Below are 64305 nucleotides of genomic sequence, written 5' to 3'. Positions count from 1 at the left end.
AATAACAATAATTAGTTAAATTAAATTTAAGTGCATGTACATATAAAATCACAGTATACAAAGGAAGATGAGAAAATCTTACCAACCTACCCAACTATATATATATACACACGCGAAAGTGACACGTATATATGTTGAAAGTCAAGGAAGTTAAGCATGGATGTTTGGAGCCTAACCCTACTTACTCAATTTAGGATCTATGTCAAAACTTCATAGCTAGCTCCATGCATGATCTTCATTGTTTGTATGGACAAACTCATAAAGCTATCCATTCCCTACTTCTAGAAAAAAATATTTAATTTAATTTGCTAATTAACTACCAAGAATATTTTCTTGTTCTTCAATGAAAACTCGGAAGTTATATGTTAGAGAATTCATGTTTGAATTTTGAAATGAGCATTACGAATATAAAATAAATTAAAGATTGACTATCTTTTATTATGTAATTCAAATTATTTCAGTCTTTACTTGTCTAAAAAATATTAACATACAAATAGAACAATTAATTAATGATGAGTCTTTGATGCTTCAATATTTATTTTGAAATTCAATATAAACCATTATATTTCAGGTTGGGCCAAACATTTTTAAAATAAATCATCATCTTATGAAGAGTTCAACTGAATAAATTCATTAGCCGTCGAAATTATAGAATCAACAAATTTCAAAAGACTACATCTTTCATATCTAGCTTTAGGCAAGCACGTGTAAAATTAGGGTGTTAGAAAAATTGTTCCCTCCTTCATATATAATAATAAAATTATCTTTTATTCTTCAAGAACATGCACTTGTTTTATAATTAAAAAAAATGTTGTTTAATTGAGATGTCTTTTTTTTTTTTTTTTTTCATTACAACGGTTTATGTTTTATGGGGAATTTTGTTATATTCAAGTGCAATATTTCTTACAAATTAATAATGAGGGTCTATTCACTTGTCAAAAATGATTTTATTTTATTCTATAATATTTTTAAAAAATTAATAAAATGTTGCCTTATTTTTTTATTTTTAATTATTTGTATAAAAAGTTAAAAATGGCTATTTATTATTTAAAATTTTCTATACAAATATTAGAACTAAAAAATAAAGTCACATTTTTATAGTTTCTCGTAGAAATATTTGTTGGAATTTGTATATTCCCAATAAGGGGTTAATTGGGTATTTAAAACCTCATAGATTAATTTCAATTCTACAAACAGTATTACACAAACCTAGAGTTTTTCTATATAATCATAAACTCAATCATTCACAATAGTAAAACATAATTATTCAAGTGCTTAAAATTAAAACGCGGAAATTAAAAGCAGGCACAAGAAATGTTATTTGGGTTCGACCAATACTGCCTACGTCCCCGCCTGAAACTCACAAGTAAAAGAATTTCACTAAGGCTTGCTTAACGGGTGAAGCGACACCGAATACAATCAGGTCAAATTATCAGGGCTGACCTTAACCTTTACACATTCTCCTTACAGGGCAGAGAATACCCTACCAATCCTTACGAGTTAGATTAACGTCCCCTCAAGCCACGCCTGGAATTGTAATCAAATAAGCTTTTCGTACAATTAAATGTGCTTCTAACACAAGCAAATTTGTACCACAATATACACAGCATAATTGACACTCACATATGATAAGTATTTATGCTCAAAGTGAGATTGGTGAAATTATGTATCAACTCTCAACGATGTGTATATGAATATATATATACGTGAGAGTAGTACCTTTGATCCAAGATATTATAATCAACAAATAATCAAAGGACCTTCTAACATCCTAATCAAATATCTCAACAAAGATATTTTCAATATTAAACACAATAGAGATTAGGATCTATGGACTTAATATCTCAAAAGAATATATCAATCAAGTAATATGAGAGATACAGTAAAGATAAATCTTTGAATTAAATAAATGGAAGTCGATAAAACATATTTCAAAGATTTATACTTTAATTATCTTCATCTCCACAAAAATATTTTCAGCGATGAAATCAGGAAATAGTAAAGATTAGCTTCTTCAAAAAATATATTTGCAATAAGCACAAAAACTAACCTTTGAATCTTGCAACAAAGATGCAAAGATTTTCAGGCTGAAAAGAGTTATCCCAAGATAATATTCATCAATGAAATAATCTGGGATAAACTCAAGCTAACTCGCTAAAAATAATTTCAACAATAATGAATGAGAGAATAATGTATGAGGCACACAAATATATTCACTTTTTAAGTTGCAACAATAATGCAAATGAAGAGAATACAATAAACACTCTCTTATCAAAGATGGTTTTGTAAAAAATAATCAAAGAGAGTGTGAAAATATACTTGAAAAAAATCTAAGTATATTAGCAATAAAGGCTCAAATGTTTGGAGAGAATTTTTCTTAATCTAATTACTAATGTTTGCTTAATCTTGCAAATGACCTCATATTTATAGACACCCTTCAAATTTTAACCGCTAGGGACATAAGGGTAATATTTAAAATTGTTTAAAACATGTTTAACAAAAATAATCCTGATTTACCCTTAATAACCCGTGGTAAAAATTGGCCAACCCAAGAGTTTCGTTTGCCCGAGCCATAGGTTCGGTTGCCCGAACATTCACAAAACAAAAAGTGTGTTTTAAACATTCAGGTGCCCGGTGAGAACTTTGGGTGGTTGAACAAAGGCGATTTCCAAACTGCTCGAGGTTCGGTCGCTCGGTTCTAAGTTCGGTCTGCTGAACTTGTATGTTCGGTCGTCTGCGGGTATTTTGAACGTGAAGTTGGGGGGCCGAGCTGTTGGAAAAGTCAGATTTAAATATTCAGTTTACCAAGAATGTTACATTTTTTTTAGTTCAGTCGCCCGAGGTCAAGTCAACACTTTGACTTTCCTATGTTCGATCGATCGAGGCGTTTTCAACGCCAAGGTTTGGTCGCCCAAATCCTTAATATTTTCAATTTTTGATCCTGATTTTGAGCATAATTTCCGCGCAAGGACCTAGGGTCTATCTATGATTTAGGCCTTTTTAATTTAGCCAAAAAACTTGGCATCGGTCAAACAAAGTCAGCCCTAAAGTCTGTCTTGGCCTTTGATTTTCCTATGGTTCTTACCAAGGTATCCCGAGTATAAATACTTATTATACATGATATGTAGATTATTGTAGACCATAAATTATTACAAACCCGAATTAAAATAAATATATAAAAATCCAACTTAAAACAAAAATAGGTCTTCATGCGTTACTCCTTTGCAATTCCATGGAAAATGTCAGGGTATGCTCGTTTAAGTGCACTTTACGGCTTCCAAATCTCATGTCATTTATGCTTAGAAAAATAAACCTGCTCAAAAATTCAAGGCACACAGATGAGATACTGTGGTTTTTCATAATCAAAACAGGAGATAGACCCAAAAATAAATTTATTTAAATTTAATAAATTAATTCAATTGGTTACATTATTTTTTTACAAGTTCTTCGTTTACACTATATTTCATAAGGAGAATGAAATGTGAATGAAAATAAAATGGAATGGGATGAAGTGGAAAAATGAAGTATAATGTGAATTAAGAATGGAATAATCATTACTATTATTTATATTATTTATAAATATGCAATGACGTTAGAATAGAATGGATATTTTTATTCCGACTGACGTTCTCATATTTGGCAGAGGAAGAAGTTTTAAAATTTAAAAATTCACTATGAATTTATCTTATAATAATTTATAATCAATACTTAATTATTGAAACATTCAAATAATATTTATACATTTATGATTGATGTTTAATTGAATTTTAAAATATTTTAAAATTTATAAACAATTTCAAATTATCTTATGTTATTGTAGGAGTTATGTTTCAAATTATACCATGATGAGAGAGTCTCTTTCGTTCTCATCTAAATTCTCACTCTAAGGAAATAACGTGCATTCCTTGATTAAGTAAATATTGGAATATCAATTCAAATTATGTGGGAATTAACTTGAAGTTGAAGTTGACATTTCTACCTAATAAGGCGCATCAAAAATATTAGAATGACGAAAAAAAAAAAACTTGAAGTTGGTATTAGCATTCCCACCAAACAAGGCACACTCAAATATTAGAACGAGATCAAAAGCATGTAGTATGTTTACAATCTCACCTACCATGTATAGTTTTAATTCTTTAATTCATTTCATTTCGTCTTGCTATAAATTGAATGTATGGTCTCATAATATGATGTACTTTCATACGTTTCTTGATGCATCTTAATTAATCCCGATTAACCCTTTAATTATTCATATTAGACTTGTAAGTTTGAATCTCTCCGATTGCATGAACAAATATAGATGGAGATGGAATTTAATTAAGTTTGTGCTTGCTTGTGGAAACTATTGTATAACTAAAAAGAAGGATAGACTATATATACACATTAATACTGTTTTTGTTTGAAGAAATAATAGAGTTAAAATTCTACTCAGAAGAACTAAAATGACATCAACACTCCACCCTTATTCCTTAATTAGTATAAAAAAAAATAAAAAATAGAGAGCAAATACCATTTTTACTAAATCATAGTCAAACTTATATCTCGTTTGCTTCACAAAATGAAATGGCCAGACAAATGTAGTGAAATAAAAATTAGATAAAAAAAGTTGCAAACTCAACTCTATTCTATTTTCACTTAGCAAATATCCACTAAAAGAAATTCTATCACAAAATTTTTATATTAAAATATCTAATTATTATAAAGAATTTTAATCTGAAAATGAAAGTGCCTTTTTTATTTATTTATTTAAAACATCTAGAGTGGTGATGTCTATGTCTCATCAAAAGAATTTTTGACTTGAAAAGTTATTATATTTACTTGGAAAATAAGTGTTTCTTCTTTTACTTTTTAGCTTATAAATTTATGAAGTTTGATTGAAGTACAAAACAAACAAGAGATAGCTATCTCATTTTTCATTCTAAACTTCTTCACAAGTCAAAATTTTTTCCATAAAAACACATACTTCAACAAGTAAAGGTTAAAGTGTTTATTATTATTTTTTTAAAGAATGTACTTCTATCCTCTACTTTTCTTTTTTTTTTTTAATTACGTGGAGTGTCCTAGCATCTCCAGCTCTAGTCACGTGAAGACGTCACAGGTTTCCCCGACTCTAATCACAGTGAAAGCATCATAGAGTACCCATATTAATCCCGCGCCTGCATGTACGGTGCCCTCCACATGTGTAGAAGTAAATCGCGGATATGCACTTGACTCGCTGGGGAAACCTACTTCAATGTATGTTGCTTATTTCTTTAAAAAGGAAAAAAACGCAAGATCAATCAAAAGAACAGCGTCCCTGCATTGATGGAGCAATTTAAGTTTATACCAAATAATTATAAAAAAATAATCGGACAATCCATGCTAGTATGTTTGACTTCATTATCTGCATATTCTCCTTTGTTACCCTTTTTAAATATGTACATATACATAGCAGGAGTGGGTTACTAATTTTATTATATTATAATAAATAAATAAAGGAAAAAAGAGAGGGCGATGAGGGAGATGATGAGAAGGGGAGCGTGGGGTTACAGAGCAAATGGACTGGCACCCCAAAGCAAAGCTACCTTCAATTATGTCTCCTCTCCCCCACACCTCACACGGTCTCCCATATTTTCCTTTTTCTTTTTCTTTTTCTTTTTTCTAAACACACAGAAAAACAATTTTAAAAAACGAGGAAAAAAAATATCCTCACCCACCACCGCACAGAAAGTACCACGTGTCTAGGCCTCCAGCGACCACCTGTCGTCTCGGGGGCTCCTTCGTAAATTCGCCCCCTCCTTCAAAAGCACATCGCGTGCGTCCTTTCTCCTCCTAATGACCAAAAAGCCCTCAACCGCTCCAGATGTCCGCGCACTGTCACACTAACTCTTCTTCCTTCCTCCACTCTTTAGAAAAATCAAAATGGAAAACACCTGAAACTGTACTCATCGCCGGAATTGACCGTTACCCAAACCTCGGCTCCAACTGAACCAGAACCAGACCAAGAAGGAAGAAGAAGAAGAGGAAGAGGGAAGAAGAAAGAGGAGAGTAAGAAAAGGTTTCGCGAGCGAGTCAAGGTTTCTTCATCCACCTTCTTTGACCGAGTCAGCCACCTGCTTTCTGCGATAAAGCAAAAGCAAAACCCCAGCTCCCAAAAAATTCAAAATCTTTGCGGAAGCGTTTCATTTTCAATTGTTCGACAGGTTTAGGATTTTTTCTTTGTTTGGTTTGATGCTCTAAATTTGGCGGCAGATCCGCTGAATTTAGAGGCCGTTCTGGGGGGTTTAGGGTTTTGTTGAGAGTAAAGTAAAGATGATGATATCGAGGGGGCTGTTCGGGTGGTCGCCCCCTCACATACAGCCTCTCACGCCCGTGTCGGAGGTGTCGGAACCGCCGGAGTCGCCGTCGCCGTACCTGGACTCGAATACCGAGGCGGTGCCCGTGGACGTGGAGGAGGAGATGGAGGAGGCCGAAGAGATCGAGCCGCCGCCGGCCGCCGTGCCCTTCTCGAGGCTGTTTGCGTGTGCCGACCGGTTCGATTGGTTTCTTATGGTCGTCGGATCTCTCGCGGCGGCAGCTCACGGGACTGCGCTCGTCGTTTACTTGCATTACTTTGCGAAGATCATTCAGTTGCTGAGATTGGGTCCCGCTGAAGGACCGGACCGGCTGTTTCATCGGTTTACTGAGGTGCTTTTAAGATTCTATTCTTGAAATTTTATGCTCTAAATTTTGTTGATAAGCAGAATCTTCTGTTTTCAGTGACATTCCTAAAATATAAAGTTATTGTGTGATTAGTAACGACGTTTTAGTTAGAATTCTCTTGAATTGGCAGCTCTGGACTGCTATTTTGCAAATGCTCGTACTGTTCTATTTAGTTCTAGCTTGTAGAAAGATTGGTTTTGGTTATATGGAAAAGCATTTGATTTGTTTCCCTTTTTTAGGAACTGACAGTATCATAATCAAAAATCATAATCATACAAGGGTGATATTTGTCTTAATTATGGGGTTTTTTTTAATGTAAGTGGGTGGCGGTGCCTTCGTCTAAATGCTAAATCAAGTCAAGAATGGAGTGCACATCCTCTAAATTATGTCCAGATTGCCAAAAACTTGAGGGGTTCTAGTGAAACTACCAAGCTTTGAGCTTATTAAAACTTAAGAGGCCTTTACTCTCCCTCGAAAGGGCCTTCCATTCATTCCCCTCAGAAAACACCATTTGAGGACTCAAAAAGAGATGAGTTCTCTCCTCTCTCTCTCCCCCCCCCCCCCTGCCTGCCACGTCCCAAGAACTGCGCTTCAGCGGAAGAGGTGCATCCTGAAGTTGCCTAGTTGGCCCACAGTGAAGCCTCAGATGCTTCTTTACAGTTTACACAACTTACATCAATTTACCACAATCTTTTCTGTTCCTGATGGTTATCAATAGCTAGGATCCTCCCCCACAACACAGACTGAGCTGCTTCCTACTGAGCATTAGAAGCCCAAGGAACTTTTGTTGAAAAGATCTACTGATCACCAGCCATTTGGTAAGAGCAAGCTTTGAAACCACTCCTGCATGGTTAGCTTTCATTTCTCGCTGACGTTCTGAATATCAACCTTCATTTTGTATAGAACGTCAAAAAAGTTGGCTTCAACTCCCCAACTTGAGCATGCTCTCAAAATTCACATTCTAAGTAATGGCCGCTCCCCCCCTCTCCAAATAATAGGGGTAAAAAAGGGAAAAATAAGAAGCTCCTAAATGCAACATAAAGAGCACAACAGTGTTCTTGTCCTGAGCTAATGCAAAAAAATCAGGAAATTGCAATTCAATGGCTGCTACTTACACCAACTGTCAGTTTTTATGCCACAAAAGAAGACACTACCCACTCCACACCCTGAAATTTGTGGTTTTGATGAATTGTATACATTTTAGTTATTAAAAGTATGAAACTCATGAATGATATGTAATATGGTAATCTGGTGTGTGATTTATGTGTGATAGTACGCAATGGCGAGGATTGGTTGATGTAGCTGACACCAAGTAGTTGGGATCGAGGCTTAGTTGAGCTGAGTCGAGTGTTGTCATTATGGTGAAGATATTTGATTACTAATAACATTTTCACGAGATGATTGGGGCTAAGATGCGAATGTTGAGAGGGATGAATGGGAGAACTAGGAAAGTAAATATCTGAAATATTGGTTAGACACCAAGATAGCCTTTGCAAATGATTAGTTGATGGATCTCCAATTGAGAATGTTCAGGAGATTTGTTTCTTCTAGAAGTTATTTTTGTACTCTGATCGGTACTGTAAGAGATAAAATTAAGGGTTAGAAACCTAGAGTAAGGGCAAATCAGTACATAATATAAGTGGATGCTTAAGACATTGTAGCCTTGGAGTAGTGGTATTGCTGTAGTTGTGCTTTCAAAATTGCCCAATGCATATTCTTCACTTCTGCAAATTTTTATCTAGGCTTAGGAGTTATGCAAATCAGAACAGAGAATTGAAACTTGTACTCCTATCAGAGAAGACTAAAACAGTGATTCTGAGAACTTGTGCAGGGCTCACACTTTTCAGGGCACAGCCAAATTTGCTCAAAATCTCCGTACATTCCCGGAAAAATATTTAAAGTTTCTTTCTAATCCAATTTCATATTTTATCACTTACTCTTCAGTGGCCTGCCTACGTGCTTCTTCTACAAGTTTCTCTGACAAGCTGGCACCAGATAAACCAGCAACTCTTTTGGTTAACGGCAGACTACTTAATAAGAAAATCAAGTTATTCCACTCCACCCCCCCAACAACACCTCTCCCGAAGAAGACATGCATGCACAAAAACTGCATACCTCTCGTTAATAGGTGCTCTACTTACGTTTGGATCAGTGAATCTGTTGAGCACATTCTCTTGCACTGCTCATGGACTAAAAGTTTAGTTTTGCCATTTCCCTGATCAGACAGTGCTGGAACTGTGGAGGGTGAGCTATTTGGAAAGGTACTCATGGAAGTAAGGAAAGAAGGCAGGCTCTTTCTGTCATTCCCCTTGCCATTCCTTAGTTGGTGTGGAGGGAAAGAAAGGGGAGAGCTTTTGAAGGCACGGCTTCGCCCCTTCATGTTGTCAAGGATTGCTAGACAACTATTGCATATAATTGGCATAGTGGGCTGTTTGTGGAGGATATTAATGTAATGCTTGATTTTTTTTACGCCCTACAGTGAGGGCTGTTCATTGTAGTACTTCATTGTGATTGGGTGCCCTTGATGTCCTTTAATAAACTTCCTTTTGCTGATAAAAAAAGAAAGAACTTTGTAATGAAGTCCAGTTCATGAAAATATGCACAAAAAACAAGCTTAGAAAGATAGATATGATCCTGCTCAGGTTTTGTTGTATTGAATCCTTCGGAAAATAATTAATCTGCAAGAGAGACTACTCTGGTCCATGAAATGCAGGGTTTCTTTTGTGTTGAAGATTGTACTTGAAATAGTAGTTAGTGATATTATCCTTCTTGTTCTATTCCTTTCCTTTTATGGTATCTTATTTACACATCTATGTGCACTCATGGGGTCCTATCTGTTAAAAGATAATAAAATCGCAACATTATATGTGCATATCCTATCTCTACTGAAAGGGAATAAAATTAAATATTTTGAGGTGATAGTACTTTTTATATATCTCTTTGTTTCTATTATAAGCTAGGATATCTGGGATTTGTCTTTGGACATTGATTCTTGGATTTGTTGCAAAAACTGTGTAGTATATATATACATATATATTTTTAAACCGAAACTATGAATCCAGACTAACGTAACTGTGCTATTGTTATTACTGCAGCTTGCTTTAACCATTGTCTACATTGCTGTGGCTGTTTTTGCTGCCGGATGGATTGGTAAAGTCAAACATATATTGAGATCATTTATTGTTGCATTCCTTTATTGTTTCATATTTGATGCTTCTTTGCAGCCATCAGTGCTAATTTATTCTATGTAATAGAGGTTTCATGCTGGATTCTTACTGGAGAGCGACAGACGGCTGTCATTAGGTCAAGATATGTTCAAGTATTGCTTAATCAGGACATGAGTTTTTTTGATACTTACGGTAACAATGGGGACATTGTGAGCCAAGTATTAAGTGATGTGCTGCTCATTCAATCTGCTCTCAGTGAAAAAGTACGTTCAGATCCTAAAAGTTGCCTTATGGGATTCTGTTTGCCCTTGAATAATTCACTAATTCTCTGGTTTCCTGCATGCATGTATTATGTCTAACTTGTTAATAGTTCTTTGATTAACAGGTGGGAAACTATATTCATAATATGGCTACCTTTTTCAGTGGTCTTATTATTGGATTTATCAACTGTTGGCAAATTGCGCTCATAACATTAGGCACTGGTCCATTCATTGTTGCTGCGGGGGGGATATCAAATATATTTCTCCACAGACTTGCTGAGAATATTCAGGATGCATATGCTGAAGCAGCTAGCATAGCTGAACAGGTGTTTTTTTTTATCTTCTTACCCTCTTAATTAGCTTCTGCCTTCACCCCCCCCCCCTCCTTGGGGCATATGAAATTAAATGATGGAATTGCTGTTTTGCCTAACTTTTTTCATGTTGTAGGTTTGAAATTTTACCTTATCACAAGATTTGTCAAGTTTTTGCTTCTTGTTAGGTTGTTGACTTTACGGATCAATGTGCTTGTTAATGGTTACTTAGTCTTTTAGCATTGTTATTATTATAATGTGTTAAGAGTTTTGTCAGTAATTTGTGAGAGTTAGTAAGGGTATTATGGTCATTCCTATTGTACTTACATATATTATAAATAGAGGGAGAGACCTATCATTGAGTTTAGGTCTTCCATTTTACCCTATTACTCAGCATGGCATCAGAGTGTGATCCAAACTAAACCTTACTCTCCTCAGCCGTTGCCAGAAAACACCATTCCAGCGGGTGTCCTTCCTAGATTCACCTCTATCCCATATTATTTCACAAAACCAACCATACACCCATAATCAGACCCCCCCGATGACTCACCCCACAAAACCCCATCGCCGGAGGAGCCCCCAAGCGCGGGCCAAATGCCGGCAAGGCCGACCCCACACGCCGGCGCATGAGTGAATTTCCAGCCACCTTTCCCCCCCCATTCCTCTGCCATGCTCTGATTCCTTCTGTAGACCATATTATCAAGCTGTTAGATCAGTTTTTTGCTAAAAAATTAAACCTTTTCCGATTATGCACTCACGACATTCCGTTTATGTTTGTTCAAGGCTTGTGAAGGCTTCTTTGTTAGTTTTTTGGAGCCGTGGCAGCATTCATATGTTCAGTTGTGAGGCTGTAGCAGTGCCATATCCGTCAATGAGTTGTTCACCTTGTCCGTGGCAGTGCAGCACCCAAGGAATGGTTGTTTGATGCTTCCTGAACCTGTTTATCAATTGTTAATGAGTTTATTGGGTCTGAAATAGTTGGATTTGCTGTGTTTTTTGATTCACTATTCTAATTCCTTCCATATACCAAAATATCAAGATATTGGGCATGTGTTTTTTTTTTTTTTTGGCTCCAAGATCCAATCTTTGTTGTGGCAATGCACTCATGGTAATTCGTTAGTTTTTGTTCGGTGTTAGTAACGGTCATTGGTGACCTTCTTGGGGCAGTGGCATTGCTCATAAGCTGTTTTTTTTTTTTTTTTTAAGTGTGAGGCTGTGGCAGTGTTGCTTTCTTGGGGCTGCATCTGAGGTTGGACAAGTTGTGTGAGGCTGTGGCAGTTTATTGGACAAGTTGAAACAGCTAGTTCCTACATTGAGATTTGTGTCTAATCTTGAATGTGAGTCCTGTTAATTGGGGAAGCATTTTCGTGTTCTCTTTGCTCCCTAGGTTGACAAACTGTTGGTTCCTTTCATGCTTGTCCTTTCTGATATTTGGGGTCCTAGTCGTATGACATCAAATTTGGGGTTTTGGAACTTTGTTACATTTGTTGATGACTTGGTTATATTTAAAAGATTATTCCGAGTTGTTGATATCTTTTGTGCTTTCTGTTCCCAAATAAAGAGTCACTTTGACATGCCATTCAGGATACTTCGTAGTGATAATGCTAAGGAATACTTCAGTACCCAATTCAGTACTTATATGGCTAATTCTGGTATGATCCACGAGTCCTCTTGTGCCCACACACCACAACAAAATGGAGTTATAGAGCAGAAAAACAGACACATTCTTAAAGTCACTTGTACCTTATTGTATCAAATGAATGTCCCCCAAGTCTTTTGGAGTCATGCTGTGCTCACAACTTGCTCCCTCATCAATAAAATGCCTCCTCTGTCCTTGGTAGTAAAATTCCATACTCAGTTATATTTCCTAAGGCTCCATTGTTCTCCCTTCGTCCTCATATATTTGGTCGTGTGTCCTTTGTCCATCAGTTGTCTCCAGGAATGGATAAGTTGGATCCTCGTGCTATCAAATGTATTTTTCTAGGCTATTCCTATACTCAAAAGGGATATCGATGTAATAGTCCTACTTTACATCAATTCTTGTCTCTGCTGATGTCACCTTTTTTGAGTCTACACCATACTATAATTTCTTGAGTTCTGTTGACCTTGATGAGTCCATTCCTCTACCTTGCCTTCCAGATCCTAACCTAGTATCTATGCCCAAGCCTCCTACATCTTCATCCAGTTTGAGTCCTTCTCATTGCTTGAATTGTCCCAATTTGTAGGTATACACACGCGATTCAAGGGGGAAGTGCCTCCTCCAGCTTCTACTAATGTGCCTCTAGTTCCCTTGTCGGATGATCTTATTTCTCGTGATGTTGATCCTCCAATAGCTGTTCGAAAAGGTAAACGCACTTGTACCTAACATCTGATCTCTAATTTTGTTTGTTATGATTTCTTGTCACCCTCTTATAACTGTTGTGTTAGTACTCCATCTTCTATTCCTCTTCCAAGATCTATTTCTGAAGCCCTATCTCATTTTGGGAGGAGGACGGCAATGGTTGAAGAGATGAGTGCACTACATGATTATGATACTTAGGATTTGGTACGTCTTTCTCCTGATAAGTCTATGGTTGGTTGTCGCTGGGTGTACAATGTGAAAGTAATCCTGATGGTTCCATGGCTCGTCTGAAGGTCCGCCTTGTTGCTAAGGGGAATACTCAAGTGTATGGTTTGGATTATTCAGACACATTTTCATGGTTGCTAAACTTGCCTCAGTACGTTTGTTCATTTCTTTAGCCACCACTTGTCATTGGCCTCTACATCAGTTAGATGTGAAGAATGTTTTCCTATATGGTGATCTTCATGAGGAGGTATGTATGGAGCAACCCCCTGGGTTTGTTGCTCAGGGAGAGTCAGGCTTAGTATGTCTCCTCAAAAAGTCATTGTATGGATTAAAACAATCTCCAAGAGCATGGTTTGGCCGTTTTAGTGCCATAGAAACTTAAGTTTGACCTTCATTAGTGTGCAGTAGATCACTCTGTATTTTATCATCATACTCCATCGGGCAGTATTTTGCTTATAGTATACGTGGATGACATCGTGATGGTGATGGTGATGGTGATTGTGGCATCCTGGACCTAAAGCTTTTTCTATAGAGTATGTTTCAGACCAAAGACTTGGGACCATTGAAGTACTTCTTGGGTATATGAGTATCGAGATCTCGTATGAGAATTGTCTTATCACAGAGGAAGTATGTTCTTGATCTTTTAGATGAGATGGGGTTTTCCTTCTTTGTGCTCATGATGTTTTGTGTTATTACACTTTTAGTAGTTTAGTTTCTTAGTTTTTTTGGTTGCTGGTGTTTGGTTTTTTGGTTTGGTTTATGTTGGTTAAGTTAGTTTTAGGGTCTTGGAATTTGCTTTTGTTGTCCCAAAGTTTCAAAATTGTAACCACGGTTTTCCTCCGCCATAAGTGAGGGGTTTTCTAATAAAGTTAGGAGGTGTAGCCCTCTTTTACCACCAAAAAAAAAAAAAAAAAAAGAAAGAGATGGGGCTATTGGGATCCAAACTTGTTGTGCAACCATGGATCCCAATGGTAAGTTAATGCCATATATGGGTGATTTGTTGCCTAACGCAGGTCAGCTACAGAGACATGTTGGAAAATTGAATTATCTCACAGTCATTTGACCAGATATATCCTTTGCAACAAGTGTTGTGAGTCAGTTTCTGATTACTAGAGAACAAGTCACTGGGATGCAATAATTTGCATTTTGAGATATCTCAAAGGTGCATCAGGGAGAGGTCTCTTATATCAGGATCGCGGTCACCCTCATATGTAGGGATATACAGATGCATATTGGGCCGGCTCACCATCTGATCGAAGATCCACAACCGGGTATTGTATTTTTGTTGGTGGTAATTTGGTGTCTTGGAAAAGTAAGAAACAAACTTTGGTTGCCAGGTCGAGTGTTGTGTCAGAGTATAGGGCTATGGCGCAAACTACATGTGAACTTGTTTGGCTGAAGAACATGTTGAAAGAACTAGGTTTTCCACATCCTCAGCCTATGGAGTTGATGCGTGATAATCGAGCTGCTGTTCATAGTGCCTCCAACCCTGTTTCCATAAGTAGACAATGCACATTAAAGTTGATCGTCACTTTATTCGAGAGAAACTTGTACAAAAGCTCATTACGACCACTCATGTGAAGTTTGAGTTTCAGCTTGGTTTTGTTGTGTTGTTCTTGTCACTTTATTAAAGAGAAACATTTAGTACTGATTTGTTCACTAAAACCTTGGGAGGTGCACGTGTGAAATTCATTTGTAAGGAATGTTATTGGTTATTTAGTCTTTTAGCATTATTGTTGTTATTATTGTGTGTTAAAGCTCTTTAGTGTCTCCTTATAACTCCGGTAAGGTTTGGGTTACACACTGGCAGAAAGCCCCCATTGTGCCTCTCACGACATCCCTTGCTTCTTGCTGCGAACGGCTCCTCGGTGGAGGAGTAGAAGCGCTGGTCCCCTTTGGTCAAGTTGTTTGTGCCCTACCGGACTCACCGGCATCAGACTCTCGCTTGTCGACTTTATCAGACTTTGGAAGTCGCTTTTCTTTGGACATCCCGAAGAGAGTGGGAAGCCCAAGTACTTATTTCCCCCTATCGCTAAGGGCCTCACCTTACTCAAATAGGGGCGTGAGAGTAGTTAGGTCGAAATGAGCGTTTCCTTTAGAGTTTTGTTAGTAATAAGTGTGAGTTAGTAAGGGTATTATGGTCATTCCTATTGTACTTACATATATTATAAATAAAGGGAGAGGCCTATTATTGAGTTTAGGTCTTCCATTTTACCCCATTACTCAATAGTACTAAATGTTTGTGGTACTGTGAGCATCTTTGCATGTCTTCCGTTTGGTTTAAATAAAGTACAAGATTGTTACATGTGCATGAAAATTTGATGAGGCTGCTCGTTGATTTTCTCAGCTTATCGCTTGATGTAGGACCAAAAACTAGGAGCACGTAGGAGCCTTTTGTGGGCTCACAATGCTTGGCAAGTAAAAAGGTAATTTTAGAAACCTAAATAAATTAAAACATCCTAGATTTATTAACTAAAATTAAAATTCCTTAGAATCTTAAAGATATCACGTAAATGAAATAACCTAAATTAAAAAGTGATAATGAAATCGAAGTTACAAAAATATAATTCTTCTTGCTTGCATGCTGCATCATGGCTTTATTGTGTACCTTCTCAACCATGGTGTGCATGTCATTGTTTGGTCCAATATTTATTTGTGTCTTTTGAGTTTTGACATTTCAGTGGGGACGAAAAGAGGGGAAAAAGAGTGAAACCAAAAGTTCTTCGCTGTACTTTTCGAGCAAAACCTGTTTTGATCCTTAAGGGTTTGATTGATGCAATTAAGGACCTATACTTTTCAAACCTTCGGTCCCTGGAGAAGTCCTTGATTGAACCAAAATTCAACAAGTATCGGTCCTTGATTTTGTTAATTGGAAATGTAAGGATCAAAATAGCTTTTGTTTAAAAGTATGGGGGCAAACTACTTACGAGTACATTGAAAATTAAATTTTCAAGTTAGGTGCCATTGCATGTGCACTTTGATGCTTGTGCATTTATATATTGCATGGCTAATTTCCTCAACTTATTGAGGGAAAAAAATTATTGCGATATGCTTCCTCCTTTCTTTTTCTGTTCTATGTATCTATTCAGTTAAAATCTTCACACTTATGGGTTGAATCATTTTGATCAATATAAGATATCTTAATTTAAAGTTTAAACATTTGAAAACTCAAATGTCAATCCCTTGTTTGAGTGTTTCATGATTTTTGTTAGATTACCACTTTACCTAAAAGTTCAAGTTGTTAGATTGTGGGCCAACAATGCATATCAAGCTTTAACACTCCCCAGCACATGCAGCCCGACAGCACGTGGAGAGAGACACACACGATAGATAACACCCGTTACAGGGAATAGAATAATTTTTTAATCATCACATAATAAATGCAGGCAATGAGACTATAACCCATGTTAGATTACCACTTTACCTAATAGTGGCTCACAATGTATATCAAGCTTTACTAATTTTCCTTTGGATTTATAGCATTTGTTGTCATTTTTTTGAATTTCCTCAACTTCCATTAATTAATTTGAAGTCATCGTTCTACATTAACGTGTTCGCATGAAAAAGATTATGGTATATTACTTATCAAAAAAATTGAAAGATTGTGGTACATTATTTGGCAGCATAGCACCATGATTTTTTTAATTATGAAGTCTATGATCATGTCTCTTGGAGATTTCTCTTCATTGCCATTGGAAAGAATCGGCTTCACTTTCAGGTCAAAATAAAGGAACTGGATACGAAAGTTTGTTTCTTCATCCATGTTCTCTATACTTCGAAAAGGCATTCGTTCTAGCTTTTTTTCAATTCCTCAAGGGGGTTGAGGCAAGTGGATCCCTCTTTCCCTTCCTTTTTGCCTTGGATGGAAGTGTTTGATAAGATTCTGGTTCAAGTGGAGGATAATGGTCTCAATTCCAGGCTTTCAATGGGTGGAAGCACACAAGGCGGGAGGGTCACTAACCTTTTGATTGTAGATGACACCATCATTTTTTGTGTGGCTTTGTAGAGGAGAGATTAAATTTGAGAACCAATAGTGTTGTGCTTTGAAGCAATTTTGGAAGTTTCCCTTATCTAAAAAAATTATTGGGTGTGAAAGTGAACTTAGGGAAGAGCAAGCCCATCCCCATTTTGGGGATGTGGTGGAGGGGGCACTATTAGCCAAAGCAACTGGGTGCAAGGTTGGAAAATGGTCATTATTGTACTTGGGCCCTTCCTCTCGGAGCAAAATTCAAGGATAAAATCTTTTGGAACCCCTTGGTGGAGACTGGAAAGGTTTGTAAAGAAATTTGTGGGTTGGAAAAAGTACCTGTCAAAATACTCTTTCCATCCTCTTGGTGTACTTTATGCCCCTTTCCCCTATTCCTTGTTTGGCAGCTAGAAGATTGAATAATATTGAGAGAAAATTTCTTTGGGGCTGTATAGAGGGGACTTCCAAATTCCACTTGGGTGAAATGTAGAGCTGTGAAACAACCGCTCTATCAAGGGTTGGGGATTGAGAGAACCTTACCCATTTCAATATGGCTCTACTGGGCTATGGGGGCTCAAGATAGAAAAAAAAAAAAAAAATCAAATATGGAAGAAGTTGTTGGAGGCTAAATATGGATTGGAGCATAACAGATGAGCGACTAAGGAGCCTAGAGGTGCTTGTGGATAGGAGTATGAAGAAACATTGGAAAAAGGTGGGATAGAATTGTTGGATAGATTCGCTTTCAGGCCAAAAGGGGCAATTCAGTACTCTTCTGGCAGGATAACAAGTGTGGGGAGGTCCTTCTCAGCAGACTGTTTCCAGATTTGCACAGCCTGGTCGGGGGCAAAAAAGTTTTGATCTGCTCGCACTACCACAGCTCTTCCAAGGTAGGGAGAATGGGGTAAAATGTAAGAGCTCTAGGAGTGGGTTTTATGAGGTGAAATCATTGTAAGGAATTTTTATTAGTGCCTGTGTTTAGACTGCTGTGCATGATTTCCCCTGGAAAGCCATTTGGAAGACTATAACTCCTCCCAAAGGGGCTTTGTTCTCTTGGGCAGCAACATAAGAAAACGATTGCTTTGTTCCCCTGGGAAGCAATCTAGGAAATAATTCTGACCATGGACAACTTGCTGAAGGGGTCATTATAGTGTTTAATTGGTGAGATGTTTTTTGTGTGAAGACAAAGCTGATGCTGTTACATATCCTCGTGTGCTTATAGTGAACCAGGAACATTTTGAGACTGAGATAGCTATGCTGGGGGTCAAAAGGGTAGGAGCAGGGTTTATGGAGGCAGACCTATGGGCTTGGAATGGTATGTGCATTGAGAGGTTGAGAAAGAAGTACTGCTGATTGTTCAAACATGTTTTTGCTGGGTTGGAGGGAAATCAATGGAAGTGCTTCTGTGGATGCTGAAATGTCAGTCAACATGGTACAAGATGGTTGGATCAAAACTTTGTACTTGCAACAGGCAGCATTTTGTTATTGCCTGTTAAAGCTTGATATATGTGTGGGCCCACAACCTGCTTAAGCTTTTAGGTAAAGTGGTAATCTAACATGGTATTATACCTATGGCGACAAGGTTGTCTGTGTTTATTGTTTGATGATTAGAAAAACAAAAAAAAAAGGAAAAAGAAAGAGTCCCAAAAGAGTTAATAAGCTAGCAAGTTCTGTTAATTATGGGGATGGGAGAGGTCAAGATGAGGGAGGGATAAATTAGTTAAGTCATGAAGTTAATTAATTGGAATATGAGGTGGTTAATGGATGTAGGAAAAGAAGCTTGATTAAGGAAGTGTGGACTAGAAACTTACTTGATAGTTGATATTGTTTTCCTACAAGAAACTAAACTTGAAAAAATAAACGAGGGCTTGATTAGGAGTGTTTGGAAGGGTAGGTTGGGATTTTCTCGTTCTAACTCCAGAGTTGATGGTCTATTAGGTTTCTTCTTGTAAGGTGTGTTGTTAGAAATCAGAGGTAGGGATGATTGGTGGTTTTCTTCCATCTATGGTCCTCCTGGGCCTGCTCTTCGTTGTGTTTTTTGGGAAGAGTGGGTTTGTTTTCCTAGGTGGATTGTGGGGTTGATTTTAATGTAGTAAGATTTCCAGGGGGAAAGAAAGAGAGAGGTAGCTTCATCTCAACAACAACAACAAAACCAAGCCTCAAGTCCCACTAGGTGGGGTAGGCTATATGAATCATTTTCTGCCAATTTATGCAATCATGAACCATTTCTAGCTTCATCTCAAGCATGCATAATTTTTTTTTTATAGATTTCTTAAGTATTGTGGGTTGAGGATATTCCTATGGACAATGCTGTTTCTCTTGGTTTGTGGATGGAGGTAGATCAGTGGCCAGTCACCTAGATAGATTCTTGTTTGGTAGTGAGTGGGAGGATGGTTTCCTAGTCTTTCCCAAATCTCTTTATCTGAACTTGGACCATTTCTCTATTTTGTTGAATCTAGCAAGGTAAAGTGGGTCCCACTCACTCCCATTAGATTTGAAAATATGCGGTTAGATTATTAGTCTTTTCATTCTTCAATTAATGATTCTTGGGATGAGGTGTGTGTAATAGGTTGTGAGGGTTTTCAGATCATGAAAAAACTCAAACATTTAAAAGGAGTTTTGAAAAATTGGAATGAAGAAATTTTTGGGTGTAATAGGTTAGGAAGTCTTAACATCTTACCTGAGATTAATTGGTTGGAAAGAAAAGAGGGTGGTGTAGTTTTAACACATTTGGGGGAGGCGAAGCGGGTTTAGTTGTAAAATGAGTTGAAGAAAGTGATTTTTAGCGAGAGGAGGAGTTGCAGGCAAATACTAAATTTAAATAGGTTACAGAGTGTGATAATAATACTAAGTTTTTTCATAGATTGGCTGATGGTAAAATGGGAGGAAATTTAGGGACGGAATTGGAGTTGAGAGATGGAGTAGTCTCTTTTGATCCTTGATTGATTGCAAATGAGATCACTGGATTTCTTTTCCAATTCATTTATCAAGGAGGCTGAGAGTAGAGTAATGACTGAGGGGTTAGAGTGGGGCCATATTTCTAGTGATTAGATTTGATGGTTGGAAAGGCCTTGAGGAGATGTAAGTTAGGAATGTAGTGTTTGGGATGGATAGGGATAAGGCTCTGGGTCCAGATGCTTTCACCATGGCCTTCTTTCAGGATTGTTGGGGTTTGGTCAAGGTCTTAAAATTTTCAATTTTGATTAATATTTCAAAGCTTAAAACATACGGAAATTTTGATGGCAATTTTGATTTCTATGTCAATTTTAAAAACTGATGGAAGTTATTGGAATTCTTTTATGAAACTTTAGAAATGGTTTACAAACATTATAAAGCAAGTTTGAAAATTGGTTAATAGACAAAATAAAGCAAGTTATAGAACTAATATATTACGTTGTGTATGAGATGATATAATATAATATTTATATTGAACATATTCAATAATACAAGTGAAATTCAAAAATAGTTAAATATTATTTGTCATACAAATAAAATAAATGGTTAAATAAAATCTAAAAGCTAATATCAAAGTTTAATTTTTCATATAATTTAAACAGCCTTTGTAGTAATTTCTGGTTTCAATTTGAAGAAAAAAAATAAAAATATAAATCAAGAGAGAGTTCACTTTGTGTTTAAATCTCACGTTTCAGTTCCAAGGAAATTTCATTCTATATTCTAGTAGTTCAAATTTCAACAAGTTTCACTTAAATTTTGAGGTTTGGATAAGTTTTTAAATAGAAGGAGATTGATTGCCATTTCAATTTTGAGGGTGATGGAATACACAAATTTCGATGGAAATTTCTACAATTTTGTGGAAATTTGAACTATTAGAATATAGAATATTTCCATTTTGAGGGTGATGGAATACAAAAATTTCGATGGAAATTTCTACAATTTTGTGGAAATTTATAACCATGGGTGTGGTGAAGGCTGATCTGTTGAAGGTCTTTAATGAATTCTGTTTTAATGGAATCTTAGGAAAAAGCACTAATTCTACTTTCATTACTTTATTGCCTAAAGAGGGTCAGGCTTCAAAAAATTGCTTATTTTAGACCTATCAATCTAGCCATAAGTGTTAACAAGATTATTGTAAAAGTTCTTGCAGATAGGCTGAGTAAAGTGATAGGAGATGCTATTTCTAAGGCCTGAAGTTCTTTTGTTGGGGGGGGGTGGGGAAGAGGGGGGGGTGGGGAAGTCATTTTGTGGATGCTAATTTGGTGGCTAATGAAGTAGTTGAGGATGTTCATAGGAGAAATAAGAAGGGGATTAAATTTAAGTTGGATTTTGAAAAGGCTTATGATAGGTTTGTCTAGACTTTCTTGGATAAAACCTTTGCTAAGAAGTGTTTTGGGGAGAGGTGGTAGGATAGGATGACAAGGTGTTTGCCAAATGCTTTTTGCCTTTTCCTAATAGACTGTGAGGACCTTGCCTTCCTTATCCTTATCCTTTGAAGAGGCATTAGTAAATAGAAAAAAATAGGGCAAAAGACACTAACCTCCTTGAGGTTTGACAAAAAGACAATGACCTCCCCTGAGGTTTCAAAAATTCTAGGGACCTCCCTTGAGATTGCAACAATCCCAAGGACCTCCCATGAGGTTTGTCAAAAAGACACAAACCTTCCCTTGTATTTTGCAAAAAGATAAGTTTTTTGAGGGGAGGATTGTGTCTTTTTGGCAAACCTCAAGGGAGGTTTGTGATATTTTTGACAAACCTCAGGGGAGGTCTGTGTCATTTTTAACAAACCTTAGGGGAGGTCTCTGGGATTTTTGAAACCTCAAAGGAGGTCTATGTCTTTTTGCCAAACCTCAGGGGAGGTGAGTATCTTTTCTGCAAAAAAAAATATTTCGAGAGCAAAGCATCATCAAAATCTTATGACCTTCCTACTAGCTTTAGCAAGAATGGGCCGAATGGCATTGATTCCTAGAATATGGTTGAAGAAAGGCAACTTGTGAGGCACCAGCTATAAAGGTAGCAGAGGAAGTGGATCCACCTAAGAGAGTATTTTTGAATGTTCTCACAAATATTACAGATTTTTGAGAAGGTTTCACGTTTAAAAATAAATTTGAGTGAGAGTGGGATTGCTAAATCATAGTAGTGTCAAGTCTTTGGAGGTAGCTTCCTTAGCTAGGTGTGGCATTCTTAAGTGGCCCTTGTCTTATTTAGGAGTTCCCTTGGGGAGTAATGCTAGGTCTAAGTGTTTGGATGGGTGGAAAGGTGCTTCATTTTCTCTAGGTGGTCTTATCACCCTTTTCAAGCCTTCTCTCTAGTATCCCACTTTATATTTGTACATTTTCAGGATTCCGGTTGGGATGGCTAGGAAAATTGAGAAAGCAATGAGAGATTTCCTTTGGTCAATGGCGGAGGAGAAGAGAGAGATCATTTAGTTTGTTAGGATGCGTGTAGATCCAAGTTGGAGGGTTTTTTGGGTCTTAGAAATTTGATGTCTAAAAACACTGCCTTATTGGGTAAATGATGGTGACAATTTTCTTTATATGAAAATTCTCATTGGAATAAAGTTGTGAAAAGTAATTTTGGCTTACATTCTAATGGGTGGGATGCTAATTGGGGTTTAAGATGTTCTGTGGAGTCCTTGGAAAAGTATTGCTCAGATTTTTCCTTTGATTATTGAAAGGGGCGTCTTCAGGCCATAAGGCTCCCCATTTCGTGAGGGTAAGGGGATGGCCATCACAGTGTACGCAGCCTTACCCCTACTTTTATGTAGAGTGGCTATTTCCTTGGACTCGAACCCATGGCCAACCGGTCACAAAGGAGCAAACTTACCGTTGATCCAAGGCCCGCCATCATATTCCTTATATAAAATATTTTGCAGGCAAAGGGTCTCATATCCTCTTTTAGCAAGATGCTTAGGTGGGGAATGCGCTTTACATTTCATTCTCTCATTTATACTCCCTCTCTTTAGTGCATAGTTATGTCAATAAGTCATTACTTCCTTTCTTAATTCAAAGGCGCCTACTTCTTGCAGTTTCCCCTTTTGTAGGCCTCTAAATGATAGGTTGCTGGAAGAACTATCTTTTTTGTTGGTTCTGTTGGAGGATTTTCATTTCTCATATGACAGGGATGGTTGAAGTTGGGATTTTGGATTCTGTTGGGTTTTATTCTTCAAATCTTTCTTTGCGCATTTGACTAAATCTTTTAAATCTTTTCCCCTTCATCATTTCGCCTAGAAAGCTAAAGGCCCCTCTAAGATTAAGGTGTTTAGTTGGTTATTATTAATAAACACCAACAATATGTTGCAGAGTAGGAGGCCTTTAAAGACGTTATTTCCAGTTGTCGTTTCTTGTGTTTTGATAGCTGAAATTCTGCTTCGCATTTATTTTTGCATTGCCTTTTTTTATTGGGGGAATGGAATAAATTATTTCTTAGGTTTTCCAGGATTCAGTGGAGAAATTGTTACATATATCTTGTGCAGGTTTTAAAAGAGTGGTGATGCTTTAATATTTTGGAGTTGTGGCATCTTTGCAGTTTTATGGGAAGGAATGCTCGTATCATTTCTGGAAAGAGGAATTATTTTGCTTTGGGATAGGACTCAGTACTTGGCTTCTCTATGGTCTTCTGCAGGCTGCAGCTAGCGGTTTTAGAAGGAGGCCTTTCGTGGATCTGCAGAGAGATTAGAAAGCAGTTCTATTTTGATTGTTTTCTAGTCTATTTTGGTTTCTCCTTTTCATAGGAGGATATTTTTCTCCTTGTTTACATTCTTTCAATCTTTCCTCTTCATTTAATTTATTTCTTTCTCTAGAAAAAAAAAAATGATCTTATTCCCTGTAATGGGCATTATCATGATCGCTTTATTTCTCCATGTGCAACTGGGCTGCTCACGCAGGGGAGTGTTTAAGCTTGATAAACATTGGTGGCCCACATCCTAACAGCTTAAGCTTTTAGGTAAATTGGTAATCTAACAATGCCCAAGCTGTAATTGATTTTATTTATTCTTTATCCTTGTAATCTTTGTTCTTTTAATTGGATTGAACCCGAAATTCTTTCCTCCTCTAACAAAACAATTGAAATTTTTGGTTTGAAGTTTCATTTACTGGATGTTGTAATTGATAATAACTATTGTCATTCTGGTGAAGCACTTAATGCAGTGCTTCTATAATGCAAATCTATTTCTTTATTTTCTGCAGGCAGTCTCTTATATTAGGACCTTATATGCATTTACAAATGAAACATTGGCCAAGTATTCATATGCAACTTCACTACAAGCCACACTGAGATATGGTGTATTGATTAGTCTTGTGCAAGGGCTTGGACTTGGATTTACATATGGGCTTGCAATATGTTCATGTGCCTTACAACTTTGGGTTGGAAGATTCCTGGTTATGCGCAATAAAGCACATGGAGGTGAAATTATTACAGCCCTGTTTGCTGTAATCTTGAGTGGTCTGTGAGTATCTCATCCTCAATTCTTTGTGCTATTTCTCATTTTCTTTGGTCTTTCAAAATTTTCATTTATTGTGCCTTTCTTGTCTTTTAGTGGTCTGAATCAAGCAGCAACAAACTTCTATTCATTTGAGCAAGGACGAATTGCTGCCTATAGACTTTTTGAGATGATAAGCCGTTCAACTTCTGCAGTAAATCATGATGGAAATACCTTGGTCTCTGTACAAGGAAACATTGAGTTTCGGAATGTCTATTTCAGCTATTTGTCTCGCCCTGAAATTCCTATCTTGAGTGGCTTTTACCTCACTGTACCTGCCAAAAAAGCTGTGGCACTTGTTGGCAGAAATGGCTCTGGAAAAAGCAGTATCATTCCACTCATGGAGCGGTTTTACGACCCTACATTAGGTACTGTGACACTATTTTCATAGTGCATGCCTGTGTTATTTCCTTCTAGACTTTGAGTCCTAACTGAATCACTTGGGGCCTGTTCAGTTGTGGAGAACAGTTTTCACTTTCTATTTTCAGTTTCCCAAAGAATCACAAAAATGCCACCTTGTTTTCCTGCTTTCCAAAGATGCTTTCCAAGTTTTTATACAGATGTTGGAAAACTAGGAAACAGGGGCTCATTTTTGTAATTCTTTGGAATACTGAAAATGGAAATTTAAAGCAGCTCTCCGTAACTGAACAGGCTCTTAGCGATTCTGTCTGGTTGTAGATTCAAATGATTTTTCATTTTTGTGTTGCAGGAGAAGTTCTTTTAGATGGAGAGAACATAAAAAACCTGAAACTTGAGTGGCTGAGGAGCCAAATAGGACTAGTCACCCAGGAACCTGCATTGTTGAGTTTGAGCATCAGAGATAATATTGCATATGGTCGCTCACATGCTACTTTAGATCAGATAGAAGAAGCTGCCAAAATAGCGCATGCTCACACATTCATTAGCTCACTTGACAAAGGATATGATACTCAGGTCAAAACTCTGATACATGTATATAAACTTAAAACTCATACGACTTGGTATATTGGCTAGCTTATCTCTTTCTCCATTGACTTGCATTTTAGGTGGGTAGGGCTGGTTTGGCATTGACTGAAGAACAGAAGATAAAACTATCTGTTGCTCGTGCAGTGCTTTCAAATCCATCTATTCTTCTGCTTGATGAGGTTACTGGTGGACTTGATTTTGAAGCTGAACGAGCTGTGCAGGAGGCTCTAGATCTCCTCATGTTGGGACGATCAACTATAATAATAGCTCGAAGGCTTAGTCTCATAAGGAATGCTGATTACATCGCTGTGATGGAGGAGGGTCAACTCGTTGAAATGGGTACACATGATGAATTATTAACTCTGGATGGTTTATATGCAGAGCTTCTGAAATGTGAAGAAGCGGCAAAACTTCCTAAAAGGTACATGACATGAGAACAGATTAATGCTTTTTTTGACATGATGGAATGTCTTGCCTGGCCACTTGGCTTTATTTCAAGTTTTATTATTTTAGGCTTCAATAGAACAGGTTTATGCTTTTTCTCAACTGAAATATCTTGCCTGGCCTCTCAACATTATTTCAAGTTTGTCATTTTAGGTTCAATCATTTTAGAATAATCATTCTTGTTCTAGATATTTGTTATCCTATAAGTAAGTTGCATGTTTATGCATTCTCTATCTTCATCTAGGATGCCCCTACGGAACTCTAAAGAGAGCACAGTTTTCCAAATTGAAAGGGATTCATCAGCAAGTCATAGCTTCCAAGAACCATCATCTCCTAAAATGGCCAAATCACCCTCTCTTCAAAGGGTTTCTGGAATCCATGGGCTATGGGTCCAAGATGGTGGCTTCAACTCTCAAGAATCTCCAAAAATATTGAGTCCACCACCAGAGCAAATGCTGGAAAATGGTGTGCCATCGGATGCTGTTGATAATGAACCGTCAATAAGAAGGCAGGATAGTTTTGAAATGAGACTGCCAGAATTACCAAAGATTGATGTTCAATCTGCTCACCAACAAACATCAAATACTTCAGACCCTGAGTCGCCTGTGTCACCACTATTGACGTCTGATCCCAAAAGTGAACGTTCCCATTCACAGACATTTAGTCGGCCTCACCGTCAACGTGATGACATGCCTGCAAAAATGAAGGAGGCAAAGGATAACCATCATAGGGAAGCTCCATCATTTTGGAGGCTTGCAGAGCTTAGCTTCGCTGAATGGCTTTATGCTGCTCTAGGGAGCGTTGGTGCTGCTATCTTTGGTTCTTTTAATCCTCTTCTTGCATATGTGATTGCACTTATAGTAACACAATATTATAGAGTTGGTGATCGCCCTCATTTACGGCATGAAGTGCGGCAAGAAGTAGATAAATGGTGCTTGATCATTGCCTGCATGGGTATTGTGACAGTGGTTGCTAATTTTTTGCAGCACTTCTATTTCGGGATAATGGGGGAGAAAATGACTGAAAGAGTTAGGAGAATGATGTTCTCAGGTAAATTCTTTAATGTATGTATTATTTATGAGTGTGAAGAATTCTGTGTATGATCTCCTGGCCCTGTTTTGTGGATGCATCAGTTTTTTTTAATGTTCTCCATACCTGTTGCTGTTACAGCAATGCTGCGCAATGAAGTTGGATGGTTTGATGATGAGGAGAATAGTGCAGATACCTTATCCATGCGATTGGCAAATGATGCTACATTTGTGCGAGCTGCTTTTAGCAATCGGCTTTCTATATTTATACAGGACAGTGCAGCTGTAATGGTTGCTGTCCTTATTGGGATGTTGCTACAGTGGCGATTGGCACTTGTGGCTTTGGCAACCCTTCCCATTCTCACTGTTTCAGCTATTGCACAGGTTTGCACAATGTCTACATGCTTTTCACTATAATTGCTTTACTTGTGGTGACAGTAGTCCTCAACCATTTTCCTTTCTTGATTCATTGAGCAACCAAGTAGGCATTTGTAGATTGTTACTCCATTCATCAGGCCTCATATGGTCCATATTCATTGGTAGATCTTGTCCTTTATTATTTCCATATAGTATGTTGAATCACTTGTGAAGTCGATTTCCAACAGTTTTCTGTTTTTTTTTTTTTCATGGACAAATTGAGGGCCCTTTTAATTGTGGAGAATAGTTGTCATTTTCCATTTTAGTTTTTCGAAAAATTTCAAAGAACTTAGTTACTTTTTTAATCTTTCAAATTTTGTTTGAAATAAATGAACAATAATAAAATGTTTTGATACCATTTGCTTGTGGAAATAGTTTTAGTTTCCATTTCTAATTTTCCGAATAATTACAAAAAATGTCACCTTGTTTTCTAAGGTTTCAAATTTATAGAGGAAAGTTAGAATTCGTCTTTTTTTAATTTTCTATATTTCCAATTCTTACTTTGCATAGGGGAGCATGGAATACAAATCTTGGACTTTGATTTGGGTGCTTTATGTACTTTCTTTCAAATTCAAAAAATCCAAATTCAAGCCCAAAAATCCATGATTGCACTTACTATCTTATATGATCTTTATATAAAATTGGAAAACAAGTTATAATTTTTGTAATTATTTTAAACTCTACAAACAAAAAATAAAAAATTGATTTGCACAACAAAACTAACTATTATCCTTGTATTTTTTAATACTAAGTTGAAAACAAAAAAATAACTTGAAATTCTGTATAATTATTTGGAAAACAAAACAAATGAAAATGGAGAATGTTCTCCACAACTAAACAGGCTCTTAGAAATTCTTACCATTTTCTATTTTTTCATGACGTGTAATTTAGAAGCTAAAAAAAAAAGTATCATCTCATATAATTCATGTTTTAGTCAATAAGTTGCCTATTTCTTTGCTATTAACACATTGGTTGGCTCTGATTCCTCAATGTTTGACTTCTATAATGCATGCTTGGCTGCCTTTTATTTTTCAAAGTACCCTCTATGTTGTTTGGTTGAGATGATCACACTGAAGGGAAGAACTAAGCTACCAGCATTACTGAGTATATTGACAAAAAATGGTCAATGATAGATGAGAACAACAACTGCCTTTGAAGTTGGAAAAATGCCCCAATTTTTAGTTATTATATTCAATGTTTTAATAGGCTCAATCAAGGCTCACCTCAAGGCGAAGCATGCCTGAAACACCTTAGAGGCTCAAATCTAAAATACCAAATCCTGAAAAGCCTAATGCATTACATGCTGAGGCTTTAGATTCATAAAATAATGGGAGAGTCCCTTGACTTGTTTCTGTTCTTTGTTTTATCATCACTATGTTCAGTTGACATTTCTAACCTCTTGTGCAATGATTGTACCAAAGAGTCCTGATTCCTTGTGTAGCTAGGTTAGGAATTTTTTTTTTCCCGCCCTTGTTAACCTTGAATATGTCATTGTCATCATTTGTAAACTTTTTCATTAATCTGGACAGTGACCGTCATTATTTCTTAATCTCATTTTGTTCCCAGGATCTTGGGCATCTTGTTACAAAAAAGGTAAAAGAGAGAGTTGAGGGATAGAAATAGAAATAGAAAGAGAAGAAGAGAAGGGAGAAGAAGAGAGAAATAGCAGGACAGAACCGAGGAAAACTAAAAGAGGAGAAGTGGAGAAGAAGAAAGGAGGAAGAGGAAAGGAAAGAGAAGGGAGAGAAAGAGAGCTAATACAATGCACGAACAAAGTTCTTGATACACCCAAATTTACTAGCACAAATAATTACAAAATAACTTCAAAATACACAAAATACCCCTAAATTAGCTCAACTTATAAAATGACCAAAATTATTCAAACTAAAATAAGAATCCTAATTCCTAAAGCTATAGCTACAAAATAAGCATCAAATCTCCAGTGGTGGTCTCCATCAAATTCCTTTTGTTACACTTAATCAAGAGGTGGCACCAATAACCATGGGAGAGAATAAAAAATATTGTCCAATTGCAAGTAGCGTAGAAGGCTTCAATGTCTTCTGTAAAATAACAAGTCCTACAAACAAGATATTAATTTAATTCAGTCCATATTGTAGAAAGATGGAAATGTTTCACTAGACTTGGTTAAAGAACATATGTAGGGAGAAGATGCGAGGTATGGAGGCACATGTTTTAGTGGATGGATGAGATATCATTTGAGGGGGATTTTCAACAATAGGTTCCATGATTGAACTCAACATGCTTTGGAGCGACAAATTGTTAATTCATTCTTTGGTTTAGAAGTGAAGAATTGAGGTTGAAGAGTAAGGTCATTAACAAACATATCTGTCCTATTAGTTGGCAACTAATGTTGAAGTTCATTGCAAGTCTCTACAACCAAGTTTAGTGACAAGTCAAGGTCCATCTCTTGCCTGGAAGAACCAACAGTGTTTAGGGTTCTAAAGCCAAGTCTAAGGCCCTATTATGATAGTATGACTTGTGTCCACTAAAGAATGAAAAAAAAATTGTGCACTAATAAAATGAAAATCATTTATGTAGTCAAGAAACTCCATTTTGCAACTTGCATAAGCAATATTAATTTGACTTTTCTCTTGAGCGTCTTGGGTGGGTCTATGACTACCTCTTGCCCACTTAGAAATTGATATAGGCTGAGGAAGCTCTTGAACATTAGAAGGAGGCGGTGTTATTGGTGGGTAGCTAGAAAAATCTCTCAGTTCCCATGGCCCTGTGGTATGGTGGGATGCAAATGTTTTGAAAGGATCAACCGAGGCTTACCTCAAAATGAGGCATGCCTGAAATGTCTCGAGGCCCAGTCTAAAATACCAAATCCCAAATGGCCAATGCATCACACACCGAGGCTTATACAGTTGTACGAAAGACACACCTTTTGCGCCTTTCAAGTTGAAGCATATGCATTTTGGGTCTATGAATCTCAGGTTAGATTTGTTTAAGAAAATTTTAACTACACGTTTATATGGAAAATGTATACGAGTTGATTTCTAAAACTCTTGAACTTCAATCTTTTTGAAATAATTGAGAGTTGCATCTTAGATCTTTAGAATAACCACTTGGCATGATTTACTTAAATTAGTAGTCTACAAATTTATTTTATTTTATTTTATTTTTTACATTTTTTTAGTAATTTTAAATGTATATAGTTCATTTCATATTTCTATCTAGAAATGAAATCTCAAAAGGCTTATGCCTCAACACCTTAAGGCTTACATGTTGTCTCGTCTCGTCTTGTCTCTTAAGGGTTAAAAGGCTTCATCTTACGCTTTTGCCTTTCAAAAATTTCGTGTATTTTTTAGGGTTTTCAAAAAATATCCTCTTTAATTTCATCTCTCAAACCCTTTCTTTGAACATAATTACCACTCTAGGTTCCTTAGTAAGAACACACCAATACATGAGGCCTTGAAATATATGGTGACAATCGGCAAACTAGAAAAAAGTTGCCTAAGACTACACGGTCTACTAATTGCTCTGTGTAAGAATGTGGGGCATGTTTCTCTCTTAAAATATATCTCATTCTAGACCAAGTGGTGATAGGAGGCTCTCCAAAATTATTTGTCCCTTTCAACTTTTTTGCGAGTATTGTTTTGCTGAAGCAAAAAGTTTTGATTTGCAAAAGTAGAGAATTTGGTGGTCACACCAGCTTACCAACTTAAATAACTCGCCATACCATCTAACCAACCTAAGAATGAGGACTTGAACCATTAAAAACAAAAGGACATCAAGGTTTTATCAATTGTTGAGAACTGCCAACTAGGTGGGAACTAGACATGTGGAATAGTTGAGAATTGCCAACTAGGTGAGAGCTAGATAAGTGAAAATTGTTGAGAATTTCCAACTAGGTGGGAACTAGACATGTGGAATTGACTCATCATTTTTTTCCCCCCCGTAGAGCAAATAAGGGCCGATGCAAAAGCAAGTAGCAATTAAGTAACAATAAATCGGTTCTTCATGGAGTCCAAGTAATTTAAGTCCATGCAGCATTAACAAAAGGTCCTTCTGTGTCCTTATGCTGATATCGTGATCTTAAGAGAAGCTTCAAATATTTCCTTTCAATTTCTCCCAGATGCTTCAAGGAACTCCCCTAATAAGCCTGAAACAGGGCCACTGGCAATACAGTTTCTCGCTCCACAATGTCAATCATATGATCACAGAATTGAATTGATCTCCCAATATATGTAGCAGGCACTAGCAGATGATTTCTTCAAGTTAGCTTCAAATTATCGTGCAGGAAATCCAATTTATTGTGGCTGGATTCAATTTCTATTAGTTTTGTCAGTTTTGCAAGGTGCTGGCAGCCTGAATTTATCCTCCGAAATGTGAACCAAACTTGATGAATCAGTTTCCCATTAAACAGCTTCAAAATCTCGAGAAGAAAACCAACTCTAGCAGCTGCAACCAATTTCTCATGAGTTAGGAAATTGCAAAATGTAGGGACATTGTTCCACATACGCGTCACCGGCACGTGGAGTGTGTGGATCCCCTCGTGGTGGTCTTTTGGTCGGTGGTAGATTGAGGGTTGGTGAGTCTAACGGTGGAGGCAGTGTCACAATGTCTCAAATAACTCTGGCAAGGTGGGAAATTAAAGGGGGCTGGAAAATCTTCAGGTAGCACATGGAGCCACACCTCTCTTTGGATGGAGGAGAAACTTGGGGGAGGGATATTTCATAGGTGTCTGTCTCTGATGGTGGTACTGGTTCTGCAAGTTGGAGTAAGAAAAATGGAGTTCAAAAATGAGGGGCATGATTGTAATTCTATGCAAAGTTGCAGGTTGATGAACAGTGCTTCAAATTTCCATTTTCCTTGATTTCTTCGTGTAAATTGCTGGATTTCTATGGCTTGATTCATGCTGTCAGAAATTGGAAGTGAATTGCAGTTGTTTTGTGGTTGTGGTTGGAAGTTTTGGATTATTCTTTGAGAATGATTGCAGGAGATTGAAGTAAAACAATGATGGTGGATCAGTTACAATGGAAGATATTGGGTATCAGGTTTGCTCTGATACTAAATTGATGTGGGACTGTAAAAAACAGATACAGAGGCAGTGAATTGAGGGAGAGAAAAAGAAAGAGAAGAAGAGAGAAACAGCAGGGCAGAGCAGAAACAGAATGGAGAAAAATGGACAGGAAAGAATGGGAGGATGAGAGAGAGGGAGACAGAGAGGCAGAACCAATTCTTAATTCAAACTGAATTCTTATACACCCAACAAATAATACAAAAGAAACCCAAAACACTTAAAAATACACAAAATAGCCTTAATTAACTGAACTTCTAATTGACCAAAAATCTTCCAAACTAAAATAGAAATCCTAATTTCTAAAGCTATAGCTACACTATAAAACATCTAAAGTTCTTAGTCGGTGGTCATCCATCACATCTGTCAGTCTAATATTTTTGAATTCTGTAGATGTTGAGATTTTTGTTTACATGCATTATTATTTGTTTTTATTTTGTGATAGTGAAGATCCTTGGCACATCTTATCTTTTGCACCCAAATGCTAAGTGGTTGCCAGTTTTAATTTTGCAGAAATTGTGGCTTGCTGGATTCTCAAGGGGCATACAGGAGATGCACCGTAAGGCATCCTTGGTCCTTGAAGATGCAGTCAGAAACATTTACACTGTTGTAGCATTTTGTGCTGGTAACAAGGTGATGGAGCTTTACAGATTGCAACTGAGGAAAATATTCAAGCAGAGCTTCCTTCATGGAATGGCAATTGGATTTGCCTTTGGCTTTTCACAGTTTCTTCTTTTTGCTTGCAATGCTCTCCTTCTCTGGTACACTGCACTCTCTGTTAAAAATGGCCATATGGATCTGCCTACAGCTGTCAAGGAGTACATGGTATTTTCCTTTGCAACATTTGCACTGGTTGAGCCATTTGGTTTGGCTCCTTACATACTTAAACGACGTAAGTCACTTACTTCAGTGTTTGAAATCATTGATCGAGTGCCGAAGATTGATCCAGATGACATCTCTGCGCTTAAACCCCCTAATGTTTATGGAAGCATTGAGCTGAAAAATGTGGATTTCTGTTATCCAACCCGTCCAGAAATGTTGGTATTAAGCAATTTCAGTCTTAAAGTCAGTGGGGGACAAACTGTAGCTGTTGTTGGAGTTTCAGGGTCTGGGAAGAGCACTATAATATCTTTAATCGAAAGATTTTATAATCCAGTTGCAGGCCAAGTTTTACTAGATGGGCGAGATTTGAAAACCTATAACTTGAGATGGTTGAGGAACCATCTGGGCCTTGTTCAGCAGGAGCCAATTATCTTCTCAACAACCATAAGGGAAAATATAATATATGCAAGGCACAATGCAAGTGAGGCCGAGATGAAAGAGGCAGCAAGAATAGCAAATGCTCATCATTTTATTAGCAGTTTGCCTCACGGTTATGACACACATGTAGGTATGAGGGGTGTGGATCTAACACCAGGACAGAAACAAAGAATTGCAATTGCTCGAGTGGTGCTGAAGAATGCCCCAATCTTGTTATTAGATGAAGCGAGCTCATCCATCGAGTCTGAGTCAAGTCGGGTGGTCCAAGAGGCTCTTGATACACTCATCATGGGAAACAAAACGACGATTCTGATAGCTCATAGGGCTGCAATGATGAGGCATGTTGACAACATTGTCGTTCTTAATGGAGGGCGAATTGTAGAGGAAGGGACCCATGATTCTTTAGTGGCAAAGAATGGTTTATATGTCCGTTTGATGCAACCCCACTTTGGAAAGGGTTTGCGTCAACATCGACTTGTTTAGATATTGGTTAGTGATTGATTCAATTGGTAATGTCCTCACTTTTGGCCATTCTCTAAATTTTTTTCCGTTCCTTTATGAATATCAGTTGGTGCAAATTTAAAGAATGGGTTGAGTTGAACAAGAATGATGAGGCTTGTGACAACAATCATGACCAGGTGAGTGCCACTGCTTGCTTTCCGCAATGGTGGTGGAAGAATTGTAGGATTGGGAAAGTAGGGTGTGCAGAGTTTTGTGGGCTCTTGGGGACATTCTTTCAGGGCTGGCTGCATATTCTTTTGGAGGCAAGCATCTTAGGGTTGGGAGCGTGCTTGTCTCCTGGTATATTGATTTGTTGATTAATTAGAAAGTGGGGTGGAATCAATAGTAGTTTTTCCATAGTTCCTCTGAGTGCTCTCTCTCTCTCTCTCTCTCTCTCTCTCGTTAATGGATCACCTTGACTACCTCCACCCTTTGGGTTGTGGACATGCAGGTGCTGTTTCTCACCAGTTTGGATAATTTTGTTTCTTATTGTAAATCTTTCTACTACTAGTGAAGATAATATGAACTTTAGTAGGAGGAAGTAGTGATGGTTTTTGTTGTAATCTTTATTTGTAAATAAAAATATGTGAGCTGTTCATTCTTCATGCACGAATACATTTGTAAAATAAACATTGATTCTTTGGAAAGAGTTTGACCTTCTTTTCCTCTTCTTTTCGAATGAGCATGTTAGCAATGGATGAAACACATGCTGTGTCCTTGCAGTGAACTGCTGAACGAGTGGCAAAGTCTGGTTTCCTAGGAATCATTTTGATATTGATTTGTTTTTTCATTTATTATTTATTATTTATTATTTGTTTGTTATTATTTTGTTTTTGTTTTTGTCTTGTTTTGTTGCATCAATCAGTAGATATAAAAACTCGTGGGTTCCAAGCCATCGGAAAACAGTTTTACAAAGTCTTACAAATGCTGCCGCTTGAGGTGACATTGCTATCCCTTTAATGTTTATATCCAATACAAATAGTAACATGCAAACCTGTTAGTCCCATCGTGTTTAGCCACTTGCGAGCTCAAAAGTTTGAAGCATGCTATGCAAATCAGTTCTTCCGTTTAATGTTTGTATCCAATACAAATAGTAACATGCAAACCAGTTAGTCCCTTCTTGTGTTTAACCACTTGCTTCAAAATGCTGCGCATTAGAGCAAATAGAGCTGAGGTCTTGTGTATGAGATTGCCCAGTGTTGTATGACTATGAAAGAGCCGTGGTACCACCACTTTGACTACCTTTGCTACCGTGTTTCATGTGCCCCAACAACCAGTTTGTAGTATTTTCCTATCCAAACAAGCAACTTGATGGTATCAAACTAATTAAAACAGTCCCTGATGGATGGCTGACCTAGTTTTAATTGACATTTCTTCATGAGAACTGCCACAGGAACACTGCAAGAGCAAACATCAGCTGCAATGGGTGTCAATTGGGCCAATAGTCATCTTACAGTTTTCATTTTAAAATGCAGGAGGAGGAAGAATATGTATAGAAACAGATAAAGGCCTTTTAAAATGAGAGGTCTGATTGTCACCATTGAAGTGTAGGAACACAACAGGCACGCTTCATCCCATGTCCTGTCCAAACAAATGATTTACACCAGGAAGATAAAAATGCAGCTATGTTTTTGATTGAATGATACACAGCAAGTAGTTTCTGTAAAAAGCATGCAGGTTGAAGTTGCACAATAGGTTCAACCGAGAAAGAAATTTGTAAATCCTAGTGTAATGTTTACAATTATGCATCCTCTTCAACAGCCATCTAAAGAAAGAGGCATGCTTCTTAGAGTACCTGTTCATTTGCAATAGACCAGGCACAGAATGAGTCCAAACCAATGAGAACTCCATAAATCTTGTCTGATTCACATGCTGAGTTTTGAGAATGTTAAATATGTTTATGCATACCCCTCTAGTAGGCAGCAAAAAGAACTAGGCATGTCTCCAATGCATATGTCCACCTGCTGCAAGTGACAATCACCTAAAAGTCCAGGGTTTGAATCTTGCACATGTTAGATGAAATCTGTTCAACCCTTAATGGCTAAAAATTTTTATGTTGGGTGGTTCTTTAGTATGTCATTTGCCTCTTTGACCTAAAGGTCCAGAGTTCAAATCTTGGATGCCTATTGTTTTCAACCTACTAAATAATATACTCTTCTATTGTTTTCAACCTACTAAATAATAGTAAGGCTTATGCTCTGTCCACGCTTTCAACACCAATGAGCTTGTGCATGAAGACACATCTAAGGGGTTTAGATGGTAAACTAAATTCACAGTTTGACATGGTATAATATCACACCATTTCCAATCGTTATTGATGCAAAAGCCATATGAGAAATTGAAGAGGCAAGTAGACACTCAAAGACATAATAGTTCGTTCCATTAATGGCCCTCTGCATCCAACAAATAATCACAAGAGAAACTGTTTCTATAAAGAGCGATGGAAACAGACATCATCTGTCCTCCATTAAACAAAAATCACAAAAAAAAAAGAAGGTAAATTGATTACTTGTTGCCGAAACAAAACATTGTGGGGTTTATCTTGTAGGCTCTCACATCAATTATTGTGCATGAGTCACTAAACTAAAAACAGCACAATCTCACAATCAAAGATTTTATCTCAGAATGGAGAACCTGGGGAGGGCCTGAATAGAACTAACTTTCAATTGAACATATTAGAAACTAAAATGGAAGGAAGAAAGAAAAAAAGATTTGATAAGAGAAAAATCTTCGGTGTCAAAAATATTAGCTATTTGATTTAGTGGAGTTAATTTGGATCTCATCAATTAGGACCCAACATGTTGATTACTGCTTGCAAGGGAACAACTGGAGAGTCAGAAAAGCACAAAAGAACAGAAAATCAATAGCTTGACCTCCAATCTGAAGGGGAGGAAGTAAATGTATACCACATCTACACGATCAACAAAAGCTCAAATTTTTTTTGATATTTCTGCACAACAAAGAAAATGAGAAGGATATAATTGCAATTATAAGATAAGACATAATTTATGAAGAACCTAACACCTAATACCACAAGCACAAAAGATCATATACAAACATAACTACCAACATTGATGCCTTTAGCAGGAGAGGAATGAGAAGGGAATAAACTTGCCGCTAGCACCCCATCTCCCAGCAAAAGGGGCCTCCTTCGACATGGGAATCAACATGTGATATCATGATAGATGCCAAAAGAGATTAGGTTGTGGCAAAATTATTTCATTCCGCAGCAAATACAAACGAATAAATAAATATTCTTCACTGATTTCTAGACTCAATGTAGCTTAATGAGTGGAGAAGAAAAAGAGCTCCCATTTCACTTGTAAAAACAATCAATCCAAGTAATATGTTGCTACTGTGCCACACAATCAAATTTTCAGATATACTAATTAATAATGAGGATGCCAATTGCAGAATGAAACTGTGGATAGGATTTATACATTTGAATGCATCAGAAACCCAAATCTAATATCTCAGAGCATAAAAAACTTTGGTTGAAATCAAAGGAAAAATGTGATTAAACAACTTGCGCAGCTGTTTACAATCTTTGAAAGGAATGCACAAATGCGTGGTGATGAGCTGTGCTTTACACACATACACACACAAACATGAGAAATTAAAGATTAATACATTTTTTCTTGCTGAATAAAGCTAAACATGCAGTGTCATCCTTCTTTCCGCGGGGGGGGTTTGCCAAGGGGGGTTCGATTTTAAGCAAGAATGACATATATCTTCAGAACTTTCACTTGCACTTAATCTGGAAGTAATGATGCTATTGCATGCAAGATCTCTTACAATTTAGCCCAGTGGCAGTGACAAGAAATAATTGACTGCCACTGTGATACAAACCCTTGTAACCCCTTCCTTTGTAATAGGATTAGCCAGGAAAGATACAACAAAACAAATGATCAACGTTTGCCTCTACAGAGCTATCTCCCTTTTGGATCCATCAACTGTGAAAACAACGAACTTGTTGCTGCATCAGATTCTTTGTTGCTAATGGTACCGGCATCATCACCATCAGCTGGTTCAATCTGGGGGCTCCAGTCTGGAATATCTGGAATATAATTTGCACTATTCTCATCAGCAACAGTTTGTATTGAAGTCTCTTGCAGCTGAAGAGCATACTCCAAATTCCAGAGAACATCTCCCATGGTTGGCCTTTCAACTCCTTGTTCAGCCAAACATTTCTCCGCTGTTTCACCAAATTTTCGAAGGGATTCAACATTAGCAGATCCCATAAGATGGGGATCCATTATCTGATCCAATCGGCCCCTTTTCTGCCAGCACATTGCCCATTCTGCTAAATTAACCTGTTCTCTTGGGAGAGCTGGATTTATAGCCGGTCGAGCACACAAAACCTCCATCAGTACTACTCCAAATGAATATACATCTGATTTCTCGGTGAGTTGCTGCCTGCGAAAGTACTCTGGATCAAGATAACCAAAACTTCCCTTCACAGCAGTACTCACATGAGTTTGCTCCAGAGTAGGGCCTGACTTAGACAATCCAAAATCTGCCACTTTGGCATTGAGATTTTCATCAAGCAGGATGTTGGTTGTTTTGACATCACGGTGGATGATACTCTCAGCTGCACCAGTGTGAAGGTAGTGCAATCCTTTTGCAGCTCCAATACAAATCTCAAGGCGTTGTTTCCAAGTGAGTGGGGGAAGATTTGAGTCGTACAAATGTTTTCGGAGAGGTCCACTGGCCATGAACTCATAAACAAGGATCATCTCATTAAGTTCCCCACAATAACCTATAAGAGAAACCAGATGCCTGTGCCGAAGCTTTGAGAGCATCTCAATTTCTGTCTTGAATTCAGTTAGCCCTTGCTGGGATCGTGGATTCCCACGTTTTACAGCGACCACAACCCCATTATCCAGCACTCCTCTGTAGACCTTACCAAATCCACCAACACCCAACACCAAGCTCTCATCAAAATTATTTGTTGCTTCACGAATCTCCAAGAAAGCTAGGATACGGCCTAATCCAAGTGATTGTGCTGTCGAAGCAAAACTACCAGTCGAAATCTTGGTTTCAGAAACTCCTATTTGAGTTGGAAGTGACAACCAAGCTGAAGGCTGATGCTTTGGCTTCTTTGAACGATGCAAACACAGGAAGAAAACAGCTAAGCAAATTAACAGAAGAGCAAAACTTCCTAAGCAGGACAAGATTGCTAGTGGCATCCATTTTTTAATCTTTAGGCTCTTGGGATAAATGGAAATGGCATGGAAATCACCATCTAGACTGTCACTAGGATTGCTTATTTTAATAATCTCCAAACCATTCAAGATTGCATTTGGTGGGAAATTCCTTAAAACAGAAGGGCCTATTTGGACCAGCATCTGGTTTGAACCCACTGAAGCATTAACTAAAAAATCAATGAAATAAGCAGCCGATAACTCCATTGTTTTGGTTGAGATATCAAAGGAGTTTAGAGCAGATTGGTTGTTGATGTACACATTGAAAATCAAACTATGAGGAGCTACACTGACAATGTCACAGAAGTGAAACCTTACAAGATAGGTGAAGTTTTGATCAACTTCAAAAAACCATGAAATGTTAAATTTCTGATCAGTGACATTCGCGTTTGCCATTTCTTGGGCAGTAGCATAAACCCACTTAGGAGCAGCTTCAGCTAGTACACCAGCAGAGTATTCAATTACACCCGGATTGGCAGAAACATTATGGGCTGCAGCAGGATTAGCCAGATATGGTTTATCTGGTTCCCATGTTCTCCATAATGTGTCATTTTTGGGAGTCAGAAGAGGACCTCCCATGTTAATTCTATAAGCCATCTCGAAAGCCACATTGGTAGGCATGTCAACTGCAGTACCCAGAGGAACAGGGATAACTTTGGAACCAAACAGACCATTAGGCACAGATACCACCTCTATTCCATTGATGAAGGCAACTGAACCATTCACCGGGGACAATGTTAACACCAAGTCCTTCAAACTCGAAGCCCCAACATCAATTATATATTCTTTAAGAAGACGAGAGCTTTTGCCAAATTTTGAATAAGAAAACTCATGAAGCAATCTAATTCCATCACTAACAACAGAAAAAACTGCATTTGTCAAATTATAATGAGGATTCTCAACAGGGTAAAAATGCAATCGCAGCCAATGGTGGCCAATCTCCTTAGTGCTAAACGTATAGTTGGAAGCTACTGTAAAAACCCTAGCTGAATTGTAAACGCCCAAGTCATTTGACTCATTCGATGAGTCCATGTCAGTCTCCAAAACCACAACGTGGGAAGTTGGAGAAAAGCCCACATCAGCATTACCATAATCGGGTTCAAAAACCCGGCCATCTTCAAGTTTTAGGGTTCTATTACCTCCACAATCAATAAAAAAGCCGTCTAGGGGACTAAAAGAACTGCAAACCATCGACTTAAAACAACAAACATAAACAAGGTATATTAAGAGCAACCCCTTTGTTCCAGCCATTCTTCGTTCAAACAGCCTCTATGTCAAACAAAATAACAAAAAGAACAAGCCACTTCTGGGTTACCCAAGGCTTCATTCTCACATTTCTTGACAATGATTCCTCCCAGCAGAATAAAACTCGAAAGAACAGACTGAGCAGGAGAAGTAATACCTGATTCTGCAACCCACTTCAAAGAAAGAGAAATGCGGAGAAAGAGGCAGGGGGTTTTGGCGATTGGTAGGGTTGCAAATGTAATGGCAGAGAAACCAGTAAACGGGAGGATGCGAATTATGAAGCTGAGAAGAGAGTGAGCATCAGAAAATGAGGAGTTGTGGGTGAGACACCACCACCTGACAATGATGATGCTGCACTGGTAGTACTACTACTTCTGCTTTACTGGATTTCTTTTTCCCTTTCTCTTTTTTCGGAAGGTTGTTTGCGACACTCTGTCTATGACTGATGGGTGGCATTTCTTCTTTTAACTTTTTTTGATTTTTTAATAAAGCTTCGGTAGTGTGAAAGTTGATTGTTACTGTTAATAATATATATATATATATATATATATTTATATATATATATTGTGGCTAAAAATGCGCGAAAGTGATTGAGGTTGTTGGAAGTTGGTCGAGGGAAATATTTTGAGGCAATTAAGGTATTGGTTTCCTTCCTAGTTCCCATCACAGTATATGTGTATATTTATACCAGATAATATGAGAAATGGGTTTTTTTGCCATTTTAATTTTATTATTTAATAAAATATTAAATAATACTTTGTTTGGAATAAGATTTCCCAAAGGCTTATGTAATCTCAAGTCCATTAAACAAATCTCAGAGGATGGACCTGTGATATTTCGAATTTGTATGCTAATTCGTGGCAGCCAAATCTTGCTTACCTACCCTCTGTTATTTTACCTCTGCCTCCATCAGCTCAAAAAAATTCTCTACTGTGAGCCCCCTTTTTGATGTCCTTTACCCCCTTCATTTATTTCTGTCTTATTTGGTAACTCTGATGTTTTTTCGAAAAGTATTTTTCTTTTTCTTGGCATTTTTTATTCTGTTAACCTGAATTTGTGGCATGAACGCTGAGTGTTTTTTTTTTTTTTTTAATGGAATTTCTTGGTCAAGCCATCTAGGACTCAGGGTTGTTCTATTGCTGCTTTGGATTTTTATTTTTTTTCCTTTTGCTTATTTCTGCTTCTATTTTGTGGAATTTGTGCCATGAAAGTTGCATATTATTGAAGATTTGTACACAATATTCATTTTTGTTAATGTATTGAATATGTTGGTATTTTAAGATTCAAATATTAGTGCTAATGTTTTCACAAAATCAAGAATCTTCAAGCTGTGGATCGGGACCAAGATCTGCGTGGTGGTGAACTCGCCGGAGATGATGAATGCCGCTGCTTCACCAACCCCGCATGCACCCAGCTAGTTCTTCTTCGTCTGGAATCTGTTCTCCGTCCTCTGCATGCGGTTGTGCTTGTGCAGGGAATCATTCATTTGCCTTGTTCTGGATGAGATTTTTTATTCGACGTGGCGAAGGCTCATGGCGGAGATGGATTTGCTACAGTAGCGACGGGGATTCGAGGAGGACTTGGCTAGGGCTCACAGCAGCGGCAACGACCCACACGTCGCCGGGGAAGTGTCAAATGTAAATCTGATTTTTCAAAAAAAAATTCCAAATTTCGCAGGTTTGTTTAAATCTTGCTACCCTAATTTGCGAGATTATTTAAGCTTTAAAATGAAAAATATTTTCTCTTATTCGATATGGCATTGCCGCTGTAAACAAATAACCCAAGGAAGGATATAAAGTGAAAATCTGAATTGACGAATGTCATTATGCCGGGTAAGGATAGTGTTTCTGCAGTCATTGGACCCGACCTTCTGTTTGCTTGCTTTTTTTAAAAAATTTTATTTCAAAGGTGGGATCCTCAATAGATTGATTCCTAGTTGACCAACCTGCTCAGTGCCAGGCAATCCCCAACAGACGCGACTGCAGAATTCACTTCTATATTTATTAAGGATAAGAGTATTATTGCAGTTCACCATAATCTTTATGATTATTGATTATTATATATAATTCTTTAATAGTTATGACTTGTGAGTAGCAGAGTGTCTCGTAATTTGATAGTAAAATTAAGTTTAGCTTAGCGGGATGATACTGCATTATGTTTGGCCGCTGAATTAGGTTTAGAATCTAGTGGTTCATCTCCTTCTAAATGAGAAGTTAAGGGATGAAGTTGTTACTAGTATTAGGTTTAGGGTTTAGGCTTAGAATTAGAATATATTTGAAGTGTACTGAGCTTTTGTCTCTATGGTCCCATGGATGGATATATTATAATGCATATAGGCATTAGTGGCCGAACCAAAACCCAAAAGTCAAAAGCCAATTATCGAATTTGGTCACGTACATTCCACGTGCCAAAGTCATCCCTCTTACCTTACCTTGTAGTGATTATACGCGATAAAGTCAATCCAATCCCATAATTCAAATTCAATTTGAAAAATCATAATTTAAAACTAATTAGCTATTTAATATTGATGGAGTAAATTTAAGTTTGATTAATTAAATTTAAGTTAGCAAATAAATTTTAATTTTGAATATTGATTTGAACTTGACTAGTTAAATATATTACTCCTTAAGTCCTTTAAATAGGAGTCTCAGACAAGTAACACGAACACACAAAATTTATATAGTGAGACACACAAAATTCATATTGCAGAGGGGTGTGAGAGATTCGGTATGAGAGTTATAGTGAGGAATTCACAAAATATTCAGATAATGAAGGTTCTCATACTGCAAATCACAAATCACAAGAGTATCATACAATCTAAGAAGACTTCAAAATTCAAGAGATTGATTAATGAAATTTGGAGTTTTCAAGAAAATCAGATCGTGGGATTTCAAATTACAGCTAAAATAAAAGAAAAGGGGCCTCAAAGTTGGTGGAGCTAGAAGACCAGAGGTAAGATTCAAATTCAATTGGGTTCTCTTAGTGTTTAATCTTAAAAGAAAAACTGAACGGGAGAAAAGGGAGAGGAAGAAGAAGAAAAAGATGAGAAGGAGGCTGTAAGAGAGAGAGAGAGAGAGAGAGAGAGAGAGAGAGAGAGAGAGAGAGATCAGTTCGAGAGGAAAGAGAAGGAGAAGAAAAAGAGGAAGAGAAGAAGAAGGAGAGAAGTGTTGGGAAAGTAACAAGACAATTAGCACAGCGGATAAATCTTTCCCAAAAATTAAATTCGTGACGATAAAAAATAACCAACCAACAATAATAATAAGTCATATACCACAATAGGAACACCACGATTTTTAATGTGGAAAACCCCTCTAATGTGAAGGGTAAAAATCATGGGGCCTATGAGACCCAATAAAATTTCCACTATAATAGAGGAAAAAATTACTACAATACAATCACCAAAAATGCTCATAAACTTAGAGTAAAAAGGATTCCTAAAAGAATCGCAATAAAATAAAAATGAGTAAAAAGAAGTCACTCGAATGCAGTTTCTGTTTGTGACAACCTGCTTAATTTCCACATTTTTTTTCTATATTACAAAATCACTACCCTCAACTAAGCATATCATAATCCACCTGGACCCGTGGGTACCAGGGATACATCAGAACACATAACGGAAGCTTAAGCAGCAGGAAACATGCAATCACAATATTATAAATATGAAAACATTCATCATATTATCATAAATACCAGAGTCACTATATCAACTATATTTCAGTATATACATCCCAAAAACAAGATCTAGGGACATTTCCTAAAAACTCCAACTGTCCCTACTAAAACTTACCCTTCAAAGAGGGTAGACAAACAACACTAGATCAGCAGGGCTTTTCCCGCTCTCCTATCTGAGGTTCCTAAAAAGTTTATAAAATTTTGGGGTGAGTCACCTTTTAGTAAGGGAAATAAATTAATACTAGTGTGTGGCAACATGATTATTTCATGTTATATATATACCATACAGAACATATTCAGTAATTGTTTTGTCAAATCTGGGAAAACATATATATCATCAAAACATGGCAGAATATACTGCATTTTCATAAACATATTTCATCTCATATAATAATAATACAAAAACATTCCTAGTAGGTTAGCTGGCTGGTGTCATGTATTACCCCCACATGACTGAGTTGTGTGGCCCGAAGGCGGGACCTGACAATGGTTGGCCGACCACTGTCAAGTTAAAAGTACAGTCTGTAAGTCTGATGGGTCTACCAGATCTGGTCCGTACACCAGGGGCGCTCACACACTTCTTAAAAAAATCACATCGACCATCTAATCTCACACCACTCCGTACAACGGCGTTAACACAAATATCATGATCACGAAGACCATGGACACATAGCAACGGTACCGTGCAAGTGCTAGCCTAGACCAAGCCAACTAGGTTCTAATATCATATAACATATACTGAAACTGTGATACATGGATATTTCATATCATGAATTATCAAATCAATCATATCATTTTGCATATATACGTATATCATGAAAATCATCGGCCCATACGCCAGTATTTCACATTTTATCATAGCTCGGCCCTTACGCTGGCAAATCATTTCCATAACTCGGCCCGTATGTTGGCAAACATATCTATAGCACAGCCCGTACGCTAGAAAATCATACACAAAGCTCGACCTGTACGCCGGAAAATCATACACATAGCTCGGATCGTATGCCAGCAAATTATACACATAGCTCGGCCTGTACGCCAGAAAATATATCAAAATCTCAGCCTATACGCCGATTTTCCATTATAAAAATCCGTATCATTAACACATTCCCAGAAAACAATATTTCATAACAATTTCTACTCATGCCATACTAACAGGTTTTTTGCATATTCAACATACCATCATTTTCAACAGTATTTTCCTAAATATAAATCATATATAAATAAATTTATTTTCCTGAAATCAAATGCTATAACAATATACATATTTTTCAAAAATACTAACTTAGTTTATCCCCTTACCTGATTCTTGAAAAGCCCCTAAGAAAATCTGCCCCACACCCATAGGGTTCCCAACTCAACACCCTGGAAATAACATTCTCCAGAACTAAAGTTCAGTATTTCTATGCATATAATAATTCCTACAACTTTCAAATAACAAAATACTGAGTAGAAAGCCTTACCCTGGATTTGGGATGGTTTCGAACTTAGCCCCACCCACGATCCGCTCCGGCAGATTTGCTGAGAACTTTCTCAGTAGCGTCGTGGTGGCTTCAAATCCTCGAACCGGTGAAAATCCAACCCGAAATCTTAGTGAGAAGGAGGAGAAACCGTATGAGGAGAGAGAGAGAGAGAGAGAGAGAGAGAGAGAGAGAGAGAGAGAGAGATTCGGTGCAGGAAAATGACTGAAAATTCTCGTTTAACCCTATTTATACTGTGGGTTTCGTCGACGAGCCATGTCACCTCGTAGATGAGTCTTATAGAAAGTTCGTCGACGAACTTCAACCCTCGTCGACGAATTTCAGGTTTCCACAAATTCTCTCTCGATATCTTCTCATCGACGGATCCTGTCCTCGTCGACGAGCTCCTCCTATACCCACATTGACGAGGAGCTGAAAAATTCCTCAGAATTATGTCATCCAAAATGCAATGTCGCGTTCGTCGACGATGTCAATTGCCTCATTCTGTTCCTATTTCCATTTCCTTTTCTTTTATTATTTAAATACCATTATACTTCAGATCGTTACATTGTCAATACTACAAAATCAGATCTTCCAAAGTTTTGAAACAGATCTCCATCGTCCAAATTGAAGGTCGACAAATCCTGAACGTGCTCTTCAATTTTCAGCAAAATAAAATGACCTTCCGATCGTCGAATTGATAAAGATGAGAGGTGTGGAGGAGACGACTGTTAAAGCAGCTTTTTTTTTTTTTTTTCCTACTGTGCATTGCAACTCCTTGTCGTCTCCTTTAATTTGCCCTAATGAGCTTTTTGGCATATGGGCTCCGCCCCTCCTTTTTTATTACTTATGTGGGACGGACCCAACAAACCTTCCCCTCCAGCCCATAATAGGAAGGAGATATTCATTAAGATTATCAAACAATTTTGATATCGGCTGCCTCGGTACACAACTCAAGCATCGCACGAGGCATCACCTTTTTCATCATATCAGCGGCATTCTTATTAGTGTGGATCTTCTCAAGTTTAAGCAAATTAGAATCCAAAACATATGGAATCCAATGATATCTCACATCAATATACTTTGATTTACCATGAAAGGTTGAATTTTTACTGAGATGAATAGCACTTTGGTTATCACAAAATAACACATACCTTTTTTGAGTGAATCCAAGTTCACGAACCAATTTCTTCATCCACAATAACTCTTTACATGCCTTAGTAGCTGCAATGAACTCAACTTCTATAGTGGAAAAAACAACACATTTCTGCAACTGAATTGCCAAGACACAGCTCCCCATGCAAAGGTAATCAAATAATCTGAAGTAAATTTCCTTGAGTCCGAATTTCCAGGCATGTCTGAATCTGTATAGCTAACCAAAATAGGTTTTCAGAACCAAAACATAGTTTCAAATCACTGTATCATGGAGATACCTCATAATCCATTTCACACCATTCCAATGTTGTCTACCTAGATTAGAGAGAAATCTACTAAATACACCAACTGCATGAGCTAAATCTGGCCTCATGCAAATCATGGCATACATTAAGCTACAAACTGTAGATGCATATGGAACACTTTCCATGTCTCTCTTTTCTTCAACATTAGAAAGAGAATGTTTACTACTTAACTTGAAATGTGTAGCAAGAGGAGTACTTACCACTTTGCCTTTCTCCATGTGAAACCATTGAAGTACCTTCTTAATATACTTTTCCTAAGATAACCATAACTTCTTAGCACTTATGTCACGTGAGATTCTCATGCCAAGAATCTATTTTGCTAGTCCCAAGTCTTTCATGGCAAAATACTTGCTCAACACGTGCTTTAACCTGTCAATTCTAGAAGCATTGTGACCAATAATGAACATGTCATCAACATAAAGCAACAAAATAATGAAATCATCATTAGAGAATTTTTGAAAAAATACACAATGGTCTGAAGTTGTCTTCCTATAGCCTTGTTGAACAATGACAGACTCGAACTTCTTATACCACTGTCTAGGAGCTTATTTCAGGCCATACAAGTTCTTCTTCAATCTGCAAACATATTTCTCCTTACCTTTCACCACAAAACCCTTAGGTTAGTTCATATAAATTTCTTCCTCGAGATCACCATGGAGGAAAGCAGTTTTCACATCCATCTACTCAACCTCCAAATCAAGATTAGCAGCAATGCCCAAAACAACACGGATTGACCAAATTTTTACTACCAGTGAGAAAATCTCCCAAAAATCAATCCCCTTTTTTTGACTGAAGCCTTTGACAACTACTCTAGCTTTGTACTGTGGGAGTGAAGAATTCTCTTCCTATTTTAATATATAGACCCATTTATTTTTCAAAGCTCTTTTACCTTTAGGTAATTTTACCAGCTCAAAAGTGTGATTTTCATGTAGAAATTTCATTTTGTCTTCCATTGCACTAAATCATTGTTGCTTCTGCTCACTTTCAATGGCTTCTTCATAACATTCTGATTGCCTCTCATCAGTTAGAAGAACATACTCATTTATAAGATATCTCGTGGAGGGTTGTCGGTCCTTGATAGACCTCCCGAGTGAAGCTGTAGGTGGTTCAATAGTCGAAGTGTCATGCCTCGAACCCGCCAATCACTTGTGTCTGATACCATAACCTCAATCACGCAACGGAAAAATAAACTAACATCATTTATAACATACCAGAGTTCTATATAAATATACCAATAAAAAGTATTCTCCAACATCCAGTTTTTACAAATATACATGTAATGCCCCGAACCCTTATACCCGATCTGGTGCATTAAACCTGATAAAAACTGATAATCCATAAATCAATACGCAACATAAAACATAAATATAATTTCTACAAATATAATATCAGAGTTTACTATTCCTATCCATAATCCAAATTAACTATTCACCACTTGTAATCACATATATACATGTCTCCAAAATATAATCTCCAAATACCTTTATTCTCAACCATTCATATCTCAGAAAACTTAAAACATAAAACATAAATTTATACATTTCAAAATTAGCATAAAAATACACCATTTTCTCTTTCTATTTTCCAAAAATGCTCTAAACCTCGAGCTCTCTAAGCTCAACCTCGAGGAAATCCTGACAAAAAATAAATTCATATTCGGGTGAGACACATCTCACTAAGGGAAGAAACAATATATTAAAACAGTGTGTGACCAACATGATTCTACATAATAACATAATATTTAACATTTGAAAATTGTTAACATAATTTCTGAAATCATTCTCTGATCCTAACCAAACACATGCAAAAGATTTAACCCACGAGATTCTTCAAGGATAGGGGTGATTACCCGCCTATATAAGTAATACACCTCTTCTCTGATACTTACACAACTCTAGGGTCGCTGCTAAAGCATACTAGGGCACTCACCTTACTCAGTAAGCCCTCAAGTATTAGATTGATCTCGTACTCACACAGTTCAAACAATGGTTTACCAGTGAAGGCCCCAAGGATAGGAAAATCTACCTGCCCATACAAGTAGGTTCCCTCTGCCCTAGTACGTTATGCAACCTACTGCTACATCTGATACTACTAGTGCACTCGCCTTTCTCAGTAAGCCCCCAAGCGAAAAGTATGCCCCACCCCAAATGTAACATGTTTTACTAGCATAAATACTTATAATACCATAATACATTATTTTGTTTGTCATTATTCTACATTTCTCAATTGTTTACGTTTTATCTTTTACTTTTCATTTTATTTCACTTTAAGTGACTCTTTCCTATTTTACATTGTTCACATTTCACATTTCATTTCCGTTTCATTCATTTCCATTTTCATTCCATTTCATTTCATACCCAACATCTTTCAACTGTTTTACCTAACATCTTTTAGCTATTTTACCCAATATTTTTCAGTTGTTTTACCCAGTATTTTTCAATTGTTTTACCCAACATCTTTCAGTTATTTTACCCAATATTTTTCAACTATCATACATTTACATGATTGCATTAACATATATAAGCAGCATGGTTTATATCATATTTCATTCTTAATGTTTTACTTACTTAACCTGCATCTCATGCATTTAATATATATTTGCACTGAACTTACATTTATTCATGCTATACAATTTAGTAATAAAATTCATACATATTCCTTGTAAAATAAGTTAACCTATATTTAGCATTTAAATACTGAAAATATAATTTTCGTTTCTTACATAATTATCCCAAAAATATTTCCCACTTTCATCAGTTTATTTTCGCATATGCGTATCTAATAAACAACTCTAAAATCGGAAAAACATAATTTAAATGGTTAGCATTTTAAACTCATATCGAAACATATACACGTATATATAACACAATTCATTTTCCATTAAATTCCTAAAAATTCTGGTTTAATATATATTTTTCTCCTTACCTGATTTCTTAAACTACGCCAAAAGAGACCTTGAAAAATACCTACGGCGCTCACTGGGACCATAAATCAAAAATCCTAATTCCATTAAATCAACCCTAAATAAAATACTATTTTAATATTTCCTAGGGCCATAAATTTCAAATAAATAGTTATATCCTCAAATATAACCAATTTACCTAATTTCTCAAATCTCACTCTCGCTTTGGAGTAGGGTTTAGAAAACCCCAATTAGAAATTTACTCACATCAAAATGACGACAATCACGACTAGGACCCCGTGGTGGTGCCTAATCGTCGATTTAACGACAAATTTAAAGAGAAATTAAGGATTTAGAGGAATATACATTTCCCTAGAAGTGGTGCCTACGCCGCTCCCACGACAAATCTGTTCCAGTAGAAATGTCAGTGGCGGAGTTAAGAATCCATCGGTACCTTCCATTTCTCGATTGGCCAAATATCCGCCGAAAAATTAGGAGAGAGAGAGAGAGAGAGAGAGAGAGAGAGAGAGAGAGAGAGAGAAGAACGGAGGAGAATGACGGACGCAGAAGAGAGGCTGAGAGAGCATGCTGATCTTCCTAAGGAAGATTTCTTCCTTAGGAAGTTTTTACTTCCTATATAAATAATATATATTATTATATTATTAAATCTTATATATATATATATATATATATATATATATATACATACTTTAACTTGTATAAACATATTATAATAAACTTATATATATCTTTATTCCAAAATTTTTTTAATATTCTTTTTTATTTATTTATTTATTTAATAATTAATTAATTACTCTTAACTCTTCTTTTTTATACTATTTATTTTTACTTGTTTATTTAATACATTAATTTAATAATGTTTAACTAATTAATTGATTAATAATTTTAATTTATTAATTTTTTTTTCGAGTTATTACATTCTTCCCTCCTTTAGAAAATCTCATCCTCAAAATTTCTTTACTAATCAATCATCCATAGTCTAATTAAATCATTATTATCTTAATCATAAACCTATACCTACGCCCTTAACATTATCTAACTCAGTCGGGATCAACGAGTACACTCATGCTGATCCACCTTGTAACAACCTGCTATTTAATTTGGGTTTTTTTTTTTTTTTTTACACTATAACATTTAAAATACTCTGATACACAATTGGATTAAACCTAATCATCAACCTAAGCAGTAAGAGCAAAAATCAAATAAACATAACCATACGTAGTTATATATAATACCAGAGTGCTAAAGTGTTTCCCAAAATATACATATATGTTTATTTTCCAGAATACCCTCAATTGGTTAGGGCTATACAGAAATACTCCCAAAAATACTCACACAACTGTCAAGGTAATACCGAGGCCCCTCTATCTGCGAGCCTGATTTGCTCACCTACCTAGATCACCTGAAAAATGTTAAAGTAATTGGGATGAGCCAACGCTTAGTAAGACGAAATATGCTATTACTAGTGTGTGGCAAATGAGTTACAATACTATGAAAATATGATGCTATATAATCATGTATAACTAGATCTATGGATAATATACAATTAACAGAAACCACCACCAATTCCATATTGCTTAACAAATCTGAAATTTTAGGTTACTAGTCAAAATACTTATAATGTATATAAGTATATTCTCTGTCTCTACAAATATGTATATACATAATAATAACTGAAAATGTAACGACCTGCTTAATTAACATGATTTTTTTTTCCCAATGTAATAATTAACATACTCTGATACCATAACATAATCCTAAGCAGTGAGAAGCATAATACAAATAAACATTTCCATACATAATGATATACCATACTATACAATACCAGAGTGCTATCATATTACCCAAAAGAATATATACATGAGTTACTAAATCCCCAAAATTTCCTCAACTAGTTAAGGCAAATACAAAAACCCTCCACTGTACTCACTTTGCTGTCAGGGCACTACAAATGCCCCTCTACCTGCGAGTCTGATCTGCTCGCCTACCTGGATCACCTAAAAAAATGTTGAATCAACTGGGATGAGCCAACGCTCAGTAAGGCGATATATGCTATTACTAGTGTGTGGCAAATGAGTCATCATATCATAAAAATCCATTTCCATATAATCATGTACATCTGGATCTATAAATACAGTATAAATCATGATATTCATTACCAATTTCATGTTATTTAATACATCTGTATTTAAGTTAATATTCAAAATACTTCTAACATACATAAGCAATTCCCTTGTCTCTGTAAGTCAAAATATACATAGTAATAACTGTAAACTTTCCCTTGTGGATATCTGTATGTCATGATTTAACCCCTCATGAAAGGGTTGTGCGGCCCGTAGGCGGGATTTACACTGGCTGGCTGACCAGGTAAATCACTATACTCCCTCGGTCGATCTACCCACCTCTACTCATATCTGATGGGAAGCCTATCCACATCAAGAGCACTATACGATCGACCTACAGCCTATTATCCGAATAGGCGGTTGCACTCTGTAAACTGTATACTGCATGTAGCTACGGTACCGTACTCTGTAAACTGTATGGTCCAACAGGGTCTGATACTATATACATATTCATATATACTCTTTCACTGTTTTCATCATGTTTTCAAAATTACCATAATGCTTTCTTTCTGTACTGTAAATACTGTAACTATAGCATCTCGATGCTGCCTCTGTATAACTGTCTATATATATACCCTGTAAATGCTCTGTCTGTATACTCTGTATGTTATGGTAATAGAAAACATGGCATGCTTTAAACTCTGTAAATCATAGTACTGGAATTACATAATCATAATACTATATCCGTAATTCGTATAATCATGGTAATAAAATCCGTAAAATCATGGTACTGTAATTCACATAATCATAGCACTGAAATACATAAAATCATGAAAACTACAGTTCATAAAACATACTCCCTTATTACATACATATACTCAAGCCACACCATATTGTAATACATAATTTTCGTAAATAAATACATTGTATAATATTTAGAAATTTCCTAGCATAGCATATATCCCTTACCTTATCTCTGAAAAGCCCTTACTGTACTCTAACCCGATACCTGCAGGGCCTCCTACAAAACACCCTGAAACCAATATTTGTCAGAACAAAACATCAGTATTTTTTTGCCTATATCATTTCCTATAATAACCACAAGGCCAAAAGAAGACTAAAAGACCCTGAATTTGGGATGATTTCCAACTCCGATTCCCTAACGATCCACTCCGGTAGATGTGTAGAGAACTTCGCCAATGGTAGCTTCGGATCGCTGATCCGGCGACTGGTGGGGTCGAAAATGAAGAGAGAAGGGGGAGAGAGTCGTAGGAGAGAGAGAGTGGCGAGAGAAAATGAGAAATATCTCAGTTTCCTGCCTTTTATAGGGCCAAGTTCGTCGATAAGCCCTTCACAAAATTCGTCGATGAGACCCTGTGTTCGTCGACGAAATTTAGAGCACCCCGAACCGTCTCTCGGTATTTTCTCGTCGACAAAGCCTTATGTTCGTCAACGAAATTCTCAAGACCTTCGTTGACGAGACCCTGTGTTCGTCGACGAAGTCTACGGCCTCCTTTTGTTTCTGTTTCTATTTTCTCTTCCTTTTTAATACTTAAAATGCTATTATTCTTCGGGTCACTACATAAAATTTCCCTGTGGATAACTGTGTGTCATGATTTAACCTCTCATGACAGGGTTGTGCGGCCCGTAGGAGGGATCTGCCCTGGCTGGTCGACCAGGGTAAACCACTATACTCCCTCGGTCTGATCTGCCATCCTCAACCCATATCTGATGGGGAGTTTGTCCACGTCAGGGCACTATATGATCGACCTACTACCACGTATTATTTGAATAGGTGGTTGCACTCTGTAAACTGTATATAGCTACGGTACCGTGCTCTGTAATTGTATGGTCCAACAAGGTCTGATACTATATAATATATTTTTATATACAACCAGTTGTTTTACCATGATTCTGTAATAACTGTATTAACCATGACACTATAATAACTATAATTGTATCATCTGTATTTCTAAACTGAACTGTAATCTGTAAGTCATGGTACTGAAAACTGTATAATCATGGTATTCTATAATTACTATAAAACATAACCACTGGCTGTATATTCTGTAAATCATATCCTGAAAATACTGTAAAACATGTTTCTTTATTATACTCATATTCTCAAGCCACACAGAAATTTTTAAACATATTATACATAAACGATAAATTGTATAAATTTCTATCGCGAATAATCATTTGATAAAAATGTATAGTTTATACTAAAACATAGTAAAATTGTCTAGCATAGCATATTTCCCTTACCTATTTCCTACTAAAAATCCCCTACTGTAATGGGTCCAACACCCGCAGAGTTCTCCACTCAACACCCGAAAAATCATAAATCTCAGAACAAAACATTACTATATCTATGTCTATTACATTTCATACAACTGCTAGAAACTCAAATTCCGAATAAAAGACCTTACCCTGCATTTGGGATGAATTCAAACTTCGTCCCATCGACGATCCGCTCCGGTAGACTTGAAGAGAACTCCGCCAGAAACGTCGTGGTGGCCTCAGATCGTCGATCCGGCGATTGACAAAGTCAGAATCGAAGAGAGAAGAGGGAGAGGTCATAAGAGAGAGAAAGAGAAGAGAGCGGCTGATTTTCTGTGATTAAAATGAGTTTAGGGCTATTTATACTGCGGGCTTCATCGACGAGCCACGTCAACTCGTCAACGAGTCCTTAAGTAATTTCGTCGACGAACCTTACCCTTCGTCGACGAAATTCAGAGTAGTCCAAATTCTTCTCTTAGTATTTTCTCATCGATGAGACCCTGTGGAAAATCTTTTGGGTTATTCCATCCAAAATGCAATGTCGTCGACGAAGTCAGCTGCCTCATTCTATTACTGTTTCCATTTCTCTCACTCGTTATTATTTAAATACTATTATTCTTCTGGTCACTATATTCTCCCCTCCTTATAAAATTTCGTCCTCGAAATTTACTATTCATATAATTCATCATCCCTTAAAGAAGAATGGTCTACTTATTTTATTACCTACCCTCACTTATGGCAGAGGAATACCGTGGTTACATGAGTAGTTCTGGGAGATTACAAGTATATATAAAAAAAATTCCCCCAAAACCAAAATACTAACTATCATATACACTACATTACAATTCCACTATGCTAAACAAAATAAAATTACTATTACTTTAATTATACATCACTGCTATGACCCACTAAACAAGTGGGGATATTTTTGTCTAATCTCGCTTTCAAGATTCCACGAAGTTTCTTCTATTGCGTGATTCCTCCACAAGACTTTTACCAACTATATCTTCTTATTGCGCAATTCATGTTCTTTCCTATCTAGGATCTGTACTGGAACTTCTTCATATGTTAAAGTCTCACTAACTTCCAGTTCCGCATGGCTGATGATATGGGAAGGATCCGTGACATATTTCCTTAGCATAGAAACATGAAATACATCATGAACTCGAAATAGAGATGGCGGTAAAGCTAGTCGATAAGCTACTGACCCAATCTTCTCAAGTATCTCAAATGGGCCATTAAATCTAGGGCACAACTTACCCTTCTTCCCAAACCTTAAGATCCCCTTCAGTGGAGTTATTATCAAAAATACATGATCACCCACTTCAAATTTCAGTTCTTGGCGGCGAGTATCCGCGTAGCTTTTCTACCGACTCTGCGTTGCACTGATCCTCTCTCAAATAAGTCAGACTTTATCACATGCTTGCTGAATTATCTCTGTACCCAAAACTCGCCTTTCACCTACTTCATCCCAGAAAAGAGGATATCGACATCTTATACCATATAATGCCTCATAGGGTGTCATGCCGATGCTAGTCTGATAACTGTTATTATAAGAAAATTCAACTAGCGAAAAAACTAAATCCAGCTACCTCCAAAGTCTAGCACACAGGCACGAAGCATATCTTCTAATACCTAAATTGTTCTCTCAGTCTGACCATCGATTTAAGGTGGAAACCAGTGCTGAATGCTAGCTGAGTCCCTAGTGCCTCCTGTAAACTCCTCCAGAACCGCAATGTAAAACGTGGATCACGGTCTAAGACTATGGATACTAGCACTCCATGGGGTCGAAAAATTTCCTATCTATAAATCTCTGCTAACTTGTTCATAGGGTAGCTAACCTTAATAGGCAGAAAGTGCGCTGTCTTCGTCAACCTATCAATTATTACCCAGATGGCATTCTGACCATGCAACACTGGCGGCAGCCCAGTAACAAAATCCATGGATACATGGTCTCACTTCCACTTGGGAATGAAAAGTGGCTGCATCTGACCAGCCGGTCTCTGGTGCTCAGCCTTAACTTGCTGGTACGTCAAACACTGCTGCACAAATTCAAAAATTTCCCTCTTCATGTCACTCTACCAGAAATACTCTCGCATATCCCTATGCATTTTCGTACTACTAAGATGAATAGTGTATAGAGATCTGTGTGCCTCTTCTAGAATCGTTCTTCTAATGCCGGCATCCACAGGCATACACAATCTAGTGTGAAATATGAGGGGCCCATCATCGGCAATACTGAATTCCTCTTCCTAACCATCATGTATTCTGGCAAGCACCTCCACTAACTCTGGATCATCTCTCTGAGCAGCTTTAACTCTTTCATACAGTACAGGTTGTATCACTAAACTGGCAATAACGACCTGAGGATCATCCTTCACTAATTCCACACCGAGCCTTTCCAAGTCCATCTGAATTAGGTGCTGAATTGCTACTGCTAACTGCGTTGTATCCTCTGACTTACGGGTCAAAGCATCAGCCACCACATTTGCTTTACTTGGGTGGTAACTGATGGTACAGTCGTAATCCTTAATGAGTTCCAATCATCTCCTCTACCACATGTTCAACTCTTTATGCGTAAAGAAATACTTTAGACTCTTATGATCAGAGAATATCTCACACCTCTTACCATATAAGTAATGTCTCCAGATCTTTAGTACATGTACAACCGCAGTCAATTCTAGATCATGAGTAGGGTAGTTCTTTTCATATTCTTTCAACTGCCTAGATGCATATGCTATCACCCTACCATGCTGTATTAGTACACAACTAAGCCCTTTCAAAGACGCGTCACTGTAAATCACATACCCATCACCTCCTGATGGAATCGTCAGAACTGGTGCAGTGACAAGCCGCTGCTACTCTGCTCGCACTCTTCATCCCACACAAATCTGACATTCTTCCTGGTTAAACGCGTGAAAGGTCCTGATAAAGCTGAAAACCCCTCGACGAATCGTCGGTAATGACGTACCAGTCCCAAGAAACTCTTGACTTCTTGCACATTCCTCAGCCTGGACCAATTTACTACCGCTTTAATCTTGTTGGGATCCACTGTTATACCGTCTCCTAAGATCACATGACCTAAAAATGCAACCTCTAAAGCTAGAACTCACACTTACTAAACTTGGCGTAAAGCTTTTCCTCCCTGAGTGTCTGCAGCACCTGCCTCAAATGCACCTCATGATCCTCAAAACTCCTCGAGTACACCAGTATATCATCAATAAAAACTACTGCAAACTGATTTAGATACTAGTGGAAAACTCTGTTCATCAAGTCCATGAACACGGCTAGGGCATTCGTCAGACCAAACGACATAACGAGGAACTCGTAGTGCCCATACCTAGTCCTGAAGGCTGTCTTCGCGACATCCTCTGCTTTTACTCTCACTTGATGATACCCGGATATGAGGTCGATCTTGGAACATACCCGTGTAACTTGGAGCTAATCAAAAAAATTGTCTACACAGGGTAGAGGATATTTATTCTTAATAATAACCTTGTTGATTTCTCTGTAATTGATACACATCCTCATAGACCCGTCTTTCTTCTTTACGAACAACACTGGAGCTCCCCACGACGATACAATGGGTCGTATAGACCCCTTGTTCAACAAGTCTTGCAATTGTTCCTTTAATTCTCCTAATTCAGCTGGAGCCATATGGTAGGGAACCTTAGAGATTGGCGCAGTCCCTGAAGGTAAATCTATAGAAAAATCCACCTCGCGCACAGGAGGCAACCCAGGTAACTCCTCTAGAAAAATATCTGAAAATTCTCGTACCACTGGGGTGCTATCAATCTTCAATTCATTTTCGGGTACTTCTTTCACAAACACTATAAACCCCTGACCTCCGTCCAGGAGTAATCTGCTTGTCTGTACGGCCGACACCAGCTGTGTTGGAGCACGTACTCGTGAACCAACGAATTTGAATTCCTGCGTACCAGGGGGTCTGAAAATTACCTCTTTCCGATGACAATCAATGCTGACGTGATTGGCAGCTAACTAGTCCATACCTAGTATTATATCAAACCCACACATATCAAATACAATCAATTCAACTGGTAACAATTTCCCCTGAATTTCTATCGGATAGCCCCTAAGTACCCTCTGACATCTGATCACTGACCCTGATGGTGTAGCTACTGACAGCGCTATATCTAATAACTGGGTCTCACTCTTAGATAATTAACATAGGATGCAGAAATTGAAAAATGAGTAGCACCCAAGTCAAAAAGAACATTAAATGGATGTGATAAAACAGTAAATGTACTTGTCACCACATCTGTAGCATCCTTTGCATCACCCGGCGTCAGAGTGTATACTTGCGCTAGGGCCACATTCCTCAGCTGGCCACCACGAGGTGCTTGGTATCCTCCCCGAGCTGTCTGATGTCCTCCCTAATAGGGCCTGGGAGCTGGGACCTGGTCTAGCTGACCTGGGCATTCACGTACCATGTGGCCGAGTCTCCCACAATGACAACATACACCTCTGCCTACCCGGCACTCCCCCAAATGATGTCTCCCGCAAATCTGACACGCCGGGTAAGTCGGTGTACCTTGATTCCCACAAGGTCCTGTCATCTACCTCTGATCTCCTCTATTGCGACTTCCTTTCCATGGACCCCTACTAAAGCCAGCCTGAAAATTCTGAGGTGCCGGCCTTTTCCTCTGAATCTGAGCTGCTAAACCACTCTGAATACCACTCTCAATGATCGCAACTCTATCTACAACCTCTGTGAATGTCTGAGCCCTGAAACCAATCACCTGCTCAAACAAGTTCTTCCTCAGTCCCTCTTCAAACTTCCTTGCCTTTTTCTCTTCATCAGGTGCTAGATGCGGAGCAAAACGCGACAACTCAATAAACCGAGCCACGTACTAGGATACAGTCATCTGCCCCTGTACCAAATGCATAAACTCTGCTGCTTTCGCACTCCGAACGATAGCAGGGAAATACCGCTCGAAGAACAGCTCCTTGAATCGGTCCCACGTCACTGGAACTGGAACCGGAACCGGTCTCTACTCCTCTGTCAAACGCTGATCTCCACCAGCGCTTCGCCTCCCCTGTCAATTGGAACGCTGCAAACACCACCTTTTGCTCATCTGTGCAAGGAAGCACAGCCAACATCTCTTCAATGTCCTGGACCCAATTTTCAATTACGATCGGGTCATCTCCTCCAACAAAGGATGGGGGTTTCATCCGTGTAAACTGTTCGATCGAACAGCCACGCTCCCCAGAGCTTTTGGCCATCTCAGTCATCACCTGCTGAGTGACGCTACGCAGTACAGCATCTGTATCTCCTCCATTTGTACTTACAGATGCATTAATAAAAAAATTTATTATTTTTTTTATTTTTTTTCCAGGTTATTACATTCTTCCCTTTTTTAGAAAATTTCGTCCTCAAAAATTTTTTACTATTCAATCATCCATAGTCAAATTAAATCATTATTATCTTAATCATAAACCTATACCTGCGCCCTTCACATTATCTGGCTCAGTCAGGGTCAATGAGTACACTCGTGCTGATCCACCTCTACCTAGAGGTACTTGCTGGTTTCCCTCGATACCATAACCTCTGAAATCAACTAACCAACATCATACCACACATTTCCATATACTCCAATTTAAATATCAAACACCCAACTTGACCACAAACTGTTAAACCACAACACCTAAATTATTCTCCTTCAAAAAAATTTCTCCTTAAATCAACCAACCTAATCTTTGAGTTCAAATTCCAAGTTCTTATTTCTCTACTCGAAAACATCACCATCGATGGATTTACCATGTTTTTCTAAAGTTAGCTATTTCTTCAGAAAAACACAAAAGACCATCAAGGGATTTTTGCCCCCAAGCTTACGAAACACAATTCAGAATTTCTAACAATATTTTAATCTACCCATTCCTATCCTTATCGCAACTCAATCCTATACTCTGGTATAAATCATCCCTAACCTAATACTCTAATATTTCTCATATTCAGGCAATGTGAAATTAATCACACTTCTGGCTGGACATTACTCTGATACCATCTGTAACGCCCCGAACCCTTAAACCTGGTCTGATGCGTTAAACCTGATAATCCATAAATCAATACGCAACGAAAAACATAAATATAATTTCCACAAATATAATACTAGAGTTTACTATTCCTATCTATAATCCAAATTAACTATTCACCACCTGTAATCACATATATACATGTCTCCAAAACATAATCCTCAAATTCCAGTATTCTCAACCATTCATATCTCAGAAAACTTAAAACATAAAACATAAATTTATACATCTCAAAATTAATATAAAAATATATATCCTTTTCTCTTTCTATTTCACAAAAATGCTATAAAACCTCGAACTCTTTAAACTCGATCTCGAAGAAATTCTGAAAAAAAAAAAAAATTCATATTCAGGTGAGATACATCTCAGTAAGGAAAAAAAATAAAATATTAAAACAGTGTGTGGTCAACATGAGTCTATATAATAACATAATATTTAACATTTAAAAATCGTTAACATAAAGTCTGAAATTATTCTCTAATCCTAACCAAACACATGCAAAAAATTTTACCCACGAGATTACCCAAGGATAGGGGTGATTACTCGCCTATACAAGTAGCACCCCTCTGCTCTGATACTTAGGCAACCCTAGGGCCACTGCTGAAGCATATCAGGGCACTCACCTTACTCAGTAAGCCCTCAAGTATTAGATTGATCTCATATTCACACAGTTCAAACAAAGGTTTACCAACGAAGGCCCCAAGGATAGGGAAATTTACCCGCTCAAATAAGTAGGTTTCCTCTACCCTAATACATTATGCAGCCTAATGCTACATCTGATATTGCTAGCACACTCGCTTTTCTTAGTAAACCCTCGGGCGAAAAGTATGTCCCGCCCCAAACGTAACATAGTCTACTAGTATAAATGCTGATAATACCATAATACATTATTTTGTTTGTCATTATTCTACATTTCTTAACTGTTCACGTTTTCATCTTTTACTTTTCATTTCATTTCACTTTAAGTGGCTCTCTCTTATTTTACATTGTTCACATTTCACATTTCATTTCCGTTTCATTCATTTTCGTTTTCATTCCATTTCATTTCATACCCAACATCTTTCAACTATTTTACCCAACATCTTTTAGTTGTTTTACCCAGCATTTTTAAGCTGTTTTACCCAACATCTTTCAATTGTTTTACCCAACATCTTTCAACTGTTTTATCCAACATTTTTCAGTTGTCATACATTTACATTGTTGCATTAACATACACAAGCAGCATGATTTATATCATATTTCATTCTTAATGTTTTACTTAACCTGCATCTCATACATTTAACATATATTTGCACAGAACTTACACTTATTCATTCCATACAATTTAATAATAAAATTCATACATATTCCTAGTAAAATAAGTCAACCTACATTTAACATTTAAATACTGAAAATATAATTTCCATTTCTTACATAATTATCCCAAAAATATTTCTCACTTTCATTAGTTCATTTTCGCATATATGTATATAATAAATAGTCTTAAATTCAAAAAAATATAATTTAAATGGTTGACATTTTAAACTTATACCGAAACATATAACATATACACGTATATATAACACAATTCATTTTTCATTAAATTCATAAAAATTCTGATTTAATATATATTTTTCTTTTTACCTGATTTCTTGAATTACACCAATAGAGACCTTAAAAAATACCTACGGCGCTCACCCAGACCCTGAATCAAAAATTTTAATTCCATTAAATCAACCCTAAATAAAATACTATTTTAATATTTCCTAGGGCCATAAATTTCAAATAAATAGTTATACTCCAAATATAACTAATTTATCTAATTTCTCAAATCTCACTTTCGCTATGGAGTGGGGGTTAGAAAATCTCAATTAGAAATTTACTCACGTCAAAATGACGACAATCACTACTAGGACCCCGTGGGGGTGCTTGATCATCGATTTAACGACAAATTTAAGGAAAAATTAAGGATTTAGAGGAAATATACCTTTCTCTAGGAGTGGTGCCTACGCCGCTCTCACGACAAATCTGTTCTAGTAAAAATGTCGGTGGAAGAACTAAGAATCCAACGGTACCTTCCGTTTCCTGATTGGCCGAATATCCGCCGAGAAATTAAGAGAGAGAGAGAGAGAAGAATGGAGGAGAGTGGTGGACGCAGAAGAGAGACTGAGAGAGCACGCTAATATTCCTAAGGAAGATTTCTTCCTCAGGAAGTTTTTACTTCCTATATAAATAATATATATTATTATTATTAAATCTTATATATATATACACTTTAACTTATATAAACAGATTATAATAAACTTATATATATATATATATATATATATATATATATTTATTCCAATTTTTTTTTACTATTTTATTTATTTATTTATTTATTTATGTATTTATTTATTTATTTAATAATAATTAATTAATTAATAATTACCCTTAACTCTCTCTTTTTATACTATTTCTTTTTACTTATTTATTTAATACATTAATTTAATAATATTTAACTAATTAATTGATTAATAATTTTAATTTATTAGTTTTTTTATTTTATTTTTTCGAGTTATTACAATACAACTCAGAAATCATAAATATAATACAGCACAAAAATATATCCAAAGTTATACTCTCTCTCTCTCTCAACTGCTAGGCCAACCCCAAGCTCACTGAACTCGATCACACGGAGGTCTTGAAAAAGATGAAATTCATATCGGGTGAGACACATTTCAGTAAGATGGAATAGATTAATACCAGTGTGCGGCTATCCTGAGGTTTGTGTACAAAATATAATCATCATTTACAAATTAATCTACAATTATGAAATCATTATCTGTCCCTACTCACACATATGCAGCATATTTTATTAACGAGATTTTCCCAAAGATTGGGGTGATTACTCGCCTATACAAGTAGCACCCCTCTACTCTAATACCTTATGCAACCGGGTATGACTATAACTGATGCTCATTAGGGCACTTACCTTACTTAGTAAGCCCTCAGGTGGATGGTTTGTCTCGTATTCACACACATTCACACAATTATTTATCAACGAAGGCTCCCGAGGATATGGAAAATTATCCGCCCATACAAGTTGCTTTCCTCTACCCTAATACGTTATGCTAATATGTTATGCAGTCGGGTATGACTACATCTGATACCTATCAGGGCACTCGTCTTTCTCAGCAAGCCCTCAGACGGAAAGTTTATCTCGCCCCAAGTACATATAATACTACAATATATAATACATTTATTCTTTACTCTATATCTATTATCTCCATAATACTCATCTCTTCATGATCTCAATTCTCACATTTCTCAGTATTTCACATCATATAATCTCATTTCACATTTCTCATCTTCGGTTTTCACATACTTAGTATTCACAGATATTTCACATACACTGTTATATAATATTCACTAGTTAAATCAACAATTATGCATTTAGAACTCATTGTCAAATGGATAAACACTGTCATGCTTCCCCTCATGACGAGTTGTGCAGCTCATAGGCTAGACTTAACCCTGGTCAGCCCACCAAAGTTAAATCAGTAACTATCTCTTCAATTTGTAAGTCAGATTAGCTATTCCCATACTAGTCTAAACTCCAGGGGGACTCTACCCTTCTCAGCCCAATTGACTATCCCGTCCCCACACTCTCTCTAAGACATGTGGGTGTACTAAGCTCTCCTAAAACACGCACAACAGTATTGTGCATACAGTAGTCCACCGGAGTTCTCAAACCATACATTTCAATTTAACATTCACATTTTGCTCTAATTAAATAATTCACATGCAGTATAATTCCAATACATTTCATTATTTTCAACATGTCATATATATATCATAACTCAACTCAGTATATTCATTTTACTCATGTCACACAATTTAAATAATACTCCTATCTATATCATTACTGAAATAATAAGTCAATTCATGTTCATTATCTAT

The 64305-nt window shown here is 37.1% G+C and overlaps 2 protein-coding genes across 2 annotated transcripts; one reads left to right on the top strand and one right to left on the bottom strand.

Annotated features, from left to right (window-relative positions):
• The first annotated feature begins 5828 nt into the window (after positions 1–5828).
• LOC131165573 (ABC transporter B family member 20) lies at positions 5829–34694 on the top strand. The gene is made up of 11 exons (XM_058123496.1): positions 5829–6666; positions 9777–9831; positions 9936–10111; positions 10234–10434; positions 24092–24351; positions 24442–24752; positions 25094–25317; positions 25410–25750; positions 26018–26823; positions 26944–27185; positions 32776–34694. The coding sequence occupies exons 1-11, from the start codon at positions 6292–6294 to the stop codon at positions 34003–34005; spliced, it is 4221 nt and encodes a 1406-aa protein (XP_057979479.1). The 5' UTR covers positions 5829–6291; the 3' UTR covers positions 34006–34694.
• Positions 34695–37753: 3059 nt separating this feature from the next.
• Positions 37754–40904, bottom strand: LOC131165574 (receptor-like protein kinase THESEUS 1). The gene has a single exon (XM_058123497.1). The coding sequence runs from the start codon at positions 40476–40478 to the stop codon at positions 37953–37955; it is 2526 nt and encodes an 841-aa protein (XP_057979480.1). The 5' UTR covers positions 40479–40904; the 3' UTR covers positions 37754–37952.
• Positions 40905–64305: the final 23401 nt, after the last annotated feature.

This window comes from Malania oleifera, chromosome 10, assembly GCF_029873635.1.
Source record: "Malania oleifera isolate guangnan ecotype guangnan chromosome 10, ASM2987363v1, whole genome shotgun sequence".
Taxonomy (NCBI): domain Eukaryota; kingdom Viridiplantae; phylum Streptophyta; class Magnoliopsida; order Santalales; family Ximeniaceae; genus Malania; species Malania oleifera.
Note: the sequence above shows the minus strand (reverse complement) of the source record. Positions and strands in the feature narration are given on the sequence as shown.

What these genes read in the sequence shown, in the direction of transcription:
- LOC131165573 (XM_058123496.1), top strand. Translation starts at nt 6,292, where the DNA reads ATGATGATATCGAGGGGGCTGTTCGGGTGGTCGCCCCCTCACATACAG. An exon ending in TAGGAGAATGATGTTCTCAG is followed by an intron (nt 26,824 to 26,943) that starts GTAAATTCTTTA and finishes TTGCTGTTACAG; the next exon opens with CAATGCTGCGCAATGAAGTT. An exon ending in CTGTTTCAGCTATTGCACAG is followed by an intron (nt 27,186 to 32,775) that starts GTTTGCACAATG and finishes TTAATTTTGCAG; the next exon opens with AAATTGTGGCTTGCTGGATT.
- LOC131165574 (XM_058123497.1), bottom strand. Translation starts at nt 40,478, where the DNA reads ATGGCTGGAACAAAGGGGTTGCTCTTAATATACCTTGTTTATGTTTGT.